Source organism: Pistacia vera, unplaced genomic scaffold, assembly GCF_008641045.1.
Source record: "Pistacia vera cultivar Batoury unplaced genomic scaffold, PisVer_v2 Contig1023, whole genome shotgun sequence".
NCBI lineage: Eukaryota > Viridiplantae > Streptophyta > Magnoliopsida > Sapindales > Anacardiaceae > Pistacia > Pistacia vera.
This window is the reverse complement of record NW_022195054.1, coordinates 35949-102998: the sequence shown is the minus strand read 5'-3', so window position 1 is coordinate 102998 and position 67050 is coordinate 35949. Positions and strand designations below refer to the sequence as shown.

The window sequence follows — 67050 nt, the reverse complement described above, 5'->3', positions numbered from 1 at the left end:
AGGGTGGGCATGTGGGTTATAAAGGGCTTGGGCACCCTTTGTTTGGCAAGCCAGTTTTTCAAGGAGAGTTCTACCCAAGCCCACAAAAAACCAACTGCCCAGCTCAATTCCTATCAAAGGCCCATTGTCTAGCCAATTCATATCAATTTGGGAGTAGGTTCCTATTAGAATCATGGATATTCTATGTTAAATATTTATGAGTAAGGTAAGGGCTTAGAAATCTTTTTCAAAAAAAGAAAATAAATTCCATATTGATCAGAAGGATACCAATCCAAGCATATTAGGATTTCCCCAATATATGCATAGTTTCTTTTGCTTGGGGTTAAGGTTGGAAAATTCAAATGAAAGTAAAATGGGTGCTCAACCTACAGGAATTGTTCATGATATTTCAAAGACGGGGAAAATTTAGTCTTAAACAAACAAAATTACATTAAGCATAACAACATTTGATTAATGAAGGTCTCACAAAGCTAACAATAATATCATATGCATAGACATGGAGACATACAAACATAAATAGCAAAGAACATGTCAGTCACCTCATAGCTTCAAAGAGTCAACAAGTACTAAAGTGGAACCAGAATCTGATCAGTTGGATAGATTCTATGAGCAAGCATATCAAATAATCATAACATTGAAATTGTTTTGCATATAAGTTTAACATACGAAGAAGGAAGAGAAGGAAAACAAATTGAGAATAAAGGTGACTTGTCTCTCTAGAATTAGAAGAAGCTACTAAAAGACTGCTACTGTTTCACATTAACCCTAACATCTAATTACTAAAAAAATTGTTACCTACAATATATTTTTCTTGCTTGACAGTAGTTCTTGCAGCTTCATAATTTGTTCTGTCAAGTGTTTACTCTCATTGACTAACTTGTTTCTCTAACCAACAGCAAGAACAAAATCTCATTCAGATGGTATTATTTGTGAAAACTATAATCCTAAAAGCTTCATTGAGCAAACATAAAATAAATTGTCATTGGCAGAGTTATATGCACCTCAAACATGTGAAGCATTTTAACTCTCACGAACGATATAGCTTTAACTTGTTTCCTTGATAGTTTGAATTCTACATTAAATAATATAAAAAAGATAGTATTTAACAAAATTCCAGCCAAAGCAGCTATCGTGACGGGATATTCCTCTTAATGTTTCATGAAACAGGGTTGACTAATAAAATGTTATATAGAACAAGAAGGTCTTAAACTGAAGAACCACCCAAAAAAATATTTCAATATGGTTTGCAACAAAAGTTAAACTAATGTCAGAGCAAGTTTAGTTAACAGTAGTGAAGCCACAATAGTGAACAACAACTTGATATATTTGTATGATACTAGGTTGAGAATTATAAACAAATAAATATAAAGCTTCTTTCAAAGGAATTGAATTTTTCCTTTAGGAAATTATATATCTAGGCTCACAACAATTTCTTATGTATTTCAACAAGTCTTCTTCATTTGACCTCTTTAGCAATATTAACAATTCTCATGACTCAATTCGAGAAGGCATGGTAAATCACCTAGCCACAGGCATATAAATCATTCAGCCCTCACCACAATAGAACCCGCACAAAATAGAAAGCAATTCCAATGAGAATATGTCCAATTAATTACGCAAACCTAGAATAAATAGAATTCAAATCCTAGGGAGTAATATTTATTAGAAACAAAAACACATTCTACTAGACATAAAATACTACAATAACACATTCTATCCTGCAATTGTGAAACTTGAGCCTAGCACGTCTTTCAATATTAGAACATCTAAAATCTAAGAAAGTTTGACAAGTTAAAAGAAACAAAAGAAAACAATGAGAAATTGTGAAATTACAAGAAATGTTATCACTAGAAAACACAAAAATACAAAGTAAAACTACACGTGAAAGTTTGAGAGAGAGAGAGAGATGTGAAGAAAGATGAGACAAGCAATCACCTGAAGCCTCAGCTTATCTATCATACTATTCATGAAAAATCAAGAACCTAAGTTTTATTAACTAGTTTAGGTAATAATCAAGGTTTTGGGTTTTAGGGATATCACTTATTTAAATCAGACTATACTTTAGAGTAGATTCTGATCTCCTTTTTAATTAAATACTTAACTCTTCTTAATAGGGCATATGTTTTATTCTTAATGAATACAAACTAATTATAGAAATAATATAATGGATGAGTTGTTTTCTCCTCCAAAATCTATCTCTCTATTCTTCTTTTTCTCTTTCTCTCTCTCTCTAATTTCTTGCCTTATTTTATCCTAAATTTTCTCTCTTTTTTTCTTTTCTTGTTCCAAATCCATTAACATCTAAGCTTTTGCTTCTACACTCACAAATATTATGCAAGCAAGTATTTTAATACTAATAAGATTTTTAAACTTTAATTTATAAATTAATATCAAACTTCATCATAATTTTTTTCATTTCATAGTTTGGATGGTAGAAAGGAAACTACTCACCACACCATGTTGCAGCTAAAACTGGATTGTAGACAAGTCAAACAATAAAGATTGTTTAAAATGATTGATGGGTCAACTCCTCGTTTTAGCTGTAGGGATTAGATAGTTTAATTAATCAGAGTTATTTCAGTCAAAGATATTTTAGCAAAGTAGAAATCATAAAGCAATAATCATATGAAGCAACTAGGAAATGTTAAGAAAAGCATATTATTTGATATTATCTTACCTCAATGACTATATGCATTCCATAACGACCACTTTCATCTCGAATAGCATTGATGCCATTTAAACTCCGTTGAATAAAATAAAGTAATATATGCAAGTAAAAGATTTGCTCTACAATAACCACATTAATAAAAAATGACTGCTAAACATGCAGTATAAGGAAGTCACAACTTCTATTCTTCTATTTATTATAAAAGCCAACCATCATCCATGCTGATTTTGATGAAGGCAAAATACAAAGAGAAATACACATTTTGGAAATACATTTACCTTGTCTCAACAAGATCAGCTATCTTCCGCACCAGCAAGAATTTGTCGGTTTGGTCATTAGGAAAAAAAAAAAAAAAATTAAACAATAACATTACTCTGAACTCAACATTTCAATGAAAATTTGAAAAGTAATACGCACATCTATAAAAATTGTCAAGGAAAACCAAGATATTCACCTCTTTTATAATAATTTTCATTCTCTTTCTCTTAGAGCTGAGTAATCAACATCAATTTTTCCTCTTACGACAATACTTCCTCTCCCAGTTCGATATACATCCAAGATCCTTGACAAAATGATTAAATCTCATGACACTAATCATAAAATAGTTTCAGGATTTAAATAAGGCAATGCCGCATTGAAAGAATATGTTTCAAACAATAATGATACTCAACCACAATGTTTGATGGAAATCATAAGCATGATTTGATGTCCAATTTGAATTGGAATACTCACTGGCTGGTTGACATGCTTCTTCTCCTTTTCTTTATTTACACACTTTCAAAGAATAATGAAGATCCTCGGATAAGTACTTTAGTGGCTTTTCTTTCTTATTCTCTTTCTATGATGTTTCACTAGAGTTCAGCCCATGTTCCCTACAAAGTCTCTCTCAGTAATCCAAAATAAAAAAACCAAACCAACAAAACCTAAACTAAACTAAAAGCAGCAGTGTAAAAAGCATAAAAAAAAAAAAAAAAAGCAAGAAAAAGAGAGGAAGGAGTTCAGCCCATGTTCTGTTTAGGTTTCATGGCTGAGGAGAAAAGAATGACCACAAAGATTCGTGTAAGAGTAAACGACGTGTTCCCACCCAACGTTTAGTGAAATGGCAAGTCTCCACCCTGCTTTCATAAATTCCAAATTTCCACCCTAGTTTTGTTTCTTTCACTAGTTGAAGGCTAAAATAGTCCTTTATTATATTTTAATATTTTACCAAATTCCAGAATTTGATTTTGTGCATTCTCTTTTCCTTTACCGTGGCTCTTTCTCCCTCTTTGTTCATTTCGTTTTCTCCCTCTCTCTCCCTCTTTGTTCCTATCGTTTTCTCCCTCTTTATTTATTCTCTATATCTACAGTTTCTTTTGTATCTGTCTTATGTGAAGAAAAAAAAGTTTATTTGCTTCAGATTTTGATGTCTATCTCTTCTCTATCAAATGCAATTGTTTATACTATTTTTAGTTATTGGAATGGTGACAAAATTGAGTTTCAAATGGAGCAAGGCAATGGCTGGGTTTCTCTAGTGGTTAACGGCAAGGATAAGTAGCAAATGTGATGATCTTGATTTATTTGGGTTATCTTGATTTGTATGTTGTTTTTGGTTATTATTGGTGACGGTGGAGTATGGATTTTCTCTCGGTTTGTGCAAGGGTAAATGGGTGATAGAGGAATCGCATCCGACTGGGTGCGATTCTGGCCAAATTGCATGCGGCCGTATGCGAATCGATTGGAATCTCACCGGATTGGATGCGATTTGGCCGGATGGGAGATGAAGAAGATGAAGACAGGAGGAGGAGGAGGGGGAGATGATAAAAAAGAAAATGGGAGATGTGACCGGGTGCGATTCCCACCAAATCACATCCGACTGAGTGCGATTCAGGTGAAATTGCATTCGGCCGAGTGTGATTCCGGCCAAGTGCGCTTCATCTTTTGATTCTTTCTTCTTTTTGGTTACCTGAGCAAATTTTTTTCTGTATTGTAGCGGAATTTTTAACAAAAAGAGAAAACTACTTGCGACACACAAGCTATAAGAAGTAGAGATTGGGAAGAGTTTATTTCACAGCTTCAAAAGACTGAATTGAATTAGCCTCATAGAACTGCTAAAGCCCTTGATCTGAATCTCTGGAACTTAAAGAAGACCAAGGTAGCTTGCTATCTCGATTCATCATAAGCTTGGGTTCTTTCTTTCCTAAAATCAAGCTGCTAAAGCCTTTAAAGCCCGGAGCTGGACTTCTAATGCCTGACTAGATTCACAATTAATCACAATAAACCAGACCCTAACCAGGGTGAGAAAGGGTTTTTCATATATATGTAACAGACAGGCTTGTTTTCTTTAAAAATTAACTTAACAATTTGGTTTAATTAGCTGCCTTGCGCGATTTGGCAGGATGGAGTTAGGGGAGATGAAGAAGGTCCGGTCTCAATCATTTTTCTATTTTCTTTAAAAGGGAGAATTTTCTTGGGGACGGGAAGAAAAAGAAAGAAAAGCGAGGAGGGAACTAGCGGTTGGAGAGAGAAAATAGTAGCGTGTTAATATAATTGGGAGGGCAATTTGATAATAGCATCTCTATATATGTAACAGTCACTAACCATGTTAATAAAAGGGTGGGAATTTGGAATTTATAAAATGGTGAGAACTCGCCATTACGCTAAACCTTGGTGGGAACATATCGCTTACTCTTTGCGTAATCAAGAAGATAATGAGGATGAAAATAAAGAGAAAGTACTTGAAATATATATTTAATGTGAACAATAATGCTATGGATACTGGGACTACACCGAATTTTTACACCGAATTATGTGTCCTGTGACTCACACCAACCACGTTTCACGTTTATAAATATTTTGCTAGTGAACGGTTGTTCATCAACTATGAACGGCCATTCACTTATGATGGACGGGAGTCCACATTTAAAGGACTCCCGTTCATCAGTAAATGGAAAAAACAATGTAAACAAAAATAATGGACGGCCGTTCATAGGTTATGGACGACCATCCCTAAATAAAGGACGAGCATCCACATATAATGGACGCCCGTCCAATCTTTAAATAATAAAATTTATATAAACAAAATTAATGGACGGACGTTCATATGTTAATGGACGCCCGTCCATTATTAATGGTTTTAAAAAAATTATAAACAAAATTCAGGGACGCCCGTTCATATATTATGGGCGGCCGTCCCTGAATAATGGATGGGCTTCCACAAATAATGGACACCCATCTAGATGTTAAATTGAATAAAAATTATAATCCATCTACAGTTGCTTGGTTATCATACCCTTGATTCTATTCACTACAAAAGATGCTCTCTGATTTCTCAGCATTCTTGAGCGACACATCATTACCTTCACTCAGTTTCGATTCTTAGATCTCCTTTTCCTAGATTTTACTTCAGTTTGTATTCCTGGCAACCGGTTTGCATTCACTTCAGTTATGGTTTCCTGCAACCCATTTGCGCTCACGTCAGTTATTGATCCCTGCAACCCATTTGCATTCACTTCAGTTTTTGTTCCTCGCGACACGTCTACACTTGCTTGTCTACTAGCTCTCTCATTTGTTTCCCCTGACAAACTACTCTCCAATTTATCAACACACTTGTGAGGGAAATCACCACCTTCACTTGTTTTCTTTTTCTTATGTCTTCGTTTACTTTTTCCAGATTTCACTTCAGCTATTACACCCTACAACCCATTTGCATTCACTTCAGCTTTTGTTCCCTGCAACCCTTTAACTTCAATATTTACTCCTTAAAGACTATTTGCATTCACTTCAGGTTTAGTTCCCAGAAACCCATTTGCATTCCCTGGATCCCATGGCAGTTCAGCTAATTTATAAAGTTCCTCCTTAACAAAATTGTAAAGCTAAACCCATAACAGTTCTTCATCCCTGGAGTTCATTTCTACCAAATTCTACATCTTGTTTCTTCTCTATCTCCTTCTGTTTCAATTCTTTTCATTAATCCAAGCTCAACATACGTAAACAACTATCAACTTGATTGCTATGATGAGTCCACTGTTAACCTTATAAGAGGTTTCGTCTGCAATGGAGTTGAGTCCTCATGCTAATCTTATCTCACCTTCAGATCAAATCTTCCCTACAACTCACCTCTCTCTATAGCGTATTTGTTAGCTTCCAAGCCCGCCCTTATCACTGCCTTCAACGGGCTCCCCTTCGACATCGCCACCGTGCCCAGCAACGCCATGGTGGTGGTGCCGGTGAACTGCTCTTGTTCTTCTTTACAACTCTACTAGCACAACGCCGCTTAAACGATTCTCGACGACGTCGAGAACTACTACACCATTGCTAATGAAACCTACCAGGGGCTCACCACTTGCCGAGGCATGATGGAAGCGAATTCTATAGATTCCAGGAACTTAAGCGTGTGTGACAACTTGACGGTTCCACTTAGATGTGCTGGTCTGACGAGGAAACAGGTGGCGTCTGGTATGAAGTTTTTATTGAACTACTTGGTAACTTGGGGTGATTCCATTTCTCAAATTGCTAAGCTTTTTAATGTGATTGATCAAAGTGTTCTTGATGCTAATATGTTGAAGGAAAAAGACCTTATATATCCCTTCACCCCAATTTTAGTTCCGCTCATAACCGAGCCCACCAAGATTGATCAAGCTGTGCCATCTCCTCCTCTGGTGAGACCTCTACAGATGCCCGCCAACGCTATCGTTCATTCCACCTCTTCTTTTAAGAAATGGGTGTTTGTGGGCGTTGGAACTAGAGCCGGTCTGTTGTTGTTATTGACCCTTTTGACATCTCTATTTTGCTTCTATAATAAATTTAAGTCGAAGCTTGTTTTGATTTCAGAACCTATTAAGTCAAATGAACAATGGACGGCTGTACTTGAAATTTGTTTAGAATTTTTTAAAACCATTAATAATGGGGGTGTCCATTAACATATGAACACCCACCCATTAATTTTGTTTATATAAATTTTATTATTTAAAGATTGGACGGATGTTTATTATATATGGATGCTCGTCATTTATTTAGAGACGATCGTTCATAACCTATGAACGGTCGTCTATTATTTTTGTTTATATTGTTTTTTCCATTTACTAATGAACATGCGTCTTTTAAATGTGGACTCTCATCTATATAAGTAAACGGCCATTCATAGTTGATGAACGTCCGTTCACTAGCAAAATATTTGTAAATGTGAAATGTGATTGGTGTGATTCATGAGACATATAATTTGGTGTAAAAATTCGGTGTAGAGTCCCGGTGCCTATAGCATTATTGTAATGTGAATGTTATCGTGAAACGTTTCTGATTATGTGAATATAAAGGATTAGATACTTCACCAACCAATTATATTAAGCCACATGTAATTAAATCCACCAATTTAACGCAGCCACGTGTGAACAATCATTCATCAAAACCTTCTAACATGTCAAAATCCACCGGTTTTAAAACTTTAAAACTCTTACATGTCAGTCAAACAAGCAAGTTATATACACACTAATTAGGGGTTCAATATTGTTCTCGTAAAATTGGCGCCTCTGATTTCAAAAATTAATGCACGGATTTAGTTTGATTTTTATTTGATTTAAATTTAAATTTAAGTTTTTAAGAGAGAGAGAAAGAAACCCTAGAATCAATCTAGAGAGAGCAAATGATTGTGAGAACGCCACCACCGAAGAGGCCGAGAGCGCCCGACGTCGACAAACCTATCGTCGAGAGTCCGCCTGGCAGCGGCGGCGGAGGCGGAAGCTCCGGTCGCCGCCTCGTCATCTATGAAGATCCTCCGGTAGCTGCGGTGGCACCAGAGTCGTCTCATCAACCGTCCGATCAATATCTCTGCACTTATCAGTGCCGCCAAATGGTACGATCACTGTTGTTGCGAGCTTAGTCATCAAGGTTAAGTTTAGGCACTTAGGAACGCATTAATTCAAGTGCTATTTCAATAAGTATTGCAAGTGAAAAGTGCTTTTAGAAATGCAAAAATTGAGTGCTTTCAAAAATGTACTCGTATACTTTTTGGTTTTGGAAGAGAAAACACTTGCATAGTTCACTCGAACACTACAAAATGAGTGTAAAGCACTTTAGATTATTTAAAAGAGACGCATTATAAATGTTCGATTTATTGTGATTTCAGAACTTTTGGTATTAAGATTTGATTGCTTCACTTGTTTGGTCTATAGAGTTTGATTGTTTAAATTTGTTCTATATATAAAATTTTTCAGTATTGCATTTGAATTACATAACTCTGTCTCGTTTTTGTAGGTTAAATCAGATTTCATTGATGCTTTAAGCAATACAGAGAAGCAAGTTCGTGACTATGAAGCTAAATTGGAGGAATTAAATGGAAAATTTTGCAAAACGGGTGCGTTTTCTTAGAAAGGGATTACAATATATCTGTAAACATTGCCTTTATTCTAAAATTTTGTATTTCTCTGAGTTATTTTAGAGTAGGTAAGGTTTGACAGCTTTGGTTTATTCTTTGAGTTATTTTTTTTTTCTTCAGGCTAGTATTTCTGATAAACCCTAAGAGAAAAATGATTTTGAAAAGTTTCTATAAAAGAATAGGACAAATTACCAGGGATAATAGACGGTAAATTTCTAAAAGAAGTTAGCAAAGCTATCTTCATAATCTAGGATAAGAAACTTGATGATCTCCTACTCTTATTTTGCTGCTGAATTTTTTTTTCATTTGTTTAATTCTCTATGGATTGCTGTGCAAATTTTTATGAGTGAGTGGTATAAATATTCTTTTCTGCTTCGTTTCTACTCCTGACATTTGTATCATAGAATTGGCATTAGTCTGTCTTGCTAATGTGGTTTAATTCTCGCAGACGCTGAGAGGAAGAAATTTAGGGATCAATTCTTATATGCAGAACAAGAGCTTGCTGCTGCTAAAGGACGGGAGGGGGTGCTACAGGAGAATCTTCTGAAAGAAGTTACAGATTCCCAGGAACGACTGAGAAAACAAATACAATTATGTAGTGAACTTGAGGTACATTTTCATGGTTACTTTTGTGAAAGGAATATACACACTCTATTTGTCTTGTATCCTTTTCTTCTATTAGGGAGTTCTGGTCCCTTATAGATTTCCGAATCAATTAATCATTCATTTTCTTTTTTTGTAGTTTCAGTTCTATTTTGTGCTATTTTGAGTTTTAATGGTCCTTGCTGTGTAACTGCAATTGCTTCACTTAGTTCAGCTGTTCTTTTATTTTTTATGTTCAAATCCTCAAGTCTGTTTTTCAGTAATATTACAAAACTTATAAGTTATAGTGATGTGATCTTGTGTGATGATGAACTTGGGTGTAGTCATGAGAACTAATGATGAGAAAAGAGAAAGATTTTCTATTAGAAGGAACAGAAAAGAAAAAAAAAAAAAAATCCATACGTGTCCAGAAAAATTCTTCCCATACTTATTAATTATTGCCAATATCATCATATGATTTACACTAACTTTATGCTTCCTCTTTTATATCTTTTGAATGTTTTTTTATTTCTATATTGTCATGTCAAATGTGAAACCAAGTCAAATTTCCCCATTGTTGGCATATAGGGAAAGCTTCGAAATGAAAAGAACCTTCGCATGAAAGCGGAATCTGCAGCAACTTCAGCTGAGGAGAAAGCTAGCCTTTTAGAAGGAAAACTAAGCCATGTTTCAGAAAGCATCGAAAGGGAAAAGAAACGCCTTCAAAATGAGCTTACACAGTTGAAGAAGGAATCCAAGTTTTCTATTTCTAGAATAAGTGCAGATGTGAGTAAACTCAACTATTGGTTGAAATGCAATTGGTTTCATTTATGGATATTGTATATCTAAATTAAATTCTGGAATTTACTTGTAGCTTGAAATAATGGAGTGCAAAGCTAATAATGCTGAGAAAGAATCAGAAATACTGAAAGAGCAGTTGGAAGCTCTGAAGGAGCAACTTAATGAGGTTTCTCCCTTTCCTTTTTCATTTTATGTTGTATGTGGGTGTATCTGATGTTTGTTCTTTTTTTTGTCTTTTCATGCCAATTGATATACTTCAATAGTGTATATCTTTTGTTTTTTTTCCATCTATGATGTATATATTGAAGTCATAGTAGCAAGTTGAAATCTCATTTGCTTGACAGTTCATCATAATCTTTTGACTTTTGATGTGATGACTTGTTTTGTTTCTTTGCTGAGAATCATTTATGCTGTTTCATTTTTCAGTGCTTGCAGGAGAAGAGTGAAGTAGAGAAGAAGTTATCAAGTTTCACATTTCAAGAAGTTACTTCTACGGACAATGATATTTTGGTTAAACATTTGCAGGAAGAGATTAGGAACTATGTAAGTTGGATATCTGATTCACTGGTACTTTTTTGTACACTTTCTTTTACTGAGAATTTCCTGTAGTTTTAGTCCAAACTGTATTCATGCTCATAAAAACTACAACCTTACATTTCCCTTATAGAACAATTCCAAATCGACCCTCAACCACCCCTGCCAAACCAACCCCACCTCTGGGCACAAAAAAAAAAAAAAAAAAGAATTTGTTTGTGGTGATGGAGGTGGCATATTTTTACCCTTCCTCGAAGTGTTATAAGTTCTAGAGAGATGGGGTGTTTTCGTTAAATAACATGATGTGTGTGTAGGGATCAGTTCTTTTATATATTTGTTGTATGGCCAAGCAATTATTCTATAGAAACTCTAACTGCTGATGTGCTGAAGTCGAGATCACAATTTAAACAGTATATGATTGTAATGAACTTGCTGCAACGAGAAGAATGGAAATGCCCGAAATTCAAATTAATATTGAAAAGTGATTTTCCATGTGTGCTGAAGAGAGAGCATTCAGGCAAAATCGCATCTATTCTGCATATGATAAGAATTTTGGCTCTGAAACCAGTCATCATACCGCAAGAAACTGGATCTCTCTTCGCTACTTGCTACATTTATATAAATACTTTTCTCATCAGTCATGTTAATTAATATGTTGAAGCTGGATAGTGATCAAGACAAGTGCCGTATCTTATGATTTCACATTTTATGCAAGCAAATTTTTCTTAATTGTATGTTTCATGGATATTTTTTCTTTTATACTAATATATTTGCTTGATTCAACTTCCTATCAGGAGGCTGAGGTACGAGAAGCAAGAAAACTGAAATCAACTCATGAAAACATTGAGTTACTAAAAGAGAAATTGTTGGAAGAAAAGGGCCGCAGAGAGAGAGCTGAAGTAGAACTATCGAAATTGCAAGAAGTTCAGCAAAGTATGAATAAATTAGAGGAAGAATTGTCATCTTGGAAATTGTTGCTTAGGGACATTCCTGGTGTGTCATGTTCTGAAGACATAACTGTGAAGTTTGCAGCTTTGCAGAAGTATGTGGATAGTTACTGTTTTGATAGTTTTGGCTACATAATAGACTGCTTCTTCATGCTTACCTTTCTTTCTGCAATAGGTTGTATTTTAGTTGTTCTGTGACTTGTTTTGGACTGCTTTCTTTTGTTTATCTGGCGGATAGCTTCTTTCCTTTTGATACAATTCCTTTTACTTAAGTGATACAAGCTTATTCTGCTTCATATCACAGAAAGAAAAAAGGGTAGGGTTTTTTCTTTTTGGTTGTCACGCATTCTGGTGCAAAAACAATGCTTGCCCACGCTTGAAGATGGATTTGATGCAGATGTATTCTGTAGTTTGTTCATAACTTTAATTTCGTGTGTGTGATCATGAAGTATGTATAAGTTTTAGTCTGTGATTGAAAGCTGGCAGGTTTTCTTCTTAATAAAGTTTCTGTTGCGTTTTTAACTTCTGGAGTTTTGAATTGCATTTATTTGGGTGAGTATAAGCCGTTGGTTTCTAATGTTTGTGATTTTTTGGTTGAATGCAGGGAGGTTCTTGATAGCATGATGAAGTTAGGCGAGGCAAATGCACAGTTGAAACAAAAGGAGGTGGCATTGGATGCAGCACAACTTGGCAAGCAGAATGCTGAAACTGAGGCTACACTAGCTAAAGAGAAGGCAGAAGTAACTAAATCAGAGGTCAAGCGCATTGAATTGATGGTAATCTTTATTATATGGGCCAATTTTTGCTATTTACATTCTCTAGGAATCTTCTTTTTGTTTCTTCTTCCTCCTTTTTTGCAATTTAAACTAGAGCATTCTTCATTTGGAGGAGTTTACCAGAGGCAGAAATTAGGGAGTCTACTCTGTTTTAATTTGTTGTTGAGTCAAGGCAAGGTCATCTAGATTTACTTTCTTTAACACTCATTTGCCTTGTGAAATAACTGTGTAGCTGTATCTTTACTGCTTGGTTGCTTGATGTAATTGTAATTTGTAGTCAGTATACTGCAAGAACACTTGCCATTACTTGATTCTTTTTCTTGTAGAATTAGGATATGTGGTCATGTGACAACCGAAAGAGACACAGATATGAACTAAATAGGGTTTCATCTTGAACATATGTAGCCATGATAAACTTATAGATTGTTCTAAATCATACTAAATTTGTATAGGGGAGGATCAATCTGAATAAATGTTAAATACAATCTATGAAAAAAGGACTTAAGAATACTTCACATTGGTATTTTGCATATTATACTTTTAAAATATGGATATGCATCATTCGTGAGATGGCTGGAAGCAAGAAATTATGCCATATTAGTCTTGAATTGGTTAGACGAGAGGAAGAATGAATGGGCTACAATTTGATAATCCTTGTGTTTTCATAGTAGTTTTTTAGTGAACACAAGTTATGTATACGTAAATTCTAACGGTGTTGATTATTTGTTGCAGCTTTCTATGGTCACTGAAGAGAGGAATAAGTTAAGAAATATAGTTAATGAATTCAAGAGGCCAAAGAATGATGATGTAGGTGGGGATGAAACGGCTAACAGAACCCTTATTCAGGTACCACAATTCTATTCCTGCTTTCCAATTTGTGCCCCCCTTTTTTTTCCAAATGATTTGTTTCTATCCTTTTGTTTCATTTGTACAGGAGCTTGAATCATCTCTATCCAAGAAGGAAGGTTTCATAGCAGAATTGGAGAGTAATCTACGTGAACAACAAGAAACTAATAATCGTCAACATGATCAAATAAAGTTGCTCAATGAGAGGCTAACCAATGAAGCTAGAAGAATAAAGTCATTAGAGAGGGACAGCGATCGCCTCCGTTCAGAGATCTCTCTTCTAGAGTCCCAGGTATGTGGCAACATATTTGATGGTTTCCTGCACTGATTAGTGAAGCTCTGAATTGCACTCTATAATGGTACTTAAGAAGACCATCTACTATATGAACTTTCCAAATGATGCCTTCATGCACTGCTTTGTTCATGAAATCATGACTTGAATAAATAAGGAAAAGGTTGAAATCAAGGTTTTTGACCTTTGAATCACTTTTAGTTCTTCCTGGTGTCAACTTATCTGATGTTTGGGGAGAGTAAAAAAAAGAAGAAAAAACTTCCAAATAATTAAATCATTTGGGTTGGGTCTACTAATGGACTCAGCACATGTTGTGCTGTAAAGTTGGATGTCACTTTGAGGAGTAAGAAAGCAAGTGCTAGAGTGTGAGCAATTTTCAATTTTCTTAAAGAGTGAAAATTCATTCAGTGAATGTAAAATTTTGTAATTTACAATAATAATTAATACTTGATTCTAATGGTCAAATGTTTTCTAATTGTTTAAATTTCATAGCTTTTATAGTTTTATGTAAATAAAAAATAAAATACATCGAAACAAAGTAATGTGACGATGCTTAATTGGACAAAGAGGGAAAAATGTAGGGTTATAAATCTTAGCACAATCTTGTGTGCCTTGATGCCCACATCTTTTCACAAAATTTGCTGACTCAAAAATTTTATTTGCAAAGTACTTTTTTTCTCATATCTTGTTAATTTTTAGACAGGAAACCAGTCGTCTGCCTAATTGGTCTGTTAGGTGTTTTAAATTTCACATCTTTGTTTTATTATTATTTTTATTTATAAGCAAAACATTCAGATGCTTTGCTCCTTATATATTTAAACTTCAATTTTCTTGTTGTCTGCAGTTGGGTCATGGTGATTATTCTTCTGCGAATACGAAAGTTTTGCGCATGGTAAATACTCTTGCAGTTGATAACGAAGCAAAACAAACTATAGAGGCATTACAAACTGAGTTGCAGAAGACAAAGGAGAAGTTACAGGCTGTTGAAGAGTTGAAGGGTCAATCAGGTATTTTTTTATTTAACTGACAATCTTTTGGTTTTATTATTTTCCATCTATCTTTCTTGTTTGTGGCCCTTGATGTAAAAACAATGGCTAAGAGAAATTTATATGGGAAGTTAGATATGGAGGCATGAGTAGAAAATCATACTACTGGGATGTTGCATAATCTATTTAGCTACCACTAATTGATGTCTGCTTAAATGTAATTGTATTAAAAAATTTGTTATTCCTTAATAATATAGTTTTTTAAGGATGTTGCTGTTCATCATCTAAGCCCTTTGGATCGAACTGTTAATAAATTAGATCTTTTCTCTGATTTGTTGTTTTATCAAGTATATAGGTGATGCTGGAAAATTAGTGGACTCCTATATATCTGGGAAAATAACGCAGCTAAAAGAGCAAATTGCAACTCTTGAAAAGCGTGAAGAAAGGTGAGTAACCCGTTGTAATATATAGGTACTTGATGCCTTATTTAATTGCATTATAACTGAAGCATTTTGATTAAACATGTGGAACAGATATAAGACTGTTTTTGCGGATAGAATCTCAGTTTTCAGGAGAGCTTGTTGTGAACTTTTTGGTTACAAGGTATCATTTTTATTGCCTATTGCTTTCAGTAATTTCATAATATTTTACCTTTGCTTCCATTGGGATCTTGAAGGTTAGTCACCATGGTTGTCAAGTGTTCAATTTGGGGTGTAAACCCCAATCAATAGTAACATCTTGGTGATAGTTTTTTGCTTTTTTTAAGCCCATCGTTTGGTCATGGACTAGAATGCGTGATAGAGAGGAACACTTGTGGATGGTGGATAGTATTTCACCTTAATCTAAACAATTACCAAACATTAATATGTATGTGGTTGGGGGCAGAAGATGTACAAAATGAGTTAGAGAGGATGATCTGCATTGTCTTGACTTGTTCATACGTGTAGGTTCAAATCCTAAACAGTGTTTCGCTTAAGTCTCTGTTACACAGTTGTGCTTTAGGCAGGCAGCGTTTATATACAAGGGCTAAGGATGTTACTTTTTAAATATTGAGTCTACCTAGGATTCCCCTTAACCAAGATCTTCATTTCTTTTAATGTTTATATGCTTTTTGTTTGATTTCTGTGTCAGATTGTAATGGATGAGCATCAGCGTTCTAACGGAATCTCTGTACCACATTTCACTTTGCAATCTATTTATGCTCAAAGTGACGACGAGAAGCTTGAATTTGAATATGAATCAGGGAATACAAATGTTCTGGTAAGATGGTGAATAGTGTTTAAATTCAGATGTCTGATAAATTGCCGGTGTTGTCTCCAATATACATCTTTTGGGGTTTGAATTGAGGGATTCCTGGCTTTTAGGTATATTTTGTGCCTTTATTGCCTTGTGATGAGAACCCACTCCTAAAACTCNGTTTGGTCATGGACTAGAATGCGTGATAGAGAGGAACACTTGTGGATGGTGGATAGTATTTCACCTTAATCTAAACAATTACCAAACATTAATATGTATGTGGTTGGGGGCTGAAGATGTACAAAATGAGTTAGAGAGGATGATCTGCATTGTCTTGACTTGTTCATACATGTAGGTTTAGTCAAATCCTAAACAGTTTTTCGCTTAAGTCTCTGTTACACAGTTGTGCTTTAGGCAGGCAGCGTTTATATACAAGGGCTAAGGATGTTACTTTTTAAATATTGAGTCTACCTAGGATTCCCCTTAACCAAGATCTTCATTTCTTTTAATGTTTATATGCTTTTTGTTTGATTTCTGTGGCAGATTGTAATGGATGAGCATCAGCGTTCTAACGGAATCTCTGTACCACATTTCACTTTGCAATCTATTTATGCTCAAAGTGACGACGAGAAGCTTGAATTTGAATATGAATCAGGGAATACAAATGTTCTGGTAAGATGGTGAATAGTGTTTAAATTCAGATGTCTGATAAATTGTCGGTGTTGTCTCCAATGTACATCTTTTGGGGTTTGAATTGAGGGATTCCTGGCTTTTAGGTATATTTTGTGCCTTTATTGCCTTGTGATGAGAACTCACTCCTAAAACTCAACAAAACAGTAAAATAATAATAACCAACAGTCAAGAAATAGGAAGAAAATAGATATGTGTATTGATATTCAACAAACTGATAACAATGGCAGCAAATAACAAAATATACCCAGCATATCAACCCAAAAGGACAAAAACCCATGGAAGTTTTCTGCCAACATCCCTTCAATCCACTGTTTGCTATCTTATTTCATTTTTCTTATCCCCTCATTATCCTGGTCCCATCACCTTGAAAGGTTATTAATGTCACAAGTATATTTTGGGAAATGCCGAAAATTGTGGTTGAACTTTTTCTCTTTTATATTTAAATTAATTTTAATAAAAAAAATATATAAAGAATTTTACAAGTGCCATATTTATTTTATTTTATTTTCCAGGTGAACAATTACACATCGCAGCCCGAGATTTCTCGCCAGGTATGAAACATAACTTTTTCCTGCCCCCTTTTTTTTTTTTTTTTTTTTAAATTTTACGTTTGCAAATACACACGTATTTTGTGAACTCGGTAGAGTATCACTTTTCTTGTATCTGTTCTGTCCGTAAAATATGTTGTACACGTACCAGGAACTGTGGTATCTCCAATGACCTCTATAAACGATTTTCTTTTTATTTTTTTAGTATTCTGAGTAATATTACTATATACATATTTCCCTTTCTTTTTCGGTTACACATCTAAATCTTTTTTATTTTTTGGCAGATCGACATATTTGTTCGGAAGATGAACTCAATTCCAGCTTTCACTGCTAACTTAACAGTGGAGTCGTTCAACAAGCGAACTTTATCGTAAGACAAATATAAATTTAGCAGTAGACCTGGAGTATTTTTTATTTTATTTTATTTTTTTCCGATCTCAAAAATTGTATATTTTTCACCTTAAGTTACATCTCCTTACATTTCTTTGATTGAATGTTATTTTGTACTCTTTCAATTGGATTGTATAGTACTAAAACTCAAAATAGTCTAATGTGATGCACTCGAAATCGTCCTAGGGGGGATCTTCGATTTTGCGCGAGAATATTTCCTTTTCATCTTCCAACATCCATTCGAAGTTTTTATCTCTACTGTCAAACTTAGTACCACAAGGATTTTAGGGTTTCAATCTTGTACAAGAAGGAAACTATTTCATCCGTGTCCTTCTTCCATCTTCCAGAAGCTATTTGTGAAGAGTACTTGTCTCACGGGGCTGTGAGTGTAACTGGTACTGTGGTTGCAGCAGCTTGAAATGAGGATTGTGGTTCAAGGTTAAGCAATGTTTTATTTTGTCTCAAGTTTTTGAATTAGGGTTTATAAGCATGGCTGTGGGCATCGAGTTAAAAGGGTAGAATATTGTAACTCAAATTTTAGATCACGTCCCATTTATTGCATATATATATATAGTAAAACCTTTTTATAGGGATACTCTATATAAAGATAAAATCTACATAGTCATAAAAAATTTTAGTCCTTATATATATATATATATATATAGTAAAACCTTTCTATAGGGATACTCTATATAAGGATAAAATCTATATAGTCATAAAAAATTTTAGTCCTAATTTAGGATAATTATAAATAAGAATAACCTCATATTGCAATAAGTTATAATTTTTCTAATTTCCGTCTTAAGGAAAGTTGCATTCACATAGTTATAATTATCTGTATATTATTAAAAAATATATGTTATGTTACATTAAAGATTTAAGATGAAATAAAATATTTATTTAAAGTTGTTTGAGATAATGATTTATATTTTAGAGTTGTTATCATATTTTTTACCTCACTAGTATGTAATAACTTGCTAACATGGACACCTTTTTGTTGAAGCCAAAATATTTTTAGCTTCTTAAGCATGTTTAGAGTTTCATGACACGAAACTTTTTGTATTTTTGTACTATCATCTTTAGTATTATTTCCTTCATCTTTTTGTCTAATTGTAGCAATGGTTTCTTCTTCGGTTAAAGCATTAACGATTTGTTACTCATTTGGATAATCGAGGAAGACAATATCCATTCGATTAGTGTAGTGAAATTGTCAAATTTGATCACTCAATTTTGCAATGACTCTTTTATTTTTCTCGTCCACTTCATCTGTAACTTGCAATTTATCGAAATCGGGGGTCCTAATTTTGTAATGCTTAAAACCATTGGCAATTGTCTGTGGCTTCACATTAATTGATCATGCATCAATTGCATTTATAGTTCCATCAATGACATTTATCTTTGCTGGTTCCAAGACACGGTCTTTTATCCATTTCAAAAGTAGGCAATTCAAGGGCTGAATTGAAATTCTAATACTACTAAAATATGAATTGAAATCCTAATACTGTACTACTAAAACATGAATTAAAAAATAAGAAATTAAAACTATAATTTTTGTAACTACACCTCTATTAAATTATAACCTCCTTATAGTAATAAAATTAGTTAGTCTCACCATTATGACTATAGAGAGATTTTATTATATATATATTAGTGGGATTAGATTAATTTATTACTATAAGGATATTATAAATTAACAGATGTGTAGTTATCAAAATTACTGTTTTGATTTCTTATTTTATAATTCACGTTTTAGTAGTATGTATCAGAATTTTAATTAATTGTTTTAGCAGTATTAGGATTTCTTGTTTACTTTTAGTATTACTGTTTTTTTTTTTTTTTTTAATATTTCATGTTTTAGATAAATATTTTATTTTATCCTAAACTTATAAATGTAACATAACATATTTTTTTTTTACAATATACATATAACTATTGCTATGTGGAGACAACTTTTTAAGACGGGAATTAGAAAAATTAGAAAAAGTAAAGCTTATTATAATGTAGAGTTTATTCTTATTTATAACTATCTAAAGTTAGAATTAAAATTTTTTATGATTACATAGAAGTTATTTCTACGTAGAGTAAAGATTTTAATATATATATAAAACTCATAAAAGTTTGAATTAGAAAAAGGAAGAATGGTAGATTTGTACTGGTATATATGTGTGTGTGTGTGTGTGTGTGTGTGTGTGTGTGTGTGTAAGTTTTGTAGCCATTCAGACGCAGCCACGTCGCACGTTGACGTAAGCGGCATGTTCCTGCCAGTGCAGTGGGTGTGCGCCAGGCTGGAGAAGATCCACGTGTCCAATCCCTGCAAACGTCGAGTAAATCACTCGAGCAGGTGAACAACGGGACACAATGAAGGATTTGCACGGCAATCTGACCCACTCCCTGATTTAGTAATCATTACCTCAATTCATCCCACTATAAATAAAGGGATCCTCTCCCATTTGTGGGATTAGTTAATTTCTCTCTGGAATAGCATATATACTCTCTCTCTTTCTCCCTTGTAACATCTTGTAAGTCAGCTCGTTGAACGCGACCTGATCTCAAATATATTAATACGATACTTGTGGACGTAGGATTCACTTTCTTAAGCATCTGAACCACTTTAAACACTGTTCTTCTTCTTCTATTTAGTTCAATACCCCCTTACACGTGTGTCTTCTAAGTCAGCTCAACATTTCCCACGTGCGTTTAGTTGGTGTCAAAATCTCGCATCAACAATTTGGCACTAGAAGGAGAGCCTGATTTAGTATTCGTCCTTCATCAGGAGAATCTCTGACTAATCAGTCCCACCAACAGTAAATGGCTCGCAGATTCGAACTTGAGCGAACCAATCATGGTGAGGAAGAGATCCCCTAAGTACAAGAGGGCACTTCTTCTAAAGTGCCTCCAGCCCCACAAAATCTCGTAAGGGATATCCCTTCGAGCTCACGGCTTGATCCAACCATCATAAGCTACCTGGAGAGGTTCAACAATACTTTCCAAACGGTCAACAAAAGGCTGGACCGCTTGAATCGGGTTACGCCACCCGAATCAAATAGAGTGATGCCACCGTAAAAAAAGCCTGCAGGTTGCATGAAAGTGCGGAAAAGGGTGATAGCCCGTGCCATGCGTACTGCAATGCGTCAAAGAAAGGGAAAACAGGTGGCGAACAGCGGGCTGAAAGGCTCCGAGGGACCAGCAAACATCGATCGCACCCCGGGTAGAATACCCGTGGCGCGCAAATTTGGTGACATGTCGCAGCCCGAGCTGTCTCGTGCCACGTTGCGCGAGCACTCCCACAAAAGTGCAAGGCGGGGAGATTCCTATTATCGCCAAAATGACAACTCCGATAGTTGTCGCGTGGGAAGTTCCCACCGTTCGCGGGTTGGTTCGCACCACTGTGGAGGTCGGGAAGGTTCCCCGGACAATTCAACGCCATCGCACGGCTCTAGCCAGCGTGCGTTAGAGCAGCTGGAACTGCCAGCCGAGGAGAGAAGGAATCCGAACTTCAGACTTTCCTCAACCGCAACTGTGAGGGTTGAACCCGCGTTGGGGAGAGCAATCCCCAGATGGCTCCGCTACCTCAGATTGAAGGGTTATAGAGAGCTCTAGATCAACTAAAGGCTCAGCAAAATGAGCGAGGGCAGGTCGCAGAGGCGTCTCCCTTCTCTACGGCTGTGTTAGTCGTCCCTCTCCCATCCAGATTTAGAATGCCCGATATGCGGGCGTTCGATGGGAATTCTGATCCGCAAGATCATTTGTACGAATTCAACGACCTGATGGAACTTCACCAAGTTTCTGACTTGGCAAAATATTGATGCTTGGTAGTAACTCTTACATCTCATGCCAAGCGATGGTTGAGATCGCTCCCGGCGAGATAATCAGCTCGTGGAATCAAATGAGCTCGACATTCTTGAGACACTTCCAAGCGAACAGGAAGTTCTCAACGCCTTTGAGCTACCTCAGCAACATAAGGCAAGAGAGGGATGAATCCCTCCAATCTTACATCGACAGATTCCACAGAGAGCTCCATAAAGTAGCTCACACTCTCGAAGAGTCTGTTCAGACTCTCATCATCGCGGGAGTTCGTCCACAAATAGATTTGTGGAAGGAGCTGCAATCAGAGGACGATGTTTCTCTCACCCGCTTCTACAGTCTTACATAGAAATACCTCCATATTGAGAACTCCGTGGCAGAGCTCAACCGCCACGACCCCAGTCCTTCAGGTAGTATGCCAGGTCGGGGGGAAAATAGGAGGGTTGATCGTCGATGGGCTAACGATGATCAGTGAAAAGGAAAGAAACAGCGGTTTGAGCCCAAGAAGTCTTATACTCTAGTTACTCGTCGCGATCGCAACAAGAATCAATATACCCCTTTGAATGCATTTGTCTCGGCCATTCTTGACAAGTTAGAAGAGGCTGGCCTGCTTAGAGAACTTAAGCCCATGAAAAATCCCCCTTCAGCTAGAAACAGTAAAAAGTACTGTCGTTATCATCGGGACAATGGGTATCACACCGATGAGTGCCGGACTCTCAAGCAGGTAATCGAAGACTTTATCAAACAGGGGCATTTCAAAGAGCATGTTGATGACTTTGCTCTCGTAAGGGAGAAAAATCAAGAGGAACCAGGTAAGAAGCATCGTGATCGCAAGGGTATCTGTAGCGTAGGGATAATTTTTGGGGGACCACACCTCGGGGGAAACTCGCTAGGTGCCCAAGAAAGATATGCTCGCGCAGCTCTTCATGACCCTATCCGTGTGATGAACATGACGCAACGACCATCAAAGGTTCGTAAAGAGGAGGAAATCACATTCTCTGAAAAAGACACAGTCTGATTGCATTATCCCCACGACGATGCTCTCGTCATCAGGCCTCAAATAGGGCGCTGCGACGTCCACAGAATGTTGGTGGACAACGGAAGCGCTGTGAACATCTTGTTCCAGTGAGCTTTCGAAAGGATGAAATTGGATGATGCCGACCTGAAGCCCGCCTCTATCCCCCTATATGGTTTTACAGGGGATCACCTGATCCCTAAAGGAACAATCTCGCTTCCAGTCACGCTGGGTGGCTCCAACGAGGTGACCAGGGTCATTGAATTCTTGGTAGTGGATTGCCCCTCCGCTTTCAATGGCATCCTAGGGCGACATCTACTAAGAAACTTCAAGGAAATCACTTCGATCTACCATCTCAAGATGAAGTTCCCCACCCCGACGGGGATAGGGGAAGTAAGCAGATCTCAGCGCGTGTCTCGCGATTGATATGTAAGTGCAGTGCAGATGGCGTGCAAGGGGAAAGGTATCCCGTGTAGCATTCTCGAGTAGGCAATGGCGATTAGTCAGATCGAACCACAGCTGGCCCAACTGAGGATAATATAGATCCTCATATCCAGGAATGCCCTTCCAGTGGGCCAGTTGAGGACCTATCGGAAGTGTCAATCGACCAGAACGGGTCAAGCCGAGTGTTGAGGATTGGAAGCAATCTCAACCCCCAGCTCTCTACTAACCTGACCATCTTCCTTAGAGAAAATATTGATGTGTTCGCATGGACGCATGCCGATATGGTCGAGATCAGCCCAAACATCATTTGTCATGCCTTGAACATCGCTAGTGAAGCTAGGCCAGTCCGCCAGATAAGAAGAGCGATGGATCCAAAGCGATATGCTGCCTTGAAAATCGAGGTAAATAATCTCCTTTAGAATGGGTCCATTCGAGAAGTGCTCTACCCGAGCTAGGTTGCCAACCCGATTCTAGTAAAGAAGCCCAAGGTAAGTGGCGGACCTGTGTTGACTTCACTGACCTCAACAAAGCCTGCCCAAAAGACAACTTTCCCCTACCCAGGATCGACCAGCTCGTTGATACCACCTCCGGGCACGAGCTGTTGAGTTTTATAGACGTATACTCGGGATACAATCAAATTTCGATGTATGCGCTGGACAAAGAGCATACCTCATTTGTTACAGATCGGGGGCTATATTACCATAAGGTTATGTCCTTCGGCCTGAAAAATGCTAGATCAACTTACCAGCGACTGGTTAACCAAATGTTTTTCGAGCAGATCGGGAAGTCGATGAAAGTCTCTATTGATGACATGCTAGTTAAGTCGCATGTCGCTTCAAATCACATAGCGCATCTCGCTGAGATGTTCGACATCCTCCGGAAGTACAAAATGAAGCTAAGTCCTTTCAAATGCTCATTCAGAGTATCCTCAAGAAAATTTCTAGGGTACATGGTTAACTAGAGGGGAATAGAGATCAACCCCAAGAAAATCCAAGCTCTCCTCGACATGAAAAGTTTGACCAACCGAAAACAGGCTCAGAGTCTCAATAGGCAAATAGTGGCACTCAGTTGCTTCATATCGAGGACAACAGATCGTTGCTTGCCATTCTTCAATATACTCAAGGCCAATAAAAAGTTTAAGTGGACTCCCGAGTGTGAACATGCATTTTAGAGCATTAAAGAGCACCTCGGAAAATCACCTCTTCTGTCCAAGCCTCTCCTGCAAAAAATTCTCCTCCTATATCTATTCATCTCTCAGTACGTGGTCAGTGCAACTTTAGTTCGGAAAGAGAGCAGGGTTCAATGGCCAATTTATTACGCGAGCAAACGTCTGTTGGATGCCGAGATGCGGTATCCGAAAATGAAGCGATTGGCTTATGCCCTGCTAATCGCCTCCAGAAAGTTGCGACCTTACTTCCACGCCCACACAATCCATATAATGACTAGTTACCCGCTCAAGCGAGTCCTCCAGAAGCCAGAGGCATTGGGTAAATTGCTCAAGTGGGCTATATAACTAAGTTAGTTCGATCTGCAGTATAGACCGAAAGCAACCATCAAAGGGCAAGCTGTTGTCGATTTCATCTCAGAATTCTCATATCACTTGATAAAGGAATCCGAGCAACAAGCCAACGAAGTTACTCAAGAAACTGTTTAAAACCTGTCGACCTAGAGCCTGTATGTCGATGGATCATCGAACAGGAAATAGGTGGGGGCAGGCCTTCTCCTCTTGAGTCCCAAAGGGACTCACATTCATGACATTCTCTATTTCGGGTTCAAAGCGACCAACAATGAGGCCAAGTATAAAGCTCTACTCATTGGATTGCAGTTAGCAAGAGAAATGAGATCAACCGCGATTAGCATCCACAACGACTCCATGCTGGTTGTCAACCAAATTTTGGGGGAATATCAGACCAAGGAATAAAACATGATCGGCTATTTGAAGAAAGCTAAGGCCGCACTCGAGTCGTTTAAGCACTTCACGATCACACAAATTCCTAGGGGCAACAATTATGTCTCAGATGCCTTGACAAAGATAGCCTCATCGCTGGATTCAGACGTGCTAGAGAGCATTCCTGTTCAATTCATGGAGGCCCATAGTATCAGTTCGCCCGAACAGGCCGTGAATATAATTGAATCAGTCTCCTGGATAACCCCTATCATTCAGTATCTCTGAGACGGGATCTTGCCTAACAACAAGGTCGAGGCAAGAATCCTGCGAACAAGAGCTGCTCGTTACACACTCATAGGAGATCAACTGTACAAGCGAGGGTTTAACACCCATCTTCTCCTATATGTAACCGATGAAGAAGTATACTATATCATGAGAGAGATACATGAAGGAATCTGTGGTAATCACACGGCCGCACGATCCCTCACCAACAAGGTTGTTCGTTAAAGGTATTACTGGCCTCTGATTCAAGAAGACACCTACAACTTTGTTAAAACATGTGACAAGTGCCAACGGTTCGCAAACGTACCGCGAGCTCCTTCCCACCAACTGGTAACCATGTCCAGCCCCTAGCCATTCTCCATGTGGGGAATCGATCTCATCGGACCTATGCCAGTTGGTAAAGGGGAGTCAAGTATGTGATGGTCGCGCTAGACTACTTCACCAAGTGGGTCGAAGTAGAGCTATTGGCCGCAATCACCACCAATAAGCTCAAGGACTTCGTCTTCAAAAATATTGTATGCCTCTATGAGATTCCTCATACCCTTATCTCTGATAACACGAAGTAGTTCGATAACGAGGAGATCAAGCATTTTTGCGAAGAGTTGGGTATCTATAAGAAATTTGCCTTAGTCGCGAGGCCGCAAGCAAACGGTCAAGTTGAAGTTGTCAACAAAACCATCAAGCACACTCTGAAGGCCAAACTTGGCGCAACCAAGGGAAATTGGGCCGACGACCTTCCTGAAGTTCTGTGGGCATACAGGACAACTCCGAGAACCTCTACCTTAGAAACCTCTTTTTCGCTAGCATATGGCTGCGAAGCAATGATCCCTGTGGAGGTAGGAACTGGTTCACTTCAGAGGGACCTGTTTAACGAGACAGACAACAAGGCGCTTATGCACGCAAGTCTGGATCTAGTTGAAGAACATCGCAAAAAGGCTCAGCTAAGAATAGCAGCCTATCAGCAACGTGCGAAAAGGTTCTTCGACTCTAAGGTTAGAATAAGAGATTTCCAGGTCAGCGATCTCGTTTTAAAGGAAGTTCTTCTTGATACTAGAGAACCAAGTGCGGGAGTTTTAGAACCAAACTGGGAAGGCCCATACCGCATCGCCAAAGTGATAAGACCGGGGACTTATCATCTCAAAAGGCTAAATGGTTTCGAAGTACCACGAGCTTGGAATGCTAAACATCTCTGACCATATTATTAATAATTCCGAACTCAGTTTTTCCTTGTAAAGATGTTACTTTTCTTAGTCCTTGTAAATAAAAGACGTCTTTTTGCAATTATCTTTCCATGTGTATAATTATGTTCGCATAGATTTGTATCAATGTTATTGTAAACAATTATAAATGCGATCTTATGTGTAACATATAGAGTACGAAAATTGTAAGTATTCACAACAGATTAAGAAAGCCATCTCTTTATTTATAAAATAAAAAAGGAGTACAAAAAGTGAGCATGGGAAAAGCAGTACAAAAAGTAAGAGCAATCATTGGCCTTCATCCCCAACTCCCGGAGGTGCGACCTTATCGTCCCTAGGCTGATCGCCATCCACCTGGCTGGCTGCGGGCTCCTTTAGGACATACTCCAAATGCTCTTCCAGGTTAGGTCCTCGGGCGGCCTCCGTTGCATTCTCATCATCAATCTGCGCCATGGATCTGAAGATGTCCCGGTATTCCTCTGAGAGGTCTGACAGATCCATTTCGGGATTCCTCAATCGTAGGGCATAGATGGACTGAATTGCCCATTCAGCAGCCTTCTTCTCGATCTCCAACCCTTGTCGCTGCATCTCTTCGATCAGCGAAGTAACTCGGCCCTGGCTAACTTGGAGTTCGGCCTCAAGCGCCCACCTTTGCTTTTCGGTGGCCTCCCATAGCTCCACCCTTTCCCACTCTGCTCGCAAGGCCCGTTGGGAGGTCATTTGTAGCTCCTGCTCTTTCTTGCCAGCCTCTTTGGTAAGTCTGGCCACCGTCATCTGGAGCTCCTTTACCTCATTATCGTGCTTCTCTAGCTCGGCCTTCTGAAAGTCCACCGTACGAAGAGCAGCATTCCTTTCATTCAGGTACTGGTTCACTGAAACTGTGGATAAGTCTTTCTTTGCTTCATCGGCTTCTAAGTCCCGTTTAAGCTGCGTGTTCTCTTCTCTCAACGTGACCATCCCCTCGGCAGCTTCCAACTAGACCTTTCGTAGGGACAAATGCATGGAGAGTAGAGCCTTTGAACGAAAAGAGTAACAAGTTAGTTTCCTTGCTACTGAAAAGAATAAATGTAAAGTCCTCGCTGAGGACAGCTCATTCTACCTGGCTCAGGTGCTGAAGGGATATGGACATCAGGTCTACAGGGTTGGAAGTTACAAACTTCTCAAAAGCCTCCGTGAGCCCGCACTCCAGCAGGGTAAAAACATAGGTGTGTTTGTGCCCACACCTCCAGCAAGAGTCGTATCGCTTGCTGATTCCTTGCCCGGTCTTCTCCCAGGGTCTGTGGCCTTTCTTTGCCTTGTTCGTGGCTCCCCCGGAGCAATGGAGATGCCAGTCGCACCCTTGGAAGGCCCTCCCAAGCAGAACGCTTGGTATGGCTGCGACTTCTTGGGCTGAACACCCAAGCCCTCCGGTTCGGACTCTGACTCTTCGGTCCGAAGTTGCTTTTGCTTCTTGGACTTTTGGGCCATGGTCTTGTGCTTTGGGGTGAACAGTCGAAGGTTGGGGAACCCTAGCAGGTCATACTAGAGCACCCGTCGGTGTCCCTCTGACGGAGGGATCGTTGGGAGCTGCTCCAGCTGGTCCGGTGGCGCTTACTTGGGGGAAGGTAAACTGCCTCGGTCGTGGCGATCTGAGCACCTTGGGAGGCATGGTCGCTGCATGCGAACATCGTTAGCAAAACAGTTCACTGCATGAATAATCAAAAAGCAGGCTTAGGTTAAAAAGCTTACTCGATGTGGTCTCTAAGGTTGCTTCAGGGTTGAAGAAACCGTACTTCCGTAAATATGCGGTTGTCATGAGCAGCCTTGCGTCGCGACTCTCTTCGGGTAAAAAACTGAAGGTAGTGACTCTGTCTGGATCCTTGAGTAGCGATAACCTAGTCGTTTTGTTAATTGTGAAGAAACAAAGAGCTCATTGGCGAAGACTAAAAGGGAAATTCGCGACATCAAAAGAAAGGAGAACCTACTCGGCTCCAGAAAATGGCAAATGCCATCGTATTGAAAGAAAAACAACTTCGTCTCGTATGCCCCTACATTGCTGGGGTAACTATGTTTTCCCGCTTCTATCGTAGAGCACTTAGAGAGGTAGAAGGAGTCCTTGTCCTTACTCTTCTTCAGTATGTACGAGCAATCGAGCTCTAGCACGGTTAGCTCGCCCAATCCGTTTTCGTTGCAGGCGATATACATAGTCACTACTATCATATATGTGTTCGGCGTTAGCTGTAGCGGTGCGATCCCGAAATGATCGAGCACCGACCTAACAAAAGGGTGGAAAGGGATCAACCCTCCACTCTTGAAAATTTTCTCGGAGATCGCAACCATCCCTTATGGCGGACTCTGAGCTATATGTATCCTATCTTGGAAGACCTCCACGTTGAGAGCGTATTGGTCTACCACCTTTTGAATGTCCTCGGCAGTAATCATCGATAAGATCTCTTGAGGGGGACCTGCTGGAGCATTCTGTATAGGTGAGCTGGTCCCCTCCTCAATTCTAGTCGTGGGGAGTCCATTCTACTGCGGTCTAAAAAAAGCGACATGTAGGGAATCATTCAGTCCTCATACACTGTTTCGTACGATGACGTGGAGGAGAAAGTAAAAAGCTTCCTCCTTTAAGCCCTAGAAAAACCCTAACATAATACTTTTAGAGCCACCATCAAATGGCTCAAACCCAAGGAGAATATTTCATCTCCGATCAACTACCGACAGACTATCATCCCACGGCGACTATCGAAAACAAGAAATAATAATAAAAGTGGCAGAAAAACCATCCTTACCTCTTGGAATGAGAAGATGAATCCTTCTGCTTCGAATATCAAACGCGCACCAATCTGACAGACTAAGAACCAAGGCTCACAAAAATTTTTGCTCTCTCTGAGAAGGTGAGTATTGTGGCATTACCTGAAGTGAGCTTGGGGTTTTATAGTGAAGGAAGTGGCGCTTTGGTTTTCCGAAGTCAAACGACGTTTGGGCAGAAAACGCATCTGACCGTTGATCGCGACCACATGTCGCAAATCAATGAAGAAGAGTGACCATCACGCTTTGAGAAACCAAATCGTTGTTCTCTTCCGTTAAAACACTCAAGCGATGGCACGTTTCCCTCCTCCACATTAAATGCACATAGCTAGCACTTATTGCACACATGACACATCCGCATTTAATGCTCTGATAAGGAATGTCGTTTCAGCATGACTCGCATTTAATGCGCATGGCTAGCACTTATTGCACACATGACACATCTGTCAGAGCAAAAGATATTTCATTAAATGTATAAGCTACAAAAGTGCAACGGATAACATCTAAAAAGGTTATTATATAGAACACTCTTCGTCTTATGTCAGTCGCGAAGCGACGTGACTCTTCTATCTTGTCTTATGTCAGTTGCAAAGTGACGCGATTCCTCGTCTTCAGCAAAAAATTCCACTAAGTGCAATAAGGTCGCAGACCTAGGTCGAAAACCAGTCATTGTTATAGCACTAAACATGGTCTAAGAATAGGCCGTTGACCCTAAGAGTAAGCCATTTCAGGTTGCCTATATGGAAATGTTTCTTCGACCTCTTTGCAGTTAGGTCGGATCGACCACTATCTCTTCAAACGCATCAAATCAAGGCATAATATGTAGTTTCCAAGGTTCGATTCTCAAACCTTAAAAACTATGGGACTTCTGTTATGCCTGGAAAAGTAGGGCTGACGCAGAACCCTGTCAGTGTAAGCAGTCAAAGCTTAGGTAAGTCCTACAGTCATTCAGACGCAGCCACGTCGCACATTGACGCAAGCGGCATGTTCTTGCCAGTGCAGTGGGTGTGCGCCAGGCTGGTGAAAGGCTGGAGGAGATCCACGTGTCCAATCCCTGCAAACGTTGAGTAAATCACCGAGCAGATGAACAACGGGACGCAAGGAAGGATTTACACGACAATCTGACCCACTCCCTGATTTAGTAATCATTACCTCAATTCATCCCATTATAAATAGAGAGATTTTCTCTCGTTTGTGGGATTAGCTAATTTCTCTCTGGAATAGCATATATACTCTCTTTCTCTCTTGTAACCTCTTGTAAGTCAGCTCGCTGAACGCGACCTGATCTCAAATATATTAATACGATACCAGTGGACGTAGGATTCGCTTTCTTAAGCATCTGAACCACTTTAAACACTGTTCTTCTTCTTTTATTCAGTTCAATACCTCCGTACACGTATATCTTCTGAGTTAGCTCAACATTTTTTATGTGCGTTTAATTGATGTCAAAATCTTGCATTAACAATATATATATATATATATATAAAGAGAGAGAGAGAGAGAGAGAGAGAGAGAGAGAGAGCTTAATAACCTAAAAGTTTGAATTTAAAAAAGGAAGAATAGTAGATTTGTACTGGTATATATATATATATATAGTTTAATAACCGTAGAAGTTTGAATTTAAAAAAAGGAAGAATGGTAGATTTGTCTGGTTTGTAAGTTGTAACATTCAAGGAAGCAGTGGGTTGGTAAATTTGAATCATTTGATCTGCACTGCAGTGGGTCGGTAGATTTGATCTGCACTGGGCACCGCACTGGTTTGGTAACGTTCCATTTTAATATAGATAATCTTTAATCTAATTTTATTAATATATTGGGCGTAAAGGCCACGCTATTCTTAAAAACCTGGCCACCAAGCACTATTCATTTCCTCAAATCTTAAGCGCAACAGATCAACAAACTGTTTCAGGTAATTTCTTATTTTTTTATTCTTTTAAGCGGTTATTTATTATATTTATTTTCCAAGTTATGTTTCAGTGTTATTCTTGTGCTCTGTTTCTGTGATGGGGCTGATTTAGGATGGATTGGTGACTTAATTATATAAAATCATGGATGATTATTGGAACAAAGTTGTTGAAAACCCAAAAAGAAAAGAAAAAACAAGAATCTATTTATTCATATTTGTGTATACATACCATTAGAATTTCTTATTTGAGATTATGATTCCAAATGATATTATTATAATATTATTTCTATATAATGCATTTGACTATTTATATTTATTTCTCTATTGATTTTTTATTATATCAGTTTATATAAAAATCTTTACAAAATTTGACTGTATATACATGCCTAACATTATTGTATAATATTAGAACAAGGTGAGAATATACGGTCCTAGATAACAGTTTCTTGAATTTGAGGGCAAAAAACATGGTTTATTAATAGTAACCATGCATTGACTTGACATATGAATGACGTTAACAATAACCATTTATGAAGAGAGTGTGGAAGAAAGGAATGGAGATAATTTGAGATTCGAGAAAGAAAAGTAAATAAATACATAAATAACAGGACAATAATGGGAATGAAGTGGGGTTTGTTAAAAAAATTGAATCTATTCTGAATTTTTAATGGTTTATTTAGAATTGGAGATTGTTACTAGATATATGATGGGTGAATGTTTTAAAATCTAAACTATTTCTGAAATGATATGGGTTCTTTTTATTGTTGAAATAAATTTCTAAATTTATACCAAGTTGAAATTCGATGTTATGGTTAGCTTCCATACGGGATTGAATTTTCGTGTAAATATCTTATAGCTAAAGATCGTTACAAATTGAATTTTAAACTTAGGTCCACGAATTGAATTTGGGAGATTTCTGAATACATAATCCAATTACAAATTCGGGTTCGAAAATCGTTTCCCCATATTTTTGGATTATAAAAAATTGGAGTTCAAAGTCAATGCATAACCATAATTACTTGAGCTACTCTGTCAAGTAATGATGTTGCTATTTCTTGGTGCCAAAACTTGAGCATGAAACCGTGTGCAACCTGTTTGTAGAAATGTCCACAAGACTTATCCCTCAAGTTAACTGTTTATAAGGTGTGAAGGGTATGCTCAATGCAGCCTTAACATCCTCTAAACTGTTTATAATTCATACATATGTTTCAACTTCATTCAATCTGTTACATACGAAGAGGGATTAGAATGTAACAGATATCATGTATGGTTTCGCTTATTTTGTTGTAATCTTTTACTTTGTATTGTAGGCATTAAAGTTACTTGTTGCAAAGGTTGCTTGGGTTGAGAATGGAGCTACCTATAACTCAACCTGATGATTGGCATCTTCACCTTCGAGATGGTGACCTTCTTAAAGCTGTTGTTCCACACAGGTTATCTTACTTCAAGGAGCATTGTTCTTAAATGTGTTAATGCCATTTTGAGTGAATATGAACTTATCTTTATTTACTAATTACTTATATCCACATATAGTGCAAGTCATTTTGGAAGAGCGATTGTGATGCCGAATTTGAAACCTCCCATCACTACAACAGATGCTGCTGTGGCTTATCGTGAATCCATCTTGAAAGCTCTGCCAGCCGATAGCAAGTTCACTCCACTAATGACACTTTATTTGACTGATACCACTAGTCGTGATGAGATCAAGCTTGCTAGTAAGTCCAACTTACTATTTGCTCTGTTTGTAAGCCTAATGTTATAGATTTGGAGATTACAAGTTTGTTTGTTTCAATCAGTTTTTAATTCAATTCAGATGTGGATTCGATGAAAGTATGTTTAAGGATATTTGCGTTAATTGATATAGCCTCTTTCATCTTTGTTCACTTCGAACTTGAAATTTTTTGATAGGGTAGTGCATCTATCATTGATGCAATAGATTAAGGGGAATCTTAAAACTAAATTCTTTTTAATTAGAATTCTCCTTTTCAGAGTATGAAAATAACATACAAATTTATATGTAATCACTCTTTGGGGTTGATGGTTAGCATTCGTTTGATTTTCAAATCGCTTAAAATTCAATGGTGGAGGATAAACTTCTTATGTTCATTATGAGGAGGATGCATAGGGTTGTTACTTGGTAATCGGAATTTGGGGGCTTTCTGACGAAATTATAATACTTCATGATAGTGTTTCTTCTTTCATCTATTGCGTACTTATGGTGTAATCAAATCTTAAAGTGGTAATGATGATTTGGATCACTTTGACAGGAAAAAGTGGGATTATATTTGCTGTGAAGTTGTACCCTGCAGGTGCTACAACAAATTCTCAAGATGGTGTTACCGATCTATTTGGCAAATGCCTACCAGTGCTTGAGGAGATGGCCGAGCAGAATATGCCTTTGCTGGTAATTTTAATACATCAGACACTAAACTATATTTTGATGACACTTTCGTTTCAACCTGAGTTACCTTATGAAGACTCTGGTTAGCATTTTTAATATGTTAATGTTTTAGACAAAAAGACTGGTTAAAACGTCCAAATGGAAAACTTCTAAATACAGTTGGTGACTTAACTCCATATCTTGTTGACCTACCTATAAACCATAAATGGGTAGATTGCTTCATGCAAGCCTGAGAAGGCTTTGCATTATTTCACCATGGCGTTTTTCTTCTTATTATCTTTTACCCATTTGAAGATGTCTTCCACCTGAATATTTCATGTGCATTTGCTATTTCATTTTTAGGTTCATGGGGAGGTTACAGATCCTAATGTTGACATATTTGATCGTGAGAAAGTCTTCATTGACACTGTTTTACAACCTTTGATCCAAAGGCTTCCAAGATTAAAGATTGTGATGGAGCACATAACTACTTTGGATGCGGTTAAGTTTGTTGAATCTTGCAAAGAAGGTATGCTAAAATTGCTTTCATTGAGAAGTTTTGCCTCTCAACTTTAATTTTCTTTTGAAAGAGAATGTCTCTTCACCTGATTGAATTTTCAGATCTAGACATTTGTCTAACTTGATTATGTATCACAGGATTTGTGGCAGCCACTGTTACTCCACAGCATCTTGTTCTGAACAGAAATGCTATCTTCCAAGGAGGATTGCAGCCACATAATTACTGCCTTCCAGTACTCAAAAGAGAGACTCACAGTATGCTCCATTCAACATCTCCTACAGCCCTGCAAATTAACTCAATTTCTCATATATGCATTGTTGACCTTGAAGTTTTTTTTCTTCTTAATTATATTTTGTTTGCTTTTGTTGAGGTAATGAACTTCTTGGTTATTAATTTGGACTCCATCAAATCAGGATATAGTTATGACATTACAAGTTTGCATAGTTTCATTGCAAATGGCAAACACACTCGTGTCATTTGTCTGACATTCCTAGCAAGGTTGACATGATGTTATCAGAATGGTCTAACTCTGCAATGTGTTTCAGAGACAGATATAGCAACTTTGACATATGAACTTGATAATGAAATATCATTTTGGTTTTTCCATGTCAGAGTAATAAGAGTAAATGCCTGATAAATAATTAAGAGGCGATTCTACACTAATTTAGGGGCTGAATCATGTATAGAAAATATACTGCAGAGTGCTTTGTTCCACCAACTTGTAATTTTCTGATGGACCACTGGTTTGTACTACTATTTTGTATTCTCTTAATAGAAACATAATTTTTTTAATTTCTCATATAAAAAAGGGGTCCAGCAAGAATCATTGTTTATAAATTGTTTATGTGTTGAATAATAAAAACTATAGTATGAGAACATATCAACTTCTTATTTCTTTTTAATTCTTTCTCCACAATCTCATGCTCTTGTTTCTTATCTAGGGCAGGCTATTGTTTCAGCTGTGACTAGTGGAAGTAAAAGATTTTTCCTTGGAACTGATAGTGCTCCTCATGAGAGAAGAAAAAAAGAATGTCCTTGTGGATGTGCTGGTGTTTACAATGCTCCCGTTGCACTGTCACTATATGCCAAGGTCTTTGAAGAGGTAAAGTTTTTAATTATTTGTTGCTTGCCAGATTCCCTTATATGATCAACTTTTTTCCTTTTTATTAGTTTAATTCATACAATTGAGGAAAATTCAATTAGTACCAACCCCCTGCCCAATCTTCAAAATGCGTGTTGTGACTAGATGCATTTCAATCCTTTTCATGAATGCCTTGAGGAGTTTTGATACTTGGTCTTATCTCGATGAGGACTATATCACACTTCTGGCTACTATAGGTGCTTGCTATACAGAAAATTTATCAGTACCTTGTAAGTGTAGATTGAATGAAGAAGATAACAGAAAATACAAAAATACAAAAAAATAAAAAGAATTGAGCTTTGCTCAGACTCGTTACGATTAGAGCCCTGTTTTGGCTTGTTTTTGTGCAGATCCACAGTGTCTTAGGCTATTTATAATGCGAAATCATTTTGGCAGACTACATAAACCCACACTATCAACCTTCAGCATAACATATAAGTTGAGGTTGACAGTCGCTATCTAGCATACTCTCATTCATGCTTATGTTGTAATATTTATGCGCAAAGGTTGGTGTGCATTTATTTCAATCCGTGGACAAAGTGCTTTGCAGAATGTCATTTTTCAGTACCCCTGATTGCTTTGCTTAATTAGGATAATAAACAGTGTTTCTAATGTATGGCCTTCACAATGCATATTTCGATTGTTGCAAACCGCTTTTATTTTCCCATGCTTGCCGGTGACTTCTGTGTTAAAATACGCAATCTTCTTATCACCTCCTTGAACTGGTTTGTGATTGCTTTAGATGGGTGCACTCGACAAGTTAGAGGCATTTACAAGTTTCAATGGGGCAGACTTCTATGACCTTCCTCGGAACACATCAAAGATAAAATTGAGCAAAACTTCATGGCAGGTACCTGAGGCTTTCTCATTTTCATTTGGCAATATCATTCCAATGTTTGCTGGCAAAATCCTTGAATGGCAGCCAGCTTTAATTTAATTTTCACATCACATATTGCAATAATACATGATGATTTTTTTTTTTTTTTTGCTCATCTTTTATGCTATTCTGCTTCACAGAACCAATTGTATTAGGAAATCCTTGAATGCATCAGATTGTTTCCTCATCCTTGAATGCATCAGATTGTTTGCTCATAAACAGAGAGAAGCAAATGAATTTTGATACACTAATAAGTTTATTATTCATCATTCAATGCGTTCAGCTCAATATTGTTGAGATTAAAGCATTGGTTCAAGAGTCTTATGTATATCATACGCCAGTTTGAAATAATTTTTGAGCCGTTGGATTCATGCATTTGAATGGTTAAGATTGCATCTAAGTTGTGTTGTTTCCGAGATACATTAACTAATAAAATACATTGAATCTTAACCGTTTAAAGTGCTTTCATCTAGCCACTCAAAAATATTGTTGAAATTCTTGGTAAGACATATCATAATTATGCATGGAATTATGATTGGACTTGTAATTTTGCAATTTGCAACAAGGCACTCACTTAGACAAAGTTATGAGCTATCAATAGAATCAAGTCACGTTAGCCACACGTCATTTTTGCACCACCCAACTTGTCTTATAACTAGAAAGTTAAAACAAAATTGGAGGCAATTAAATTCTCAATCAATTGAAAATAATATCGAAATGGGAGGAACACTAAATTCTCTATCAATTGAATGACTTATGTAGCTTCTTTCTCTTGAAGGGTTAGTGTCTTTGTTGCTAGAATAATACTATGTGCACTAATCAATGTGTACTAATCCAAGTATTAATATTGAAAATTTAAAATTCTCCCTCAAAACAAAATTCAAAATTTCAATGTTAGTATTTGGATTAGTACATATTGGTTAGTGCACATAGCATTACTCTTATTGTTATAATGATCTGACAAACAAAGCAATGTATACAAAGTATATTATAAAATAAATAAGTTTGTATACAAATTGATGTGATATAAAGTTAATGGAAGAGTGGTGTAAAAATGAGGATGAATGACAACAACAATAAACGAGTGATGCTACTACTACATCAGTAAGAGAAATTTATGTTTAACCCCAAGGGAATGACCTGGCAGTTAAGGAAGTTTGCTAATTTCCTTGAGTTCTAACCTTGGGGTTACTTATCACAATAATAGTGGCTTATTTGGTCTTTTTTGGGTTTGTACGGTTTTCAATAGACCTCGGGAATTAATTGAGGTGTACACAAGCAGACAGATACATGGGTTACAAAAAAAAAAAAAAAAAAAAAAATGAAAGAAAGAAATTTATGTGAGATAATCTCACAACCTCACTCTGGTGAGACCTTTAAAGAAAACCACTGCATGTTAGTTTATAAAACCACTCGTTAGATTGGTGGTTATTATGATGTGGATGGTGGGTATTGACAAATTATGGTAACAATCTGATGAAAGAGAAATTAAACACAACACCCGGTTACAATATATATATGTGTGTGTGTGTGTGTGTGTGTGTGGAGATACAAATATAGGAGGTGATTTTGACACAATAGAGGTATCTAGCTAGGTGAGACATTGGTCAAATTTGGTACCACATCTTCAGGAGATTGTGAGGGTGAGTGTGGGTCAATAAGAGCTAGCTTTTAAAATAAAAAATGAATAATTTCCAATATACTAAATAAAATCTAACATTAATTTCTATTATTATCAATGGAAGCAAGCAATGAATAGGACCTTCAGAAATGGAAGCAAGCAATAAATAAGACCTTGAGAACTTATTGTGGCTTCTGGATTATGAATGAACACATAGAGCTCTTCTAACAACTCTTCAACATTATCATTATGAGGAGGAATGTTGGTTGCCATGCCAACCTATAAAACATAAAATGATTTGACATAAAAAAAAATTTACTCATACCTCCAATATACACTATTCATGAGAGAAAACAACATGAACAATGAAAATCGAACAAAAATGTATAACAAAGGAAAAAATTGTTAGATTAAGTCACTGCAATCTTAGAAGAACCATTCCACAATAGATCAACATTTACTTGCAATAAGATCAAATACAATGCATAAATATATTAATGATGATTTGAAGCATGCAAATTATAAATGATTATGAAACAAGAAATAACAGTTATAGTATCTAACTCTAAATCTGCTCAACAGCATTGCTTCAGCTAGTGGTTGCACAACAAAAAATTAAAGAAAACAAATGATCTTTAAGAACTTTAATCAAAGAAGGTAGAACTGTGAAGCAAAAATGATTCACAGGAACAAACAATTATGTTTTTGAATAATCAACCTACAGAGAAAGACTGAACTAATGTTTCTTAAAGGCTGAATTAATGTTTCTTAAATGATTAACTATTTAAGGCTTTTAAGTGTTAAGTAGTAGTCTCATGACTTATCTTTGACATTAATTTAATTTCTATTCCCGTCAATAACATTTCTTCATGAAGTGGCTACTATCAAACTGAGATTTATTTACAAACCCATCAAAGTTAAAAATGAGCTAACAATAAAACAATGTAAATTTGCTTCTCGCATTTGTATTGCCGATAAACCCCAATGGTTTATAAGTTTATTTAAGGTCAGATTATTGTAACTTGAAAGTTTGATTTAAAGTTCTACAAACCCCAATGGTTTAGAAGTTTATTTAATTGGCAAATTAAAAGCTATATTTCAACTTCAATCAGTTCCACTTCATTAACTGGTGAATCAAGATACAAGGATTGGTAGAAATTTATGTCTCGTTTTGGATAAAAATTTAAGATACAATTTATCAAATCATGCATTATTTCAGTTAAAGAAAAACATCTTTAGTAAAAAAAATTCATCCAAGTAGAACAACATAAGTTCAAATGAGCTAAAATTATAATACATACTCCAGTTTGCACATAGTATAACACATGGCTAGGGCTATTCAACGAGGTGAGCCGCTTGCAAGCCGGCTCGGCTCGAGTATGGCTCTCCTCGTGTGGAATCGAGTGGCTTGGCTCGATTCGTGAGAGAGCACAAGCCGAGTTTGAGCATGCCTTGGCTCGGTTTGTTAGGCTTGCGAGCCAAGCCATGCTCGAATTATTAGGGGCATTTTAGGGGTTTTATAAAGTATGGGGGATTCAACTAAAATTTTCAAAACAAAAAGTTTGCAAAAATGACAAAGAACCACTGATGTTAAAATCCCTAAAAACAAAAGGAAGAGAAAAGGAGCCATTAGAGAGAGAGCAAAGAAGCGAAAGCAAATGAGTAATAAGTAACAAAAAGAGAAGAGGACGATAGGTTAAAAAGAAAAGAAAGGGGTTAGGGGAAAGTTAAAAGAAAATAAGGTGAATTTTCTTTTCAATTTGGAACATGAGTTTTGTTACCAAGCGAGAGATCATGGAGCAGAAGAAAATAAAAAACCTAAATCAAAAGGGCGGTAAGAATACCTTCAAAGTTGGTGGAGAGAGAAAGAAAGAGAAACAAGAGCCACTAGAGAGAGAGAAAAGAAGAGAGCAAATGAGTAATAAATGAGAGAGAGAGAGAGAGAGAGAAAAGAAATGAGTAATAAATGAGAGAGGGAGAGAGAGAAAAGAAGAGAAAGGAAAGGTGTAATAAATTGGAGAGAGAAGAATCTACTCTGGATTTAAAAAAAAAATTGCATTTTTTTTATTTTATTGGCTCGCGAGCCAGCTCTCACTCAGCTCGTTAAGCTGGCTCACGAGCCATACTCGAAATCCTTTTCTCTTTTCACGAGCTAATCCGAGCCAAAAAATCAGCATCTCGGCTCGAACTCAAATTCTCCTCCCTTTTCACGAGCTGAGCTCGTTAAGCCAAAAACTCAGCTTGGCTCGACTCGAAAACAGCCCTACACATGGCAGCAAGAGGATATGTTATAAAATAATCAATTTTTATATTAGTAACCGCAAATAGTAAATATATTTAATACAAAACAATATACAAAATGTTAATAAAATAGAACAACAATACAACATAATTAACAATACCAACAATGTGATCACGTGTAGAAGATCCTTCATAATGATAGGAAGAGATCCGGTAAATAATACAACCTTAGGATGAATGCTGAGGCTTGTGCAAAACACATTTTCCTTAAAACAGATTCTCCTCCTTCACTCGGGTGCACAAGGATTTGAGCAACATCTGTTTCCTAGGATACAACGATAGATGAATAGCAAGAGAATGACAACTCTTCTATTCTAACGAACTGAATCAAGCCTTAACTCTAACAAAGGAAAACCTTAAGAAAAACTAGAGAGAAAATAAGAGATTAAAAGAGCTCTCAATTTTTGTGTGTTAAGAATGAGAGGAAAAAACACCATTTTATACTACTCAAGGTGGGCAAAACATTGAATTCCACCATTATTTTCAACGTTTTCACTTTTCAACTTTAAAACCTCCTCCATTTATCCACTAACCTTTCACCTTCCAAATTCCCAACTTACATCACCACATCTCATTTCATTCAATTTAATTCATAAATTCCAACAATCCCTCACATGAATATATCTGACACATCTAGACATAAGACACAGTGATGGAGTTCAAACGGTTGGACCTGCATAGGATAGGTAGGTGTTACCCTTTTAACCTTCCCATGTGAAAGTATGTTTAATTTACTGATTGATTAGTAGACATGATGTCCTTGAACTGATTTGTCATTTATGTAAATGATGACATACTTCACAGAGGAATCCTCCTTGACATTATTCAGTTCTCATTATTATGTTTGTTTTGGCCATGAACATACCCCTGATTCTGCGAGAAGTTCTTAAGAATTGAGCCATATACAATTCCCTTTAGAAGCCGCCCTACTTCTTTCTCACATAGGTGATCTCTTTAAGAGTAACCCGCATTACTCTGCTCGGAAACTCGACACATAAGAATCATTAAAAGCTTTTGCTTAACCTTATTCCTTACGAGCATCACTGTTTCATTTAATCATAGGAACAAACTGAGAAAAAAATCTTATAGTGATCTATCCAAGTCTTTATAATTAAGTTGTCTCTTTGAACCTAAATCTTGGGATCTCCAGTCAATTAGGTTGAGTTTCCATTATATCAATCTATTATTTCATGGGCTTTAGTCCCATTCTTCTCGATGATTTTTCAACAACCTCTCTATTTAACCATTTGGTTAGCGGATCCGCTAAATTATCTTTTGACTTCACATAATCAATAGAGATAATTCCAGTTGAGAGTAGTTGTCTAATGGTATTATCTTGACGATGTATATGTCTAGACTTACCATTATACATATTGCTTTGTGCCCTTCCAATTGCAGATTGATTATCACAATGAATGCAGATTGCTGGCACAGGCTTTGGCCACTTTGGAATATTCTCTAAGAATTGTCGTAACCATTCAGCCTCTTCACCACACTTATCCAAAGCAATAAATTTAAATTCTATAGTGGATCTAGTGATAACAGTTTGTTTAGAGGATTTCCATGATATAGTTGTACCTCCTAGTGTGAACACATATCCATTAGTAGATTTTGAGTCTTTTATATCAGATATCCAGTTTGCGTCACTGTATCCTTCTAGCACATCTGGATATCTAGTAAAGTGCAGTCCATAACTACGAGTATACTGTAAATACCTAAGTATTCTTATTATTGCTTTCCAATGATTAGCTCTAGGATTACTCGTGTATCTACTTAGTTTACTAATTGTGTAAGCTATGTCTGGTCTAGTACAACTCATTAAGTATATCAGACTTCTTATAATTCTTGAATACTCTACTTGAGAAATACTCTCTCATTTATTCTTCAATAGATGTTAACTAGATCTAAAGGTGCTCTAGCCAAGCTAAAATCATCTTTATTAAATTTTTCAAGAATTTTATCCACATAAAGCGATTGACTTAAAATAAGCCCATCCGAAGTTCTTGAAATTTTAATTCCTAATATTACATCAGCCAAACCCATATATTTCATGTCAAATCTTGAATTCAACATATCTTTGGTAGCTTTGATCATCTTATCATTACTACCGACAATGAGCATGTCATCAACATAAAGACATAAAATGACATAACCATCATTCATTTCTTTGACGTAGACACATTTGTCACATTCATTGATTTTGAAGCCACTAGCCATCATAGAACTATCAAATTTTACATGCCATTGTTTTGGTGCTTGCTTTAATTCATATAAAGACTTGACCAATTTACAAACTTTCTTTTCTTGCCTTGGGGCAGAAAAACCCTTGGGTTGTTCCATGTAGATTTCTTCTTCCAAATCTCTATTAAGAAAAGTTGTTTTTACATCAAGTTGATGTACTTTTAGATTTCGCATAGATGCAATCACGAGTATCATCCTAATGAAATTTATTCTCGTCACAAAAGAATATGTATCAAAGTAATCTAGGCCTTTTTTTTGCTTGTATCCCTTAATTACAAGTTTAGCCTTGTACTTGTCAATTGAACCATCTACTTTCTTTTTCCTCTTGAAAATCCATTTGGACCCTAGAGGTTTACATCCCAGAGGAAGATCGATTAGTTCCCATGTATGATTTTGCAGGATGGAGTCAACTTTTCTTAATAGCCTCTTTCCAAAAAGGTTCTTTTAAAGATCTCATAGCTTCTTCAAATGTTTGAGGTTCATCTTCTAACAGATAAGTTAAAAAATCTAGACCAAAAGATTTTATTGTCCTTGCTTTTTTGCTACGTCTAGGTCCATTTTTAACCTCTTAACTATTTTCAACCATACTCTCATGTGTTCGTTTAAACGAACTTGATCCTTCTTTGGATCTACATGGAAATACATGTTCTAAAAAAGATGCATTTCTAGATTCCATTATCATGTTCTTGTGAATGTTTGGGATTTTGGACTCATGCACAAGAAATCGATAAGCACTACTATTATGTGCATACCCAATGAAGATGCAATGAACTATTTTTGGACCTATTTTCACCTTCTTTGGTGTTGATAATGATACTTTGACAAGACACCCTCACACTCGCAAGTATTTATAGGAAAGTTTCCTTCCTTTCTATAATTCATAAGGGGTTTTGTCTTACTTTTTCTAGGGTACCTTATTTAAAAGATAATTGGTCGACAACACAGCTTGCCCCCATATGTTCTAAGACGACATAGAACTTATTTGCATTGCATTCATCATTACTTTCAAAGTATAATTTTTTTGCTCAGGAATTCTATTTGACTGAGGCGAATAAGGTGCTGTGGTTTCGTGTATAATTTCGTGTTATGCACAAAAATCACGGAACGGTGATTTAGACTCACCACCTCGATCACTTCGTAACACCTTTATCTTTTTATTGAGTTGATTCTCAACTTCATTCTTATAAAGAATAAACTTATCAATAGCTTCATCTTTGCTTTTTAGCTAATGCACATAAAATGTATCTTGTGCTATCATTAACAAAAGTAATAAAATATTTATTGCCACCCCCACTATAAATGAAATCAAGAGAATTTGTGATTCTTTCAATATTATTAAATGGTGACCTTGTCAATTTTGCCTCAACACAAGTTTCACACTCATGTTTGGAATCGATTTGGAAAATAGGTATGTGATTTAAGTTAATTAATTTACGCAAAGTATTATAATTAAGGTGTTCGAGTCTACCATGCCACACATAGGAAGACTCAAGCAAATAAGCAGAAGAAATTCTCTTATTAATACTTTCAGGTTTAATAACACAAACATTGAGCTTAAACAACCCATCACTCACATAACCCTTTCCAACATACATTCCATTCTTTGACAAAACTACTTTGTCTGACTTAAGAACTATATGGAAACCATGCTTGTTCAACAAACAACCACACACCATGTTCTTACGGATTTTTGGCACATACAGAACATTGTTTAGAGTTAGCTCTTTCCCAGATGTCATCTTTAAGACCACCCTTCCATGGCCTTCAATCTCAGAAGTAGTTGAGTTTCCCATGTACAACTTTTCCTCATTCTCATTTGGTTCGAAGGAATTAAAAAGTCCTTTGTCTAAGCAGACATGCCGAGTGGCTCCAATGTCAAGCCACCATTCTCTTAGGTTAGACCCAACCAGATTCACTTCTGAAACCACCACATAGAAACTTATGTCAGAGACATACTGAATAATATTCTCCATAACATTTGCCTCTTTGATTTTGTTCCTCCTTGGCAATCTACAATCAAAAGCTTTTTGACCCATCTTGTCACAATTAAAACAATTGCCTTGGAACTTTTGTGGCTTCCTAGAGATGCCTCCTTTTGGCCCCAGCTTGGCCTTTTTCCCTATGTTTTTAAAATTAGAACTCTGACCATGCTCCACAACATTTGCTTTTACTACTACAGGAATAAACCCTCATTTTTCAAAACTTCTATTGTTTTCTTCAATCCAAAGTCTAACAATGATTTCTTCAAGGTTCATCTCCTTTCGCTTGTGCTTAAGATAGTTCTTGAAATCTTTCCATGTGGGAGGTAGCTTCTCAATAATAGTAGCTACTTGGAAAGTTTCATTTAATGCCATCCCTTTAGAATGAATTTCATGTAATATCATTTGGATCTTTTGCACTTGACTGATGACAGCTTTTGAGTCCACCATTTTATAATCGAGGAATCATCCCACCATAAATTTTTTGGACCCAACATCCTCAGTTTTATATTTACGGTCTAAAGACTCCTATAATTCTTTGGCCGTTTTCTTCAAAGCGTACACACTGTACAATGAATCTGTCAGAAAATTCATGACATAATTTCGGCATAAAAATTCAGAATGTTTCCAAGCATCAACAACACTGATAACTTGAACATCGTACTCGTCTTCTTTGAGTGTAAGAGCATCCTCAGTCAAGAATCTTGCAAGATTCAAGGTGGTCAGATAGAAAACATCTTTTGTTACCACCTATTTGAATGCATTCCATCGAATTTTTTCAGTTTTTTCGCATGGTTCATAGGAATAGAGACCGGTGCCACATGAGTTGGTGTGGTAGCCACAGCTTGGGTCAGCACATCATCGGGGTTTGATTCAGATGTCATTTTCTGAAAAATTCAAATCAAAAAATTATTATGTGAATTTTTGAACAATAGTCAATAAATAATTCCCAGGAAACACTGAAGGGATCATAAACGGTCCCTCTTAAAATCCAGTCTCCTTAGACAAAATTTCTCTAAATCGTACTGTTCAAATTTCACCACCAGACTTTTACTGCACAAGGACGACAACCTTTGGGAAGATCAGTATCCAATGTTTTCAACAGAATAAAATACGGTTACTAACAAAATCGAATATGTTTTGAGATTGTTATAAAATAATCAATTTTTATATTAGCAACTGCAAATAGTAAATATATTGAATACAAAACAATATAACTAAATGTCAATAAAATAAAATAATAATACCATAAAATTAACAATACCAATAATGTGATCACGTGTAGAAGATCATTCAAAATGACACGAAGAGATTCGGTAAAGAATACAACCTTATAATGAATGTCGAGGCCTATGTAACACACAATTTTCTAAAAACAGATTCGCCTCCTTCACCCGAGTGCACAAGGATTTGAGCAACGTTTGTTTCCTAGGATACAATGACAGATGAATAGCAAGAGAAGTACCACTATTCTATTCTAACGAATTGAATTAAGCTTTAACTCCAACAAAGGAAAACCTTAAGAAAAACTAGAGAGAAAACAAGAAATTGAAAGAGCTCTCAATTTTTCTGTGTTAAGAATGAGAGGAAAAACACATTTTTATACCACTCAAGGTGGGATAAACATTGAATTCCACCATTATTTTAAACCTTCTCACTTTCCAACTTTAAAACCTCGATCCTCCATTAATCCACTAACGTTTCACCTTTCAAATTCCCAACTTACATCACCACATCTCATTTCATTCAAGTTAATTAATAAATTCCAACAGGATATGCATCAATTGAACCAAAATTCCCATACCCTTGAATTAATGGATATCTTTAAGAGAAATCTTACAAAAAAGATCATGTAGTGAATTTCACATAAATGAGAGAAGAGATTTACATTTTCTCTCATTTTTCCCAGAAAAAATAGAAAAGGAGAGAATATTATTGATTTGAGAAGAAAAATTAAAAAGACTGAACAAGTTTTCCAAAAATGATAGGATCTAAAGGATCACAAAAAGGGTCTTAAACATAGTTGTTGAGCAGCTCCATAATATAAGCAATCGAACTCAATCCCACAAAAAAATGGATGGAGTTCAATATTGTATTTAGTTTTTTTTTTTTTTTTTTTTTTTTTTTTTTTTTTTTTCACAAATGAAAATAAGAAGTTTGGTTTTGTGTTTTTAAAATTTAAAAATATGTTCATTACCATCTTCCGAAAACAGTCTTTGAAAATGAAAGCATTTTCACTGGAAATAATAAATAATGAATTTTAGAATAAATTATAAAATTTTAAATCTGATGTGTGAAAAATAAATGAAGGTATAAATTATTCAATTTTGAGCCTGATACAAACTATTCAATATTCATAATTTTAAAAATAAATGACCTACATTTAGAAGAAAAAGAAGAAAAAAGCCTCAATCAATTACCAACCATTTAGCAGCATCTTCAAATGTTTGTTTGATGCAATCAATGGAATCCATAATTCTCAGCCTCACAAATATACTACAACAATATACATATATAGCTATGAAAATTAGCTACAAAAAGGAAAACTGTAGCAAATACATATTTACAGCTACAAAAGTCAATATTTATAGCTAATTGAAATAATTTTAGTGATAAGATTTCCTCCCTCGAAGCTAATATTTATCTCTTGCTTTAACTTAATAAAATCGTGACAATAACTAGTCATTTAGCTACAGTGTATTAGCTATGGTAAAACATTGTAACTAGTTAATGTATTTAGCTATAAACATTTTATTTACATTGATTGTAACTAGTTAATGTATTTAGCTATAAACATTTTATTTACATTGCATATAGTATCATTATTAGCTACAAGTTTAACTATATAGCTATTATTTGTGCATTAGTTATAAAATATTGAAATTTATAGCTAATTAAAATATCTAGCTATACAAATTTTATTTTCATAGTAGTAACAATATTTTAGTATCATTATTAGCTACTAGTTTAAATATATAGCTAATATGTGCGTATTAGCTATAAATTATAAGGATTGTAGCAAATAAAGAATGTGAAAATTAATTTGCTACAATCCTTATAGTATGTAGCTCCCGGTCAATAGTAAATTAGAACCTTTAACCAGTAGCTAACTTAAAAGAACTCTTCAAAGATCTAAAAGTGTGAGCTTTTGTAAAATAAAATTTTATTTTAGAGGATCTATGAGGTATTTGTCTTTTCTATGGTGATTTAAAACTAATACTTTATGAAATATAGATGATTTTAGGTATGAGATATGAGATATTATGAGAATTGGTAATGCTACATATTTGTATATATGGATTTGTATGTATGTTTTAGATGATGATGATGATAGCATTAATAATATTAATAATATTTGAGAATGACAATGTTTGTTTATTGTTAATTATATATAGAAAATGCAAGAAAATAGAAAAAACAAATTAAATCATATAAAATATGGTTAAAATTATAGGAGATATGATACAAATTAAATCATATGAAATACTGCAAAATTACCTTCTTAAATTTTTTTTCATTGTTTATATGTTTGGTTTAATACTTTCACAAAAATTTTCATACAATGGTACAAGACTATTGTAAAAAAATAAAGTAAGAAGAAGAGATACCGGAGATGGCAATAGCAACAACTGGAACATCGATAGCTTATTTAATACCTATTTAAATTGAAGTTGGTAGTAATGACATTGAATCATTCATATTTTGTAAAAAAATTAAGTTATTAGGATGAAGGATTTTATGAGTAGACAACTATTTGGTTGAAAATGACTTTATTAATGTTTTATTTTTTATATTAGATTTTTTCTTATGACGTCATTTTATCTATTTAATATTAAAATATTTCTTTAAATTTGTAATTATTATTAAATTTGTTAATTATAGCAATATTTAATACACTTAATTTTAATCAAAGCAATAAATTATAAATTCTCGATATAAATTATTTGTTCCATTGCAAATAATTATAATATTTAGCTACAAATTATATATAAAAAAAATTATATCTATTTTAGTAATTTTTAAAGATGATAAAATTGTAATTAAGTTGAGAAAAGCAAGAGTGTGTTAGAGATTGTTGTAGCTTAAAAATAATCAATTAAGTTTTAAGCTTCAACAATAAAAGTATTTAGTAAACAACTTTTAAAACGGATCAGGTTTGAAGATGATTAAGGAATAATATGATTTATAAAAGGATTATAGCAAGCTATTTGGCCACAAAAAGCTGCAAAACATTCGATCGCCTGTTGTGGCCAAATGGCTAGTCAGAATCTAGTGAAACCACCAGACTTTAACAAATCAGTTCATGCTGGTCCTTATAGGACTAGCTGCAACACCGACATGGCTTGGCAGTGATTGCTTGATTTCGATAGTTTATTGTCAAATTCCAATAGTTTTTCTACTGATTTTTTTTTTAACTATTTGATTTAATAAATTTTAATTAAGATAAATTATTTTAGTATATTTTGTAATATTTATTAAATATATATTATGATTATACATATATTTTAATGAGTAAAATATATCATTTTAAGGGCTAGTTTGGGATTATTGTAACTATAAGTTTAATTAGTTTATCCTAAAGTTTAAAAATAATCATAACTGTGTTTGGTAAATTTATTTTTTGAAATTGTCGTGAGTTTCAAAAGCTATATACTGTATTTGTGTTTGGTAAATTAGATTTTCATATTAGCAATATTATATGTGGAATGACCAAAAAGTAAATATTCTTTCTTAGATTAATTTTTTTTCCTAACCCTATAATTCCCCAAAATAATGCTAAATAAATAATGACCAAAAAGTATGTGTAATGACCATGTCACTTATGTGCCACCTCACTTCCCAAAAATAAAGAATTTTTTTCCTAACCCTATAATTCAAATCCTAAATTTTTTCCCATTGCTGCCCTTCCTGAAAACCATTATTCCATATCGAGGAAAGGCGTAACCAACGGAAGGGAAGTTTCTCACCCTGTCCCCGACATTGTTCTCCGACGATGTCCCCTGGGCAAAAGGGGCCACTATTCTCTTTCTTTCTTCCGTTGTTCCGATAAGGACAAATGAGTTGCTTCGTCTCCTCCTACTATTTACGCAATTCTTTGTCTTTGTTTTTGATCATGTTAGGCGAAAGATAGTTGTAGAGGAGTGGCTGTGAAACGGCGATTCCCCTTTTGGGAATTCAAGTGAAAGAGGAAGCCAAAAAGCCATATGGTGCAGGAGGCAGATTTTTGTAAAAAAAGGGTTGATTACTTGGATTGGTTCTCGCGTCCCTGTGCCCAAAAGGATGGGCGAGTTCGGTTCAAGTGTTCATTGATCAGGTGAATCTTGTCACCTTGATGTGGTATTCTCAGGGGTGTTCACCACTTTGGTCTCCTCCGCCACCGTTCTCTACTCGTCCATCAACGACCTCCTTAGGGGAAATTCCGGCCTTCTTCTTTTCCTTTCCCTATCCCCCTTCATCCGTACATTCATATTTCTTATGTCTCTCTCTTTTATTTTTAAATTCTGATTAATTTTGTTAATAATGATTTCAATTGTTGATATTAGTTTTCATTTGGTTGCTAAGATGTTTACTACAATAATCTGAAAACTGATGCATTCTTGTCCCAATTTATGCTCTAGGATTGTCTTCTTTGTCCTACAGGATTTGCAGCCAATATGGCTGTGATGGTAGCAACTGGAAGCATTGCCTCACTCCTGGCTGTTGGTGATAAACCTTTGAAAAATGAAAAAATTGCCATATTTTCTGATGCACTAAACCATGCGTCTATAACTGATGGTATTCGTCTTGTTGGGAGAACAAAAAGTGCAGAACCTTTTATCTATAAACACTATGACATGTCCCATCTCAAGGCACTGTTGTAAGCATTTCACTTCTCTCTTAAAGTATTCCATATATTAGTTTTTGTTCCATCCCATTGTTCTTGTCACTGTAATGGATTTGTGTTATGACAGATCAAGTTGCATAATGAAGAAAAAAATTGTCGTGACTAGCAGGTTGTCATCTTTTCTTAATTCCTTCCTTTAATACTATAGCTTTTGTCTTCCCTTTGGTTATATAACTAACGAAATAGATATAGTTATCACAAATATTCAGAGTCTGATGCTTGTTCTAGGATGTCATTCTTTTTTTTTTTTTTTTTTCCTTTACTTCTACTTTTTCTCCATATACTAGGCAACCAATAAGCAATAAGATTTATTGTTGGGACAGACATAATTAATTTCAAAGGGCACCCATTTAATCCAACTATAGATTGCTTAAAAATATGTGTTAGATATTTGTAGGACCATTTTGAGGGAGAGCTAAAGGAAACTTGGATGGTATATTGGACTTTAGCTTATTTAGTGATCTTGCGGAAAATTGTAAGATGAACATTTGGATCTCCAAAATATTAAGGTGTAAGCCTCAAGCAGCCACAAGGTTTAAGCATGAGTTGAGTTAAAATAACTCCATTTATGAATGTGTTATACCTTGGATATTTTGCATCTTGTCTATGAAACCTTACTGTTCTGTGGTTCACAGTTAGTCTTTTGGAAATATTTGTTAGGTATTTTGGTAATATACCATATGTTTGATAGATTGCTGGTCTTACCTTGTTTATATGTTGTGTTATTTATTTATTTTTTAATGTTTTTACTGCTGAAAATCCTGATTTTTTAACTTTTAGCATATTTTCTGATGATGGCTTAATTCTCTTCTTTCTACAGCTTGTTTAGAATGGATTGAGACATTGCACCAATGGTTGAACTTGTGAAGCTTCGCAAGAGTATGGCTTTTTGTTAGTCTTAGATTATGTATCATTAAACATAATTATCATGCAATTTGCATTCCACTTTTATTCTCTGCACTCAGCCAAACAGTCAAACTGAATATTCATTTTTATTATTAATTTAAATAATTATTAATTAATATTTCCTTTTTGTAGGTAAATTAAAACGATGCCGCAAAATGCTTGGTTTGGGCAGACAAGTACTAAATACTTATCCCAATTTGTATTGGTAGGAGGCACATTTATCTTATTACTTTCTCAGTGCATACACACAGTCACACACTTGAGTAACAACAAGATTGAAGAAGAGCTCAAGGCGAAGATGTCTTCACTGGACGAAAAATACACCATGGAACCCGAGGAAGTCGTTCATGAACTACTGATTTATAGTAGACTCTCATCATCACCTATTGAGATTCCTGAAAACAACATCTTATTGGAACCTTCCAAGAAAGGGCAGCGTTGGAATGAGCTTAAGAGTAGAGGGCTGCTCAAGTGGTAGTAATGACAATGAAACATTCATATTTTGTAAAAAAAATTAGTTGATAACATTTTAAATTACTAGGATGAATGATTTTACGAGTAGACAATTATTTGGTTGAAAATGATTTTATTAATGTTTTATTTTTTATATTAGATTTTTTTTTTATGATGTCATATCATCTATTTAATATAAAAATATTGCTATAAATTTGTAATTATTATTAAATTTGTTAATTATAGCAATATTTAATACACTTAATTTTAATCGAAGCAATAAATTATAAATTATTTTTTCCATTGCAAATAATTATAAACTTTAGCTACAAATCAATAGTATTCATAACAAGTAATTTCAATATTTAGCTATTAACACATATCCATAGCAATATCTTTCCATATATAGTTATGACTTCTATATGTCTGTAACAAAAAATTTAATATTTAGCTACGAATTCATTATATATGTGACAAATGATCTTTTTATTTAGTTACAATTTTAGTGGTCACATAGCCAAAAGGTTAATATATTTGCTATGGATATTATTTTTGTAGCAGGAATTTTCAAGATCTAGTTATAAATTTATATTTGTGTAGCTAAAATGCAAACATAGTTATACAAACTATTTTTCGTGGCTATAAAGGCAAAACTTTTGCTATAAGCTTATTATTGTTATAGCAAAAACATTTAAGTTTTTAGTTGCATATTAATCTCATCTATAGCAAAAAATATAAACTGTTAGCTACGTAAACAGAAAGTTACATGGCTAACTTTTAGCTGCTCTACTTTTAGTTACGATAAACTAAAAATCATTGTATTTGTAGCTAAACCATTTAGCTACACAAATTCATACTTTTAGCCACAATGAACGCTATGACTAGAATGCATAATGTTGTAGTACAATGCAACAAGAAATACGCCATTTTTTGCATCATTATAAAGCCTTTTTAATGACATGTTGCCCTATCATTCATTTGTAAAACAAATAAACAAACAAAAGTAGAACTTGTTTCTAAACCTAAATTAAACTAATCTCTCCATGAAATTATGTAATTTTTGTTCACATAGAAGAGTGGAATTGCTTCCTCACGCAAATTCAGTGTACGGATAAAGATACCAAATTCCTAAATTTTTGGTCATTAATTAAAACTTGTCATGCAGAGAAAAGGATTTTAGCCCCACTGACCAACTCTTCTCTCTGCACAAAACTTGACTGGACGTCCACCTATTTCAATGAAAGTTGTCACAATGATAAAGGTCAGTGCCAGGATCATTTAAATAATCACACATTAAATTTTATATAGATGAACTGTTGATTAATTATATACATTACATGTTTGTTAACCATGTTTGATAGATTGTTTTGAGAAGCATAAAAAGTCTCTGTTCATGGTTGGGGAGATTGGAGGAACAAACAACAATTATGCACGATTTCAATGCAAAACCTTCGAGGAGGTCAAGGCCATGGTACTAGATGTCGTCCAAGCCACAGTAGATGCTGCTACTGTAAGTTTTTTTCTTCTAATATCACTGGAATTCATTCTAGTGGTAGTTTTACTCTCCTTTTCAAATGTTTGTGTTACAACTTCAAACAGTATTTCTCAATATTGATTCTTTTAACTGGTTCAGTTGCAGAGAATTATGGAATATAGAGTATAAACCTCAAAGAAAAATAGACAACGAAAGAGAGAAGAAGAGCTATTGATTTTTCATTAACAAAAACAGTTACAATAAGCTCATGCTTTTATACTCAAGGCTGAGCTTAAGCAGAGACGAGTTGAAGAAGAAGATACAAACAAGTTGAAGAAGAAGACTAAAATCAGACTTAGCTGTCGTTACAACCAATGTAAAGTACAAAGAGCAAAACGACACCGTACAAGATTATTAAAAGCACAAATTACAAGAAGCTCCTCTACTATTCATTTTATTCTAACATCCCCTCGTAGACCAAACCACTGGCCTTGTTCCAGTAAATTTGCTCTGTTCTGCATTCTGTTTCTGTACTGCCTCTTCTTTGGTTCTACTTAGAACCTGCTCAGTTCTTCATACAGATTCTACATACCTGATCTGAACTAAATCAAAGTTTCAGCACAGTTTCAGCATAAGGACTACAAATATGCAGACTGCAAATTGAATTACAGTAAACTGAACCCAAGCAGATCCAGGCAAAGTTTGAGCAAACAGGTTGCATAAACTGATGAACTGAAACCCAGCTGATCTCAAATCAGTAAACTGATAAAACCTTCAAAAAAAAAACCAGTAAACACAGCAACTGATACTAACTCCAAACCAGTAAACTTCTTCTTTAGGCAGTTCGGTATAGCAAACATCTGTAAGCTTTCAAATTCCAACTTCAACTCAGCATTTCACAATCATCAACGCAACTTAACATTTCAAATCTGTATTTTCAAAAAAAAAAACTTATCCTACACAACTGCTCATCTTCAATTCAGTTCTACTCCATTCCAACTCATCAACTTTATCTTTCAACATAACAACAACATTCTTTAATCAATCTCTTCACAACACAGTTACAACTTAGCACTTCAAAGCAAAAATTCCTGCACTCAACGATGCAGTTCAGTCCACAAATTCCTGCACTTCAACTGATGCAGTTCAGTCACAAAATTCCTGCACTTCAACTTATGCAGTTCAGTCACAAAAATTCCTGCACTTCAACTTATCAGTTATACCAACTGAGTTCCTGCTTAGTTCAATAACCATGAACAAACTCTCTGTATCAAAACAGCAATAACCAACCATGAACAGACTTTTCTTATACAGATTCTGCACTATTCTATTCTTATTTCAGTAACATGTCCAGCAGACTGCCAGAACAAGGTTCCTGCACTCAAATTATGCAGTTCAGCATGTTCTCATCCTATCATCAACAGCATCATCAACCAGTAGCACTACAGTAACAATCAACCAGTATCAACCAGCATCAACCACATCAACAAAAAAAAATCAAACATTACTTCAGTAACATTCAACAGCAACATCAGTCATCAATCAAACATTACTTCAGCAACATTCAACAGCAACATCAGTCATCAATCAAACATTACTTCAGCAACATTCAACAGCAACATCATCATCAACCACACATCAACCAAATCATATCACACCATCTAAACTGAGTAATTTAATCACCATGCCATGTTAATTCCTGCACTGAGCTTCAAGCTACAACAACTACCAACATCAGCAACTCAACAAACCAACTATAATAGTAGTCAGATCAGTGGACAGATTTTTAGCAGAAAAAAAAAATGCACTTCATGACTCAGTTGCCAAGTGTACTGAAACCACTGTAAGCTTTTGTTTTAATTCCTGAAACTGTGAGATCGAAAGAGCCTTTGTCAAAACATCAGCAATTTGTAACTTGGACGAACATATTGCACCAGAACCTTTTTGGCTAATACTGATCCCTTATATAGTGGGCATCTATCTCGATATGCTTTGTTCTACATGAAAAACCGGATTGGCTCCAAAGCTCCTGCACTTATGTTATCGCACCAAATTATGGGAATGGAGTTCAATTTCACATCTAATTCGAAAATAGCTATTCAGCCATGCTAATCAGTTGCTGTTTGAGCCAAAGCCCTATTCAGCTTCGGTGGATGATAGTGCAACCACCTTTTGCTTACGAGAACTCCATTGCCTAAATTGGGACCAAGATACACGCAATACCCACTTGTGGATCTTCATCATCCAAATTACTACCCCAATCCGCATCAGCATAACATTCAACCACAATGAGGCAGCTGGTTTGAAAAGAAGACACATGGAAAGAAGTGCCTTTAATGTATCTCAACACACGTTTACAAGCTTGCCACTGAAATTCTGTTGGAGCTTGAAGGAATTGGCTTGCTTATTGACTGTAAAGCTAATGTCAGCCTTGTTAACGTTAAGTACTGTAATGCTCCAATGGTGCTACGATAGAGACTAGCTCCTTAAATAATTCACTATCACCAACAAACAATTTTGTCCCAACAGCCATGGGAGTAGGACAAGAATGAGCATCTTGCATTTTTGTCTTGATAAGCAAATCAGTGACATATTTGGACTGCCTAAGTGAATTCCTTCATCTGTTCTTGTAGCTTCCAACCCCAAGAAGTATGTGACTGATCCCAAGGTTTTTAGGGCAAATTGATCTTCAAATCAAGAACCAACTTGCTAATGGAAGAGTTGCTGGATCCAGTTATCAAAATTCATCAACATAGATGAGCACATAGAACTTGACCTGGTTCTTGAGGATAACAAACTGGAGTCAGAAACTGAATTATGGAAACCTTTTTCCTAATGCTTGCTTTAATCTGTCAAACCAGCTCTTGGAGCTTGTTTCAGGCCATACAATTCTTATTAAGCTTACAATATGCAAAGGGCAGGTAGAACTCTCAAACCCAGCAGGTTGTTGCTGTAAACAGTTTCACTCAATGTCCCATTCAGAAAAGCATTGTTTACATCAATCTGCTGTATGTCCCAGCCATATGAAACACAAGCGTAAAAATAATACGAATAGTACATGGTTTAATGACTGGACTAAATGTTTCAAAATAATCTAACCCAGGAGTTTGCTGAAACCCTTTTGCTACCAACCTAGCTTTATATTTTTGTAAAGTTCCATCAGCATGAATTTGTTCTAAAAACCCACTTATTTCCAACAACATTCATATCAGGAGTTTTAGGAACAAGAGTCCAAGTATTTTCCTTAAAGAGCATCAAACTCATCTTTCATAGCACTTTTCCACTCACACTAGCCAAAGCTTCAGGTATGGAATTAGGTTCTGGTTGTATGGGTAAGGCTGATGATTTGGAAGAAAGAAATGGTGGTTGTTTGGTCAGCAGTCTTTGAACGAGTGAGCATAGGATGAGTGTTGGAAGATTGAATCTGATTGATTTAGTTCGACTTGGGAGGGCTGGTTGATGTTGGTTGATGCTGGTGAAAGGAGCTGGTTCTGATGATTTTTCGTTTCATTAGTGTAGTTTTGTAAATTAGGGACTAAAGTATCATACTTAATGTGTTCTGGTTGAGGCTGTGATGATGTTAGATCAACTACAAGCGGACAAGAGGATGAAGTCCCTAGATTTGACTGAAAATTGGAATATTTGATGTTTTTAACAGGTGAGATCAATTGCAAAGAACAGTTGTGGGTGATTTTAGAAAGGCATGGAGAAGTGTGTAAGCAGTTTGAGATGTGGGTAAGACTTGAGACCTGTCTGTTTTTGAATTGACATTATCATGGATTGGAATGGTTGATTGTTGGAATTATCACGGCAAGGATCAGCTGTAGAACAATCATGATGCAAGGAGTATTGTCTCTGGGCTGTGATCAGTTGCAGTAGGCATTACAGTGAAGGAAAATGTGTCACTGGATCATCAGAATTGATATGACTGACTTGTTCTAAGGATGTTTTTGAAGGACATACCAGGAAAGTGAGACTCAAAACCCCTTTTAAAAGGAAATTCAGACTCATTAAGTGGACATTTGGAGTGATAAACATTTTTCCTTCAGAATTGACACACTTATATCCTTTGTGAATAAGACTATAACCAACAAACACACATTTGGAAGAATGAAAACTCAATTTGTTTATTAAAATCCTAAGATAAAGAAGCAAGCACTTCCAATGTTTTAAGAGAAGATAAAGTGGTTTTGATGCAAACAAGACTTCATATGGTGACAGAAAATTCAATACAGAGGTAGGCATTCTGTTTATAAGGAACACTGCTGTTTCAAATGCAAGCCACCAATAATGTGGCATGGATGCATGAGCTAACAAGGTAAGACCAGTTTCAGCATATGTCTATGTTTTCTCTCACTTCGACCATTTTGTTGATGAACATATGCACACGAATGCCTAAATTGAATTCCTACAGTGGTGAGATAAGAAATGAGACCCTTATATTCCCACCTTGATCAGATTGCAAGCATTTTAGCTTGCAATTAAATTGTCTTTCGACCAAGTGATGAAACTTGACAAACACAGAATAAACTCAGCTTTTGTTCTTAAGGGAAATAACCAAGTGAAACGACTATAATCATCTATAAAATGGACATAATATCTATATCCTTCTAGAAATAACTGGAGATGACCCCAAACATCACTATGAACTATTTCAAGGGATGAGTAGCTTTAGAGGGTGAAATCGGAAATATTCCTATGAAGTTTTCCTAATTTACAGCATCACAAAAGGGTAACTGTGACATATGTCCAGCAGATTTTTTTTTGCATAGAAGATATGCTTATGTAATGATTCAGCATGCGGGTGTCCTAGTCTATTATGCCAAGTGATAGTTGATTTTCTGAACTATACTAACTGAAGGGCACATGATGTATATTCACTGAAAAAGTATCATGAATGGAGTTGCATTATGTAAAGAAGATGCATTATGGTTTCATTCAACTTATCATACTGCTGAGACAAAGCAAGGTAACACAACTGAGTTTTATTTAAAGAGGACACATTACAAGGTATAGATGAGACACATTACGGCAGATATTGTTTACAAGAATTTGAGTCAGTGACCTCTGACTTACACCTGTTATTAGAAGACTGTATTTCATCATATTATGACAGTTATTAATCGAACTAGCCTTATTTTCTTCATGTAAGTAGGTCCTAAACTGGTTTTTCAACAACAGTAACATAAGTTTGAGGACAGAGATAGACTGACTACTAGGTGTAACAGCAGATGACAGCAGGAAGGAGAAGTATGTGGTGACAGGTTAAGGGTATTTGCAATTGATACAACCCAGCCTTAAGTCCCCCCTGCAACAGAACTGTTCTGGAAGCTTTGTCCTTTACAGTGCAATAATCACAATCAATTCAACAACAACGTTATTATCTTTGGTAAGTTTTGAGATACTAAGTAAATTCTTTGTAATCCTAGGCACACAAAGTACCATTCTTTAAGTAAATACATTGGATTTCAAGGAACTAGGAAGCAAAGCAAAACCAACATGAGAAATGTTTAGAGACTCACCGTTGCCTACTTGTAGTTGATCATTACCATCATAGTTGCGGCTGATTGTTAACTGATTTGGATCTGATGCAACATGATCAGTTGCACCAGAGTCCATATACCAGGCTGGTCAGTGGTGAGTTCGTGATAATAGTAGGCTGAAATGAGTTCATGTTTGGAAAGGATGTAGCTGAGTGGGCAGCAAAGAAGGCTTGGTTTGGGGGTTGCATTTGTGGGATTGCATTTGTGAATTGAGAACCTTGAAGTCTGGCTGTTGAGTTGAGTGAGAAGGCTGCTTTTGCTGATCAGATTGATATTGTTGAACTGGTGATTGTGGCTTCCATGCTGTTGTGAATGATGGTCATACGAACTATTTCCAGGAGCAAACATCTGACCAAATGAATTAGTATGGACACTGCCAGGACCAGCACCAAATTCTTGAGAAAAACCACTAAACCTCTGTGGTGAATTGAGTGAGTCGAGGTACCACCAGTGCCACTATAACTGGTATTAAATTGAGGAAAGGACCATTATAGTTGAACGAAGAGCCATTATAGCTGGTGTTGTAACGATGATAACACTGAATTGCTGTGTGTCCCATTTTACCACACACTTGACAAATCGGTTTTCCTCTCCCATTGTTTCTGCCCCTACCTCTGCCATTTCCAACATATCCAAGGTCGATAGGCAGGTAATTTGAAAGCTGATTTATAACCTCGGATAAAAGATTAGGAGCATTCTGCTTATTGGCAGACCGCCAACAGTCGACGGATAACTCTGTGAAGGTACAGATGCAACATTCTGCAGTGGAACCATATGGTTGATTGATCTAAAATGTCCAGATCCGTACTTCTAGAAGGACTTTCAACAGGTTTAAATGTCCTGATGCTGAGTTGTGAGACTTAGTTAAATTGGGACTGAGTGAGGCCACATTCACTGAACAATTTGAAAAATCAGGAATTAAATTTCTCAGTCCATTCATATTTCTGCAGTAGGAATTGAGCCTCTTGTAAGTAATTGAATCAAACTTGGATTCAATCCTAGAGGTCAGATTGACGACAACTGCATCGAACTCTGACCTAATCCATCTAAGACAATTGTAACACTTCCTCATCTGAAACAATCTGACCACTGGAAGATAAACTCTCAGCAATCCCTTTCATTTTCTCACATACTCACTCACGCTCAGATTGCCTTTTTGTGTGGTTTGAAGCAGGTTTTTCAAATTCAGAGCTCTAGCTTTAGAATCAGCCAAGAACTCGTTTTCAAGAGTCACCAGATATCAGTAACAACTTGCATTTCCACTTGACTAAACATGCATTCACTAATTGACCAAGGAGCCAGGTTACAAGAAACTTATCTGTCTTTTTCCAGACTATGTACTCTGGATTAATCTTTTCTTTTCTAGGTTTCCTTAATTTCAATTGAGCTTAGCTCTTTCAAATCATCATCACAAGCAATAAGAGGTTCTGGACATGGAATCAAACCTGTTATGTTCTTCAAGATCGTGAGCTCCTACTGTGGAGAGAACTTGAGACCTCCAAAAACGATAATTGTCTCGGTAGTTATCTCTATTCAATTTTGGAGTGATGACCTGAAGACTGGAACTAAGATCGAAGCGTGAGCACTGATTGAGCTGTTAAGCATCTTATCTGTACTCTTGTTTGACAGTGTTGCCAGGAACTCTAGCCATTGACGTTAGTCGTGTAGCTCTGATACCATATAAACCTCAAAGAAAAATAGACAACGAAAGAGAGAAGAAGAGCTATTGATTTTTCATTAACTAAAACAGTTACAATAAGCTCATGCTTTTATAGAGCTCGTTGACTAATAGTTCCAGGGAACTTTCCAACAGGCTGCTTCGCGGTCTATCTAGCTGGACTACAAACCAATGATTCTATAGCTTATGCCTAAAGAGCTTGAACAACTTTTCAATGTATCACAATGAGCACCTTCAACAAGCCATTCAACAACTTAAAATACAATACCGTAATGTCACCATATATAGTATATGGCAATTATTACAATGCATTCTTGTGGATTCTTTGCCATGCTCTTTGTTTGGTCAGTTAATTAATTTCTTAGACATCTCTTAATTACTATATCATTAACTACAAATAAAAATTAATAAGAATTCACGAAATTTTGATGGTAAATCAGTGCAGAAAGCTTGTTGCGGAGTTGAAGGTGAATATGATTTTAGTCTAACAAGAATGTGTGGATATTCTGATGCTCTAGTTTGTGGCAATCCCCGTGAAGGCATAAGCTTGGGGATGACGTTTATTTGACTCAGAAGGCTTATAAGATCATGGCATCTTGACTCATTCGATACCTCTTCCCAAAGCTTCAATATTTTCATCACTTAAGTTTTGTACAATATACTTTGTTAATAGTTAATTAATAAAAACATTTTGCTCTTGCTTTTTTTTTTTCCCCTTATAATAGGGGTAAGTGTTTTTTTTTCTAGGAAATTATTCAGATCATAACCCTTGAATGGCCAAGTGGTTGGATAAGGACTTTTAGGTGTAATATTTATTTATAATTTAAAATTTAATTTAATTTTAACTTAAATATTGGAATGGATACATAAATTTCTATAACATTTGCCTTGTTTATTTATAAAATAAAATTTAATTTAGTTTATTATTTTAATCTAATTATTGAATTGTTTAATTTAAAAATTAAATGTATTATATAGGATGTCATTGTAATAAGTAATAACCTATAGAATATTTTTAAATATTAGCTCCCAGCCATTGTGTTAAGTGTAGACCAAATTGTGTCCAATAAAGATAGGTATGAGGATGGGGAAATCAGAGAGATTCAAAGCGTTTTTAATGTTGATTATTTTTCTTTTCGACGTAAATTGCTTATTGTGAGATTGAAAAATGGAAAACCTCTGAATCCAACTCATTTAGTTTGACATTTTTCCAAGACCTCTTTGTTTTTGCTGTATCTACGATTAAAGAAATGAGAACAACATTGCGCCATGATTTTGAGAAAATAGTGGGCACAAATAAAATACGGTGGGTTTGTCTCCTGAAAACTAAAGAAGAGGATCCAGTGAAATAAAAGATACCAGTTAGAGCAGGACACAATTATGTAAGAGAATGTTTTCCAGGGAATTTAGGTGAAGCCATTGATCAAACAAACTTCCATCAGATGTTCGAGAAAATGTCTCATTAACAAACATGCTTATTAAAACGTAAATATGTAATTGGTTTTAGTGTTTTATTTTTAAAGCGTTACAATTTTCAATAAAGATTCTGTCTATAAGAATCCAAATTGACTTAACAACTGATTATTGCATGGACTTAATCCTACAGTTCTCTTGTATGCAGTTTTGATTCAATGTAGGAAAGAACCACCAGAAGAAATTGAGCGAGGGTAGAACAATATCTGCTTGATGGAATTGACAAGCGGATACCTATTCCCTTGGTTTCTTGCAGACTTGTATGAGGGATATGCATTCCTTAACGATGTAGGAAATGCCATTCTTGTCAGTTGAGGGAGGCATATCATTCCTAAAGTGTTTCTTAAAAATGTGGGGATGCCATTCTTGTCAGCTGAGGAAGGGATCTCATTCCTAACCTTTTAAACATTATGAATGTTGTAGTTTATATACTAAACTTCATCATTTGAACAAGCTCTCTTGGTTACTATCTCGCCATCTCTGCATCAAATAGGAGGATCTCATCTTTTCGTCTCCACACAAGTTAACAAGGTAATAGACTTTCGAACTTGATTTTATCTTTTAAATATTCTTCAATTTTAGCTTAAATTCCATGTTTCTGCAATTTAAACTTTGTTTATTGAGCTTCTACTCTATTTATTTATTTATTTATTTTTTTTAACTGAAGTATTATATAGCTTTTGTTCTGTTTTCTTTGGCTGTGGTTTTAGATTATGCAATTTCATTAATTTTTGCATTCTGAAATTTGTTTGGTTAGCATTGGCTAGAAATTACCAGTCTCGTAAAGAACTCTGCCTATACGATTTCCTTAAAACAGTTCATGATGCAGAGAATATATTATTAATATTATTTAGCATAAGTTTCCTATTTAATAAAATATTAATTAGGAATAGTTTTTAGTTTTCCTTTTTTACTTAGGATTCCCATTTAATAAAATATTAGGAATATTTTTCAGTCTAGAAATAGGATTTTTCCTAACTAGTATAAATAGGACAACATAGTCAGTTTATTGTAATATTTTCTTTAATTCAGAATTTTAATTCAAAGGTTTTCTTTAAACCTAGTTATTTTCCATTGTTCCAACCACAATCACCCTATTCTAGCCCTAATTGTTGAAGATTTAATTTCCCTACAACTCTTCTGCTACGTCAGTTCAGGTCATAGAATTTGACATACACAATCAGTGTTCTGATAGCATACCTAGAATTAAAGTTATCTAGCTGTTTAGGTTGGAGTTCTGCAGTAGAATTGTAGTGATAAACCCAGTGAATTAGTGACCAACAAATTATAAGTTGAAAACCTTAGAAGCACAATATCTGGATGTAGTTATTTGAAAAGAGCTCATCTCATTGTATGAAATAATAAAAAGCTAAAGTAGTAGGATTATGAGAAAAAAAAAAAAAAATAATAGTAATAGTGCATGTAACGACTACAACTATCCGCAAAAGACTCAAGCAAATCATTGGAACCAGCAAAGAAATATTCTGAATCAATCTAAAATCCTACAAACATACATCCATCTCATTCTCTCTTTGACTAGGGTTCTAACCATCATCAATTACTTGACTATTTTAGAAAGTGGAGCCTACACTTTATATATATATATATATCAAATGCACTTAATTTTTTTTATATAATTAAATTTGAAATTTAAAGTTTAATTATAATTTTGAACTTAAATCCTATATTTTAAAACTCGAGGGTTTTTTATTTTATTTTTTCTTCCACATTTCACATTTGATTCCATTCCCTCAAGATTCCTTGTTATAACCAAACAATGAAATCTTCTTCATTCCCTTCTTTCATTCCATTTGCATTTCTATTACCATTCCCATTCTATTCCATAAAAAAATATATGACATGAGGACTTGTATTGGTCAGTTTAATTAGGATTGAGGATTAGGTTTAAAAAATAATATTCTTGAACTAAAAGGCGTAATCAAATTTATAATAATCCAATCTCAACAACGAAAGTAGGAAATAGGAATAGCAATGGATCTCAAAATTACTTGAAATACATCTTTTTTTGCTGACATATTTACTCGGTCAAACATAACCGGATTATCAAATACTCGTTTCCCATTGGCATCATTAAAGCTAGGAAAAAAAGTTTTAGGCTGTGTTTGGTTAGGGTTGTTGGCAGATAACTCATGTTATCTATCTTTGATTCCAGACATTCCTTTGTTTGGTTTGACAGTAATATAAGATTATGAGAATGAAACAATCCCAATAGTGAATACTGTTGGTCATTTTAGGGGTTATCAGATTACCTAGTCCGAGGGTGTTAATCTTTTTTTATCAGGGTTGTCTTTTTTTTTTTTTTTTTTTTTTAACCAACTTTGACCTTAAATAAAAGTCATTTCAGACTGAATTTCCCTCAAATGTCTACCAAATAACAATTAGCTCAGATCTCCTACATTTGAGATTTTAGCTAAAACATTTCAGTCAAAAAAAGTTTAAAAGTTAACAAAAATACCCCTATCCACCAAAGACCACCATTGACCACCAAAAATAGTCGTCAAATCGATGCACGACTAGCGGGATCTGGCCGGTCGTGAGCCAATTTGTCTGTTTTCAGCCATATCGAAGGCCGAAAAAGACTAGATCGCGTGGATTTGGCCCAAAATGGCTAAACATATCTATCCATTTGTGGCCGTTTTTGGCTAGATCCCCGATGATCTGGTTGTTGTTGGCCTTCAATCTCGCTGGAAATAGCCAGATTAGCGTGGATCTAGTTAGAAATAGCCAAATCGCAATGGATTTGGCCAAAAATAGCCAAAATGGTGAACGGCCGACCAAATCTCGCCGTTCATGCCCCATTTTGGTGATTGGCTTAAGCAGCTGGCAGTGGTGGCCAACGGTCGGCGATAGTCTCTGGTGTCTGGGGGTATTTTGCTAAAATTTAAACTTTGTTGTTGGGTGTTTTAGCTACATTCTCAAATATAGGGGGTTAAATGTGAAAGGAAATGAAACCATTGTTGAAACCATTTTGGAAAAGTTTTTGGAAAAGTTTTATTAAATATAAAGAACCAAGATTGTGTTGTGTGTGATAAACAGAAAGTATAAAATAAGGCTTTTTGATAATCTTTATATGAAAATTCTTAAGGAATAAAGGTTTGAGAAAATTGATGTTTTTTATAAATTCCAATACGCCAGTCTTGTGGTCTTAAGACTTTTTTATTTTGCATTTTGAAAAAGTAATTTTATTTGGATTATGGGTAATTTCAATTGAATCAGTATCAACTAAAATAAATTCATAAACGGTTCTTGTTTTTAATAGATCATCAGGAATAAAATAAAAATCTAGAGGAATTTTTTTGATAAGGTTTCTTGAAGAGTTTGTCCCCATAATTCGGGTTCAATAATACAAATTAATTGGGTTGTTTCCATTTCAATGTATTGAAAAGTTGGATTAATGTTAATAGGTTTTGATGGAGAAGGTGAATAAGATGTTGGTATTGTAAGGAATTGTTGGTAATTTTTTGGTAGTGATGAAGAAACATATTCTTCATCTAGAAGACTGAACCCATTTGGTTGGGTAATAATGGTTTTCTTTTTATTGAGTTTTGAAGGTTTTGATTGTGAGATAATAGGTTGTTGAGGTGGTAGCATTGCATACGCTGCTTTTGATTTTGGATTATTTTGTGGTTTGATAAGAGTGCCCATCTTTTCCTCACTTTCTCTCAAAAATATCTCGTCTTGAAAGTTATTATGAGAGAGCGTATTAGAGTAAAAAGTTTTTTATTCTTTTATTTTATTGAAAACATGATTTTGAAAATTTTTAAATTTTAATGCAAAATGTTTAAAACATGTTTTTGTAATGCAAGCATCCAAAATTTTCCTAGTATCAAGCCATTCTCTTTTGGGAACAATCTCTAGACTCTCTAGTTTAGTAATAGCATTTATCCTAGATATGAAAATATTTTTTAAATTACAAATGTCTTTTACTAATGGAGGATTAACAAATTCAAATATTACTTCTTGTCCTAAAATATTTGTAGTGATTCATTTATTATTTGAGGTAAAAGGGTAAATTTGAGTAATAAAGGGGGTACCTAATATAACATTTTAATCTAAATCTTTTATTAGATCTTTTACTAGAATAAAAGTATTTTTAATACAAAAATTTTGTATACATACATGAGCATTATATAATTTATAATTAATGTTTAATTGTTAACCTTTAGCTCCATGTAATCTTTCTTTTGTCTTTTCATACAATTTTGACAAGCTCATGTGTCTATTAAGGCTTGAGTGATAATATCTAGTTCATGATTAATATTAATCCTAATATAAACATGCCATTTTTGAAATTGAATTTTAGAGATTTCATTAATAAATGATTCTTTAGTTTTTCTCAATAATTTTTAATTCTGATTTTGAGGTTGATGGTTGTCCTATAGTTTCTTTAGAGGCTTTTAAGCATAATAAATCTGTCTTAATTTCAAAATTATCCTTTTTGTAATTCTTAGACTTGATTTTTTAGAATATTAATATCTTCTTGTAAGTCACTTAGAGTAAATTGTGTAGGTTTTTCAAATCTTTTTAATATATCTTTTAAATGATAAGAATCTACATCTTTTTGTTTTTCTTCAGATAAAATTAATTTTTTAAGTTTTAATAAATATTCTCTTTTAATATCTTCATCCTGAATTTTGTCAATAATATCTAATAAAAATTCTTTTGATTTGGTGATAACATTTATTGACTTAGGTCTAGAGGTTGATATCATATTTATTGATTTCATTGCATAGTAGCAAGGCCCTATGCAATCACAATCGTCAGAATCTTGTGAAGACTTTTTCATTGTTTCATAAGAGTTGTCTTGAATTTGATCAATCATATCTCTGTTATATGTATCATAACTAGATTTTTTTTCAGAGTTTGTTTGAATAATATTTAATAATTGTTGTTTTAATTCTGAATCTATTTCTATTTTGTTAATTTGATTTTTCATATGACACTTAGTTGCATAATGACCTTGTTGTTTACACTTCCAATATGTGATAGATTTTTTGGATATTTTCTTATTAGAAGATTTTTTTCTTTTTATAAGGCTTATCATAAAATTTTTGCTCATATTTATAATCTTTTTTATAATAAGGTTTTCTATATTGTTTTTGTTTTTATCTCTTTTATATTGAACAGAGGGAGGTAATATTTTTTCATAACCATATTGATTACAAAATCCACTTAATTCTGTTTTCTTATGTTTTAATTCATTTTTTAATTTAGCTTTTAATTTTAAATCAGTACAAATTATTAAAGCTCCATTGTTAATAAAACTAATGAAATCTCCATAAGTAAAATCTTCATAAGGTATATTTCCATCAAATTTTTTGTATAATGCATTTTTAACAGTTTGACTGAATAATCTAAGTAGATCATCTAGGAACATTTCTTTCCAATACGGTTTCCTACAGTCTATTCTTGTAAATACTTTTTCTGAAAACATATCCTTATATCATCTAAAATCTGTCACAGTTGGACATTTTAAATTTGATAATATTTTTTGTGACCTTTTCTGAAAACTTGTTGGGTCTCCTACAAAGCTTTTAGTTATTGCATAGATTAATGTAGAGACCACGCCTTCTTCTTCT

At 35.3% G+C, this 67050-nt stretch overlaps 2 protein-coding genes across 5 annotated transcripts; both read left to right on the top strand.

The window, feature by feature from the left end:
- The first annotated feature begins 8129 nt into the window (after positions 1-8129).
- LOC116122669 (mitotic spindle checkpoint protein MAD1) lies at positions 8130-17865 on the top strand. 2 transcript variants are annotated; one of them, XM_031408506.1, is made up of 16 exons: positions 8130-8498; positions 8900-8999; positions 9469-9629; positions 10191-10388; positions 10477-10569; positions 10830-10946; positions 11732-11979; positions 12489-12660; positions 13393-13506; positions 13595-13798; positions 14643-14805; positions 15140-15230; positions 15318-15387; positions 15916-16044; positions 17226-17264; positions 17546-17865. In XM_031408506.1, the coding sequence occupies exons 1-16, from the start codon at positions 8289-8291 to the stop codon at positions 17633-17635; spliced, it is 2199 nt and encodes a 732-aa protein (XP_031264366.1). In that variant the 5' UTR covers positions 8130-8288; the 3' UTR covers positions 17636-17865. The 2 variants fall into 2 exon arrangements, 1 of the variants encoding a protein (XP_031264366.1); XR_004126936.1 differs by lacking the exons at positions 15916-16044; positions 17226-17264; positions 17546-17865 and having other exon boundaries at positions 15133-15230; positions 15318-15361.
- Positions 17866-30814: 12949 nt separating this feature from the next.
- Positions 30815-36001, top strand: LOC116122649 (dihydroorotase, mitochondrial-like). 3 transcript variants are annotated; one of them, XM_031408477.1, is made up of 8 exons: positions 30815-30982; positions 32290-32412; positions 32513-32694; positions 33247-33383; positions 33723-33888; positions 34017-34133; positions 34821-34981; positions 35763-36001. In XM_031408477.1, exons 2-8 carry the CDS (start codon positions 32330-32332, stop codon positions 35955-35957), a joined length of 1041 nt encoding a protein of 346 aa, XP_031264337.1. In that variant the 5' UTR covers positions 30815-30982; positions 32290-32329; the 3' UTR covers positions 35958-36001. The 3 variants fall into 3 exon arrangements, with proteins under 3 accessions (XP_031264337.1, XP_031264346.1, XP_031264353.1); XM_031408486.1 differs by lacking the exon at positions 30815-30982 and adding an exon at positions 31579-32122; XM_031408493.1 differs by lacking the exon at positions 30815-30982 and adding an exon at positions 31579-32131.
- The last annotated feature ends 31049 nt before the right edge of the window (positions 36002-67050 follow it).

Bases quoted from the DNA above. Each gene is read 5' to 3' on its own strand.
- LOC116122669 (XM_031408506.1), top strand. From the start codon at position 8,289: ATGATTGTGAGAACGCCACCACCGAAGAGGCCGAGAGCGCCCGACGTC. The intron at 12,661-13,392 runs GTAATCTTTATT...TATTTGTTGCAG, and splicing joins TCAAGCGCATTGAATTGATG to CTTTCTATGGTCACTGAAGA. The intron at 15,231-15,317 runs GTGAGTAACCCG...CATGTGGAACAG, and splicing joins CTTGAAAAGCGTGAAGAAAG to ATATAAGACTGTTTTTGCGG.
- LOC116122649 (XM_031408477.1), top strand. From the start codon at position 32,330: ATGGAGCTACCTATAACTCAACCTGATGATTGGCATCTTCACCTTCGA. The intron at 33,384-33,722 runs GTAATTTTAATA...TTTCATTTTTAG, and splicing joins AGCAGAATATGCCTTTGCTG to GTTCATGGGGAGGTTACAGA. The intron at 34,982-35,762 runs GTAAAGTTTTTA...TGATTGCTTTAG, and splicing joins ATGCCAAGGTCTTTGAAGAG to ATGGGTGCACTCGACAAGTT.